The sequence below is a fragment of the Esox lucius genome, chromosome 15, assembly GCF_011004845.1.
Source record: "Esox lucius isolate fEsoLuc1 chromosome 15, fEsoLuc1.pri, whole genome shotgun sequence".
Classification (NCBI taxonomy): domain Eukaryota; kingdom Metazoa; phylum Chordata; class Actinopteri; order Esociformes; family Esocidae; genus Esox; species Esox lucius.
In genome coordinates, this window is record NC_047583.1 from 28,706,974 (window position 1) to 28,779,062 (window position 72,089).

General features: G+C 43.1%; 2 protein-coding genes across 7 annotated transcripts in view; both read right to left on the minus strand.

Moving 5' to 3' along the window:
• The window catches only part of fermt2 (fermitin family member 2), a 43,842-nt gene extending 38,767 nt beyond the window's left edge, over positions 1 to 5,075 (minus strand). For 3 of the 4 annotated variants that reach the window (XM_010878745.5, XM_010878744.5, XM_010878743.5), the window contains exons 1-2: positions 4,868 to 5,074; positions 3,894 to 4,051 (exon numbers count right to left, since the gene is read on the minus strand). In XM_010878745.5, coding sequence (XP_010877047.1) covers positions 3,894 to 4,050 — 157 coding nt within the window. In that variant the 5' untranslated portion in view covers position 4,051; positions 4,868 to 5,074. Of the gene's footprint in view, positions 1 to 3,893; positions 4,052 to 4,867 lie in introns of all 4 variants that reach the window. The other variant, XM_010878742.5, reaches the window with a different exon arrangement.
• A 4,722-nt stretch (positions 5,076 to 9,797) lies between these two features.
• ddhd1a (DDHD domain containing 1a) lies at positions 9,798 to 49,711 on the minus strand. Of its 3 annotated transcripts, none has more exons than XM_010878739.4 (14): positions 48,434 to 49,711; positions 47,392 to 47,571; positions 36,968 to 37,069; positions 33,673 to 33,801; positions 32,924 to 33,071; positions 28,433 to 28,542; positions 26,116 to 26,222; positions 25,752 to 26,014; positions 25,560 to 25,635; positions 25,290 to 25,439; positions 19,300 to 19,364; positions 19,030 to 19,202; positions 14,612 to 14,815; positions 9,798 to 13,422 (listed from the first exon to the last, which is right to left on the minus strand). In XM_010878739.4, exons 1-14 carry the CDS (start codon positions 49,245 to 49,247, stop codon positions 13,238 to 13,240), a joined length of 2,706 nt encoding a protein of 901 aa, XP_010877041.1. In that variant the 5' UTR covers positions 49,248 to 49,711; the 3' UTR covers positions 9,798 to 13,237. The 3 variants fall into 3 exon arrangements, with proteins under 3 accessions (XP_010877041.1, XP_019909759.1, XP_010877042.1); XM_020054200.3 differs by having other exon boundaries at positions 47,392 to 47,566; positions 48,434 to 48,589; XM_010878740.4 differs by lacking the exon at positions 36,968 to 37,069.
• Positions 49,712 to 72,089: the final 22,378 nt, after the last annotated feature.

Sequence of the window (72,089 nt, forward strand, 5' to 3'; positions counted from 1 at the left end):
TAGGCCTATAGTTTTCCAAGCATTTTCCATCAAAATGCACACACAAAGTAAATGTCTTGATTTCTAGATACACAGATGGAAAAGCAGCCTTTGAAAACAACCAGAAAAAAACATTAAATTAGAAATCCATCAAAACACATTAACGTTAAAGTAAAGGATCGTATATACTAAAATCAACACTTTGAATTTGTTAACATTCGGTTAGTTCATCCTGACCTTGATTTCAACATCCATAGGCAGACCAGAGCCTCCGAACTAGAGCTGTTACACATTAAACATGTAACGCACAAAGCTAATGTTTTTCCAGACACATTGGATTCCTTTTCTTCCATTTAAATAGAAAGGCTTTTTAAAAGAACTGCAAAAAAAGTGAAGCCCATAGTCAACAGACAAAGTCATTTAGTGAGTGAAGGGTGATTAGAGGGAGATTCTTAATTATGCAGCCTTAAATACAGCTCTGCTTTCTTCTATTCAGGCTAACGGGAATGACTGCTGTGATCAATAGGGAAGTGCTTTCTTGGTATTTCACGGTTGAGTCCATTACACTACAGCTCCTGCTACCCACCAAAGGATCTGAAGTCGGTGCAAGGCCGCCGTTTATGGAGGGATTTGGAAGCGGCCTGAGGGACGCGTCCACAGAACACACACGGGACGCTTCACACGGTGACACGCACAAACAGAAGCGCTAACAAACGCCCCTCCCACCCGCTGTTTTCAACGACTGAAAAAGCAGAGTTGTCCACAACAGAGACAGTTCCATGTATGTCCCAAAAGTTACTCAGAAAATTCAGCAGGCCGAGGTGTGGACTGGGCAGTCCCTGGGTTCCCTTGGTCCTAAACCAGAGGTCAAACCGGTTCCACGGAGGGCCGAGTGTCTGCAGGTTCTCTCTCTCACCTTGAACATGATTGATTAATTAGGTCACTAAGTGGTTAGTTTCTACCCCCACCTGGTTGTTTAGGTCTGAACTGGGATCAATTAAGTGGAAACCTCAAAAACCTGCAGACACTCAGCCCTCCGTGGAACCGGTTTGACACCCCTGTCCTAAACCCTCTTGAACATTCCTGTCAGTTGCTGCATCTGAACCATGTTGTTTTACTGAAGTGTTTAACGGTTTGAAGAGAAGCCGCTCACATGGCGCTCCTCCAATACGCTAACTGGGAGATTTATAGTACTACCGTGTGCGGGGGAGGAAAAAAAACAGCTCTGCCGAAGCCACGGAAAATATAGCTAATCTGAACCTGAAACGTTTCTGGCGGCTGATGTGAGCCGTGCCGCTAACGGGTCTATGGAATTGGAATGGGCCGTGTGCAGCCTTAGTTGTAACAGGGAGACGTCCTGGAATCTTAATGAGGTAGGCTAGTTCTGTGTGTGACACAATGTAGTATAAGGCATGCCAAGAACCGTCCCCTTATACACGAACACAAACAGCAGGGGACGTGTGTGTGTGTGTGCGTGTGTGTCTGGTTTTGGGACAGGACGTCCTTTGACTCCACAACAGAGGTCACGCATGCCGAACTGCACGGCATGTTCATGTGGCCCAGCCGTGTGTTTCGGGACTTAGCAGACTACCTTCAAAGGGCTGCCCTCAGAAAGAGGCCGCGCACTACAAGACAAGCGTACCCAACCAATCAGTGCATCCGTGTGTACATGTGACCTGAGCACTCCAGACTTGTTCAGAGGGAACCGCTCTGAACTATTCACCAGTGTGGGGGCGGGCGGGGGGGGGGGGGGTACATTTCAGTTGGGAGAAAAGTACACACAAAAAGGTGGCACCTTGACCATCTCTCCACCTGTGCCACACGACATGACATTTCATCATGCGAGGCTCCCGTGCCTACACTCAAGTTCATACAAATTGTGGTCCAAGTTGGTCGTCACTTTGCCGGCTCGTCGATGCTACGGATTCACCGGTTTCTCTGTTGGTCAAGCCCGTGTCCGTGGGGGCCAACATGGAGGAATTCTAACAGGTAGTGAGTCAGTAGTGGTCATGGTATGAAGTGTACAGAGAGGTTAATGATTACAATAAAAAAACAGCCGAAAGAGATCAGCAAATGTACCCATGCTCTGTGGGGTGCAGCCAAGCGCCAACCAAAATATGGGGAGTGTTGGAGGATATCAGTGGCAAGTACAGCTTGCCAATGGTCACTGGGCTGAAATGTAAAAATATAACTGGATTGACTAGTTAGCCCAGTGACAGCGATTTTACAAATCACCCTGTGTTTTACTCTAATCAAGAGGTGACAGTGAAGCCGACTGTTCAACTGTAAGCTATGATGATCTTGACAATGTTAAGTCTTCTGGCCAATGGGCAGATGTCTCCTCGCATGCAGACGAAGACGAACACAACCCACGCATTTAGACCCACTTCACACGGTGTTCTTGGGATTCAGCGTTCAGAACAACCACCAGTCATGTTCAGTCAAACCAAACCATTCTACACCCTGGACAAAACAACACACATACACCCTTGGAGGCCACCGGTTAGAAGACCAAAAGGTAACCATAGATTTCTGACAACTGAGGGGTACCATGAACACACAACAACTGGTGGACCAACATGAACAGCAAAGGAGTTCATTATCACAACAAGCTGGCATCTCCTTTCAAACACACAACCCCTTGTCCTGTAACGGAGAATGCAGGCCCTCACAGGGGTAAGAGCTGAGCTTATACACACACAAAAGCCTAGTTTAGATGCAGCACAGATGACCAGAGAGAACAAAGGCCCCAATTATTCTGAGCTTTAACAGGAGGGCAAAAACAGGGAAATGGAGGGGCCAGGGAATAAAACCTTGAGCAATGGTGGAATGTTTGGTATTATGGTACCTTTGACAAGCTGTAAAGAGCCAAACGGACCTATGTTATTTCATATCCACTTCGTGATGTCCAATTGACCCAGTCTCATCATGTCAACTCTGAATGATCTCAGGTGTTGAAGATAGCAACACATCATACCGTTCTCCCTCTTTTCACAATGTTAGCCATACCAAGAAGTGGAATCAGCACGTGAGGTCAAGTTTCCTCAACAAAATACCTCAGTTTAGCACTGGCATTTGTTCAAACTGCCTGAGGGAGTCACTAGAACACAGCGTGTCAGGGAAATCCCTGCCTACAAAACCTTCCATCAACCCGGGCCATTCTGGACGATAATCTGAAACACGCCACATGAGCTGCAGTCAAGGCTTGAACGTAGGCTGTTCTGGACACCCCACCACACAGTGCATTCCCACACAATCCCCCGCAGCCAGGCAGCCCCAGCGTGAACCTTTCCATCATGAAACAAATCAGTGTTCCCCAAGACCAAAACTGAGCTTTTATGTCTACTCTGTTTCCAGTCACTCATTTGGGAACGTGTGAAATGGCAACACGACACCACTGTAACTGGTTGACTTGATGCTGTTTCTCAAGTGATGGAACAGATACAGAGCTACAGAAGGCTCATACCATAAACAACAACAGAGCCAAAAACACAGAAGCCTGCATCTTTCACACACAGGTCAAAGGGTTACCAGTCAGTAGCTGTTGTTTTTCTTAAGTGCAATGTCAGCTGAGGAACAATGTTGGAAAGAGAGAGATGTACTGCCATACAAATATGACTAGATAACAGGGATGTAACTAGCTTCTATAGCCCCAAACACACAGACCCAGCTGCAGATGGGAGGCAGATGGGGATGGGGGCAAGGACATCACCTTATAACACACTATGGCCTTCCTCTTCCTTGCTCAACTACAGGAAAACAAATTTAGCTGAAATTGGCCTTCTGAATAGAAGTATAGATCAATGGCAACACGTTTACATCGAATAAATAAACCTGGCCTACACATGTACGTCAGTATATTGGGACATGAAAAGCAAATTTCATAAAAGCTGAAAAGGAGTATCAACTCTTACCCAGCTTCTCGACCAGTTTGAGCATGACCCCACCGATGTGGATCTCCCCGGTGACCCTCAAAGACACGTCTCTGTGAAGGTCTGTCACGTGCATCTTCAGTTCCCACGTCCCGTCCGCATAGCAGCCATCGGGCATCCGTATACCGTCCAGCGCCATCCTGACACGAATCACAATTATTGAAGAAATTCTCAAGAATATGCATTCAACTGGTAGAAAAAAATAATCAGTTCACCTCAATGGGAGCATCAACGGATGCAGACACCGTTGTTTAGATCTCTGAGTTTAGTCAAATACAAAAGAAGTATCCAAATGGTTCGTGCCATATTAATTTCAGTTTGCAGGCTAAAACACCCAGAACGCAGAGGTCCCACACCACTATATACGATTAAAGTTAATTTAAATTTAATGTGAGAAGACACTTTGGTATTACATATTGTGCTTCCCAGAACTTCAACGGTTTTGGTTTCTTTGAATGAAAATATGGAGTTAAGTCGTTTATAGGCTTTTCTTTGGATATGGACAGAGGCTACGTGTGAACAGATGGCTCACACGTAGTTAATAAATCAATAACCAAATATGAACAAAGGCCAAACTACAGACCTACGGCAAGCTGTACTTTAATAACAACACTTCCCATTTGCATGTGTTCACCTGCTTTTTCTAACGGTTTGAGAGCCTGGCCGATATTTAGATGATTACGTAAGCAACCCCATGCAAGAACTCAGAAGAGCACAAACGACATCTGGTCAACCAGTGTAACTCGCAAAAAATGTCCCGAAATTGACACAATAAGGTTTAAACGGGTAAATGTGCGTTAACCCCCCAAATCCTAACTTGCCTAGCCAATATACAGTATTTTAACGCGCACAAAACTAAATGTTTCATATTCCGAGCGACAGTGCGCAAAAAATCCGGAGTAGGCTATATTTATTGAGCTTTGAGGACGAACATTAAAATCGTTTTTTACACTTACCTTCGTAAATACTCCACCCAAAACCAAAAAGCCACTAACACGTTCGAGCTTTCGATAGTCAACAAGTTTTATTTTCGAAATAATGTATCTAGGTCAATTCAACGGGAAAATCCACTCGTCCAAGTGAAGTATCCCAAAGTGTCTTCTCAGGCTTCAGTTAATGGAGTCCAGCCGTCCCTCTTTCTCCCTCCCTCTTTTCACCAGATAACGTCACTCACTGCTCCAGCTCAAATCCGACTTTTTCTTTCAAATGGGGTAACAGTCTCAGCAATACACGCCCGGTAATTCCCGCGGAAACTTCCACATTTAAAACCAGATCTGGAAGTGTAAAGGGAATGTTTTACAACTCGTGAAATTATGTGTTATGCAAAGTATATATATTTTTTATTACGGACGGTTCATTTTCTACAGTGCATGGCATTTTCTTGACTCTGCTTTAAGTTTCAAGTATGTCCCCTACCACATTTAGAAGTAGCCTACATCTGAAGTTATTACTAACTGTAGGCTATTGGTTTTCATTTCATGCTCATAAATAGACCAATTCAGGAAAGGTCTGCAGTTTACTGTAAGAATAACAACGGAATATAACCGCTGCTGCAAGCCTTTTATGGCTAGTAACCTACGGAGCTCGGTGGTAGACTACATCCGGGAACCGCAATAGGGTCTTCGCCTTGGAAATTACAACATAGTATGTATTCAGTCCAAAAACAGAGCACACTGGTCTAAAATACAAACTAGGACTATGGCGCTTTTTACTGGTAAAGATATAAAGTGCCCAGCGTGCAGCCTACGATATCAGACGGATACAACAGCTGCCTGTATTCCTTTTCACAAAACGTGAATTGTTCATGATAATCATATTTGTTAAAAAAAAAAAAAAAGGTCTTCACCTCTCTTATTAGAAACACAAATTCTTTCTGTTCATTATTTTTCTTATAGCCTCGCAAGAAATAAAAGTGACTACTCAGACATTTCTGGTTAATCATCCAAGACAAACACTGGGAGTGGAGCCTACACTTAAATAGTCCTTAGCCTAAAATACATGAAAAGATCAACAGGCAGGAGTTATGTCGGACTTAAAGACAGATGAGACAACCCTTTATTGAGCACCCTTTTTAGTCTGCATGGACAGCAGTTATCAGTAGGCCTACATGTAAACTAAATGACATGCCACCAATGTGTGGAATTTCACATTGTTTTTCTCTCCGCACACTGAGTCCACCACGGAGTGATATATTTAGTCAAACTACTCATTTCTTTGGCTTTGTTGATGCATTCAAAACCATAGCCACACAAATGGCTAGTTTGGCAAAGATTTAGCCGCTGCGGTCCCCCTCCCCACCCTATTGCATCTTCTCTTCTGCAAGGCAGCACACTCTCCTGCTCCAAGCGGTCGGCAGTAAAGCATGAATCATCCGGGTTTTTTGGCTCTCCTCAAGCGTTCTGTTCCTACTAGCTCCAACGAAGGAATTTGGGCCTCAGACTACGGTCTGCATCAAAGCAATTTATAACCCTTTACTCCTGCTGCTTTGACCCCCTTGTCATCTTGGAAACCTACCCATTGCCTTTTATAGGCTCTGTTTTAATTGCCGGGTAAACATTGTGTCAGATGCGGCATAGGAGAGTGCTGGGGCCTGCTGCAGCCGAGGAGAGGAGGGAGGCAGTACAGTAAGATCGAGGCCCTATGCGAGAGTATTGAGCCAGGTACTCTCGCACAGGTCCTTGGCTTTCACACAACACTAACGTAGTGTCACAAAATGGTCTCGGTAAGTTCCAGACCGTCAATAACTGATGTGGAACTTGGTACTGTCTTCTAATGAAAAAAAGTCTGCAATCAACATATCGCTGTCCAATGGAAATGTGAAAAGAGTAAAAAGGAATCTGATGTCATGCCTGTGGAATAAGGTCTCAGCATTCAACCAATCAACATTTACGGTTTGAACAAGCCAGTATATAACAGCATTTTAGCATTGTATACTCGTGGTTGATTTTGTGGATTCAGATTAAGTAGAGGAGGGAAAAAAATAGATCCTCCTTGATGTGTTTATCCAGTACACAGCGTTCATCCGCAAATGGCTCTAAACTGCAATATCTGCACCGGTTCCCCTACATGTTCTATCCCTTCTGTTCTGACTCCGCCCTCACTCATCTATACTTACACTCCAGCACACACACGTAGATGTGTGTACTGACCCGCACGCACGCACACATTTCTGCTGTGTTTATTATTCTTCCACTAACTTGACCTATGTGTACATAACCATACATTTCCTCATACCCCCACTTCTATTTGGTTCGCTGGAACTCCCTGTAAATAAGTTATTTTGTTTTATCATTTTGTATTTATTCCTGGTTATTATTTTTAAATTCTTATCAGTGTTACATATTAGTGTTTCACTATTTGCTTTGTATTTAATTACAAAGGTGCTGGTCATAAAATTAGAATATCATCAAAAAGTTGATTTATTTCAGTAATTCCATTCAAAAAGTGAAACTTGTATAATGTATACATTCATTCCACACAGACTGATATATTTAGTGTTTTTTCTCTTAATCTTGATGATTTTAACTGATAACTAATGAAAACCCCAAATTCAGTATCTCACAAAATTATAATATTGTGAAAAAGTTCAATATTGAAGACACCTGGTGCTACACTCTAATCAGCTAATTAACTCAAAACACCTGCAAAGGCCTTTAAATGGTCTCTCAGTCTAGTTCTGTAGGCAACACAATCATGGGGAAGACTGCTGACTTGACAGCTGTCCATAAGACGACCATTGACATCTTACACAAGGAGGGCAAGACATAAAAGGTCATAGCTAAAGAGGCTGGCTGTTCACAGAGCTGTGTCCAAGCACATTAATAGAGAGGCGAAGGGAAGGAAAATATGTTGTAGAAAAAAGTGTACAAGCAATAGGGATAACTGCACCCTGGAGAGGATTGTGAAACAAAACCCATTCAAAAATGTGGGGGAGATTCACAAATAGTGGACTGCAGCTGGAGTCAGTGCTTCAAGAACCACCACGCACAGACATATGCAAGACATGGGTTTCAGCTGTCACATTCCTTGTGTCAAGCCACTCTTGAAAAAGACACAGCGTCAGAAGCGTCTCGCCTGGGCTAAAGACAAAAAGGACTGGACTCCTGCTGAGTTATGTTCTCTGATGAAAGTACATTTTGCATTTCCTTTGGAAATCAAGGTCCCAAAGTCTGGAGGAAGAGAGGAGAGGCGCACCATCCAAGTTGCTTGAAGTCCAGTGTAAAGTTTCCACAGTCAGTGATGGTTTGGGGTTGCCATGTCATCTGCTGGTGTTGGTCCACTGTGTTTTCTGAGGTCCAAGGTCAATGCAGCTGTCTACCAGGAAGTTGTTGAGCACTTCACACTTCCTGCTGCTGACCAACTTTATGGAGATGCATATTTCATTTTCCAACAGGACTTGGCACCTGCACACAGTGCCAAAGCTACCAGTACCTGGTTTAAGGACCATGGTATCCCTGTTCTTAATTGGCCAGCAAACTCGCCTGACCTTAACCCTATAGAAAATCTATGGGGTATTGTGAAGAGGAAGATGCGATACGCCAGACCCAACAATGCAGAAGAACTGAAGGCCACTATCAGAGCAACCTGGGCTCTCATAACACCTGAGCAGTGCCACAGACTGATCGACTCCTTGCCACGCCGCATTGCTGCAGTAATTCAGGCAAAAGGAGCCCCAACTAAGTATTGAGTGCTGTACATGCTCATACTTTTCATGTTCATACTTTTCAGTTGGCCAACATTTCTAAAAATAATTTTTTAGTGTTGGTCTTAAGTAATATAAACATTTTCTGAGATACAGAATTTGGGGTTTTCATTAGTTGCCAGTTATAATAATCAAAATTAAAAGAAAAAAACACTTGAAATATATCAGTCTGTGTGGAATGAATGTATACATTATACAAGTTTCACTTTTTTAATGGAATTACTGAAATAAACTTTTTGATGATATTCTAATTTTATGACCAGCACCTGTATATCTGTATTTTATTTGTCCAAAAGTATGTATTTCACCATTTCTCTACACGTAAGGAATCACATCACATAGTTTGATTTGATCCTCCTATATACCCTTCTCAAATGCTCAGATATAAGGACCAATAAAGGGTTGACAAGGAACTGTCATATGCCAATTGCCTTATTGTTTGGAGATTGGAAATTGGCTGTTTGGGGTCTCTGTGATGAACAGATGGACAATACAGACCATTGTTTAAACATTGGGAGTGGTCTCATATAACCCACTTGGTAAAAGCATGTTTGCTTGCAACGCCAGAGTCGACAATTCAATCCCATTAGGGGGCAGGTATTAAAAAGAATAAATAATGTATTTTGCTCAGGGTAACAGCTTCTACTAAATGACTTAAATGCAAATGTCAAATGCGACGTCTGCCATCTGGTGGCCAAGCCTAGAACCACGGGAGGTGAATACTTTTTTCCGTGGATATTGTATTTACTGACGTTCAAATTCCATCTTGGCTTTATAGATATTCCTTAGCTTCATTTGGATTCTACAGTATCACAGTACTGTACCAGAAGACACAAAGCGCAAATTTAGCCCAAATCTTCAATCACAATGTTCTTTTCATAAACTATCAATACGCTATTGTAACGTGGCTGGAAGGCCTGTTTGGTGTCAAGGAAAGAATTGGAACTAAAGTTCAAACCAAACAAAAAGCAGCATTGTTTCCTAATAAAGCCCACAGTTGGAAACTAGAAATGTTTTCCAGTTTCATATTTTGAGAATCTTTCTCCCTCAACCAATCCACCCACACATTTTAGCACTCCTCAGATGGTCAAAACCATTCAGACTAGACCTCAAATATCCTTCAGAGATGAGGGAACAACTTTAAGAGCAGCAGATGGAAATACAAAACAAATTGAAAGAATTGATTGTATTGCAAAATTATTTTTAATAAAAGGAAATAAATGCAGTGTTTCGGATGGCAGTTTGAATCTATTACAGGCAGGGCAGGTTATTACAAGCTCACAGTCACACCAGCAGAAATCCTTTTGAAGTCAAAGTAACAACATTTTCAAGTAACAGTCAAATCAAAAATTAGTTTTTTCACACACTTGACCCAGTCAATGCAAACATTCCCAGATGATAACATCACATTATCTGGACATAATCTGAAAGACAAGAGCCCAGGCCCATGTCAGTAGGTGGGAAGTGTTTTCTTACTGAGTAAAACAGGGAGGTAGTACCTGAACTTGTCCAATAAGATAACAATTTTCCATTGCAAAACATTTTGAAACGGTATGCTCTACTGAACATAACTGGTTTTACAAGGGGAGTTGATGCTGGGTTATACCAGCTTGCTACTTTTGGACTTCCCCGTGCCTTCAAGAGATGCTCAGAGCCGAGATGAATGGTGTGACAATATAACGAGACATATCCCTGAGGTTTGTGAAACGACTCTAACAACAGAGTCCCAAGACCGTTATCCAAACAGAAAAAAATAACTGAACGTGCACAGCGCATCATTTAAACAATTTTTCTCTGCATTAAAATATTTCCCAACATTTTAGAAATTCTGTGCTTGTCTGTATTGAATGAGATTTCCTTGTGAGAGCGACCTAATTTATTTAGAACTTAAACACAAACCACAAAATGACATTTAACAAAAACAGGCAAAAGCAAAAAGAGTCATTTCGAAAGTGGTCCTGTGCCATTTACAGCCACTGAAATTGTGCAAAGTTTGTCCATAGAAATAACAATGAACAGATTTCACTTGAAACTTCTGACCTCGGAAATGATGACTGGCAAACTTTTAGGTACGTTCGATATGACTGTCTGGTAGAGTAATCTTCAAGGTAACGGAGACTGTTTATTAAAATTGCAAGGGAATGAATTTGTTGTAATTTCATCAAAATTAATGGAGACATTTGCTGCATCCAGTTCACCCTTTATGCCATCATAGACTTGAATGATGATAATACACATTCTATTAATTCCATTTATATTGGTCAACCATTATAATTCAATGTGAACAACCCCAGGTAATCTCTAGGTCATTTCTCCTTATTGCCCATGGCTTCAACAGCTGTTCTCTGGTCCGCCATCAGGCTGGACCTAGTCTGCTTCACAAAATGGGCCCCACTCTCACATGCACACATCTGAAATTATCCAAAGTAAGTGCCCTAAAAATTACTAAAATGGACTACAAGACCATCGCTCTAAGCTCTGGGAAGCTAGGACGAGTATGTTCCATAAAAATTGTTAGAAATGTCAACTGACATATTCTAAAGACAACGTATACAGGCGAGCAGCGAACTTGTGCAGTCAGCGGCACACATTAATGAGGTTAGTTCCATTTTATTATCCTGCATCTCTAGCATCTCAGAAAATGGTTATTTTATAAACATGCTGTGTGGAATTCTTTGAAAAGTAACCATTGCCAGACCATCTGAATGCAGCTTCAAGATTTTAGACATGTATTGGCACTACGCAATAATCCAGATGAGACATGTTTACATTTATAACAAGATGGGATGCAAAGTCATTCAGGCATCATGTTTCAATTTGTGAGCCATAAACAAATCTACTAAGCTTGTTTAACATAGCATTATTGTGCTTGAAAAGTCACTAATGCTAGAAAACTCTGACTCAAAGCCCTTAACTAGAGGAAAATGCTCTTGTATTTTAACATGCTCTTTTCAAACTAGCTTAGCAACTTAGAGTGATGCTGACTTGAATAACCCAATAACATTTAGATATGTTTGGCCACCAGCCGGATTCACGGTTCCCTAAAAGGACAATTAAAACATTTTTTTTAACTTGATGTGTGATGACTCCACACCCTGACAAGTTGTGGAACAAACATGTAACATCACGTAAAAAAAGATGAAATTATCTTTTAAGGGACCTACATTTACACTAAAAAGATTTGTAATGAAAAATAAATTCTCTAGGTTTCAATTTGATCAATATATTAAACATTTTATTGCCTGTATGTCACTTCCCATTTATAACCTTTCAAAGGTTTTTCAGGAGAGTTTCAACAGGCACAAACCTCTTAAGTGACAGCTCCTCTGTCCAACAACAGAATGAAGCATTGACAATCTTTCTTTTGAAATGCATCCAGAGGATCTGATCAGACTATCCATCTGAGTACTGAGCTGATTTTGTGTTTTGGTTAGAATGAAAAGCAAATTTGTGAAATAAAATGGGAGGTTACATTTCAGATCTACTTGGCTTCTGGAGGACTAAAACATGAAACAAAATGTATAATGTAATTTACTGGACAACAGTTACTGCCTACAGGGAAAACGTCTCATCAAGCTCGACTTTCACTAAACATACATCTGTGTCACTTCGATGTCCTGCTGACATTGTGCGAACGTCATCTTAACGTCAAGTGAAAGTGAAGCAGTTTTCACCTGAAATATTGTTTTTGACCACACAGCACCATTTAGTTACTGAAACCAAAGACTTAAGGTAATGTTGTGTCAAGTTATCTTGTCACTTTGTTAAAAAGAACAACAGAAAATGGCTTTGAGGATATTTGTGAAGATCATGTTCACTACTGTCGATTGATACTTCTTTTTAAGTCACTCGATGGTCAAACGGTAATAAAAAGGGACACTAAATCAAAGTACAGTGTCCTTTTGGAATATCAATATAAAAAGCAGAGATAAGATTATCGTCTTCCTTTTTCTCCTAATTTCAAAAGAAAAAAAAGATTATCTTCTTCGGTCAATATATAAACATTCTATTATATAAATATCTTTTAGAACCCTTTCAAAGTTGCATTGATTTTGCTCAGATAGTAACATCCGTTTTGAGCCTAAGGAACATCAATTACATTTCTTTCCATTCATTATTTTATGATGCAAAATCCACCTCGGGTCCCTGTTAATGGAAACAGAGTTCAGAAGATACGGACCGGAGATGACAAGGTGAGGTTACTAAGGGCTCCATGATAACTTGTGCACTCCACAGCTCCATAGAGAGTCCGTGGACGAGAGCTTTGGGTTGGGGTGAAACACTGTGGCTACACATTGGGGAAATTGGAGGGTAACGGTTTCAGACAGGTCTTTGTGAAGACCTCCTTGGTAACATGCGATGGAATCTCTGACTTACTCATTGGCATCTGGACTAGCTGGGATACATATAGGAGATCTCTACTATGTTCCCATGCAGTATTAAGCATGCACTGGGACTGGTCACGCTCCCCTAGGGGGCCATGACTAAAATGCATCACCTTTGGAGTGAGTGTCCATCCTTAACAAGTAAAAGGTCTGTGTGTGTTAGTAGGGGCAGTCAGTATAGTTACAGACATTGGAGTAGTATTGGGCGATGAAAACTATGTGTGTACACAAACTCTTTGTTACTCTGGGTCAGGACAGTCTTCTGTGTGTGGGGGCACATTGGTCTGCTTGTATATGAACGTCAGCAGGAAGAGTGCGATATCGTGCGAGACCCAGTAGGCTGTATGCGAGGTCACCGCTGACCAGTAGCGACTCTCCACGAGGCCCTCACGGAGTTCAAAGTCGATACGACGCTCCAATTCCACTGCAGAACAAAGAGACTGGCTGTGAATCCAATTCTAAGCAAGCATGATGTACTATACAGACCTACTACACATTCAAAAGGGCCCTTTAAGGATCCTGTAAGATTTGTAATGGACTACTAGCATAAACACAATCAAAACTGACAAGAAGATGCTTCAAATGTCTTTATTTCTACCAAAGTTGGGCCTGAGGTATTCCCCATTTAAACTTACTCGCCGGTCCGTTGGTCAGTTTTCATAGACTTAGTAGTCGCTTCATACTGGATTTAAGTCCTCACAGTTACATCCCCCCTCCAACCTAAATCACCACGGACTAGCTCATACTATTCTGGTCTATTCCAGTTACATCCCCCCTCCAACCTAAATCACCACGGACTAGCTCATACTATTCTGGTCTATTCCAGTTACATCCCCCCTCCAACCTAAATCACCACGGACTAGCTCATACTATTCTGGTCTATTCCAGTTACATCCCCCCTCCAACCTAAATCACCACGGACTAGCTCATACTATTCTGGTCTATTCCAGTTACATCCCCCCTCCAACCTAAATCACCACGGACTAGCTCATACTATTCCGGTCTATTTCAGTTACATCCCCCTCCACCCTAAATCACCACAGACTAGCTCATACAATTCCGGTCTATTCCAGTTACATCCCCCTCCACCCTAAATCACCACGGACTAGCTCATACTATTCCGGTCTATTCCAGTTACATCCCCCTCCACCCTAAATCACCACAGACTAGCTCATACAATTCTGGTCTATTCCAGTTACATCCCCCCTCCACCCTAAATCACCACGGACTAGCTCATACTATTCCGGTCTATTCCAGTTACATCCCCCTCCACCCTAAATCACCACGGACTAGCTCATACAATTCCGGTCTATTCCAGTTACATCCCCCTCCACCCTAAATCACCACGGACTAGCTCATACAATTCCGGTCTATTCCAGTTACATCCCCCTCCACCCTAAATCACCACGAACTACCTCATACAATTCCGGTCTCGTTCAGTAAGGCAAGAGGAAAAGAAAAGTAGTGCTATTGCTTAAATTCAGTCTTAGAATTGAGTAGAATTATTCCTGAAATAATTCTAAATTCCTTAAAGTAGAATTATTCCTGAAACTGTAATTTCCTCAAACACAGTTGTTGATGAAAAAATATGGTTGAACTGGAACTGAACTTACCAGAAGGGTCTATTAGGTTAGACTGGGACAAGGTGGTTGAAAGGCCATAAGCCGATTGGCTGTCGACGGTTCTCTTTGTCTCCTCCCCTTCTGGAGTCCCGGCTTCAATAGCACAGGACACTCCGGAGGGTGCAGAGCGGGAGAACCGTGAGAACAGGATGCCTCCTATCCCCTTCCCTATACTGTTACCTATACTGGCTGCTCCTAGAGAGAGAGACAAAGATAGAGATGTTAGATGAGGAGCAATTGAAAACATGTTCATCATTGAAAGTGAAATCCAAACTTCACTTCAACAAATCTTAAAGTAAATCCCAATTTACCCTTCCTCATTCACCCCCTTTGCCGTGAAACATGAGAATGAGCTGTGGTGCAACCTATTTTTTTCAGCCACATAATTAGTTCAGTGGAGTCCACCTGTGTGCAATTGAAGTGTTTCACATGATTTCAGGTTGAATACCACTCTGGGAGGTTAGTAAAATTCTTAAGAAAAATTACATATTGAAGAAGGAACATTCAAAGCAAATCCAGAATAAGATCATACAAAAGTACCAATCAGCGGTAGGATATATGATCGTTCCAAGGCACTGAATACCCCCCTGAAGCACAGTAAATCCATGCTAGTTTGCCAGAAAACATGCAGCAAATTCTGAGACCAAGTGGAATTCAATGGTCTGATGAGAGCAAAATAGAACCTTTTGGCCACAATCCTAAATGTGTTCAGCCTAAGATTGCACATCATCCTGAGAACACCATTCCTAATGTGAAGCCTGGTGGTGGCAGCATCCTGCTATGGGGATGCTTCTCTGTGACAAGGCCTGGAAGACTTATGAAGACAAAGGGAAAAATAGATGCAACAAAGTGCAGGGAAAATCTGGAAGAAAACACACTGAAAGGGCTGCTCTCTCTTTAAGCCGGACAGTGTTCCCAAACATACAGCCAATGTCACAATGGAATGGCTTACAAAACTAAAATGTAATATCCTAGAGTGGCAAAGTCAAATCCCAGAACTTAATCAAATTGAGAATATGTAAATTGAGAGTTGTTCACCAAAAGTCCCCATCCAACTTTATGGAGCTTGAGCAATATTGCAAAGGGACAAACAATTCTGGGTCCAGATGTGCAATTACAGACTTATCCAAATAGACTCATGGCTGTAATTACTGCCAGAGGGGCCTCTACATAATAAAACAGTAAATGGGGTGAATGCTTATGCAATCCATTTGTTTCTGCTTTGTATTTGTAATTTATTACAAACAATTTGTAGATTACATTTTTCACTTTGACATGATGGTACTTTTGTTGTGTTGATCAGTTACCAAAATCTGCTTTGAGCTGAACTATAATGTAGGGTACTCGTTGAGCAACAAATCACCCCTCAAGGGAGGCCTGGCTTCACACTAATCATATCGAAGTCAAAGTTCAATGAGAGAAAAATATATAATTTTGTTGGTATGATGTTCTTCTATGATGGCTAACTAGCTAAAATATGCTTTTTCATAAATAACCCTGGATGGCAATAGGGATTTGGACTGATTCTATGAAATGGCCAGTGATTAAATACTACTTTGGAGTGGCCTATGAGAGGTTTACAGTTTAAGTTAAACTCCAAGCTAAATGCTAAGTAGCTGGCTCTTTGTGGTGACGATGAAACAAGTTAAATAAAGCTGTTTTATCGTGGTAACAAGGAGAAAGGAATTGGCTTTTCACCAGGAGGGTGAGTGAAAAACATAGTATCTCTAACTGCACATCACAGTTATCGTGAAACGTGTGATTTTGAGCTGACACAAACAGCGGACACAAATGGCTGGAAGTTATTCAACGGCTGTCCAACTGTTGACTGTTTTGGCCGTACAGTGGTTTGCATATAGGCTATGAATGACGGCTTATAGAGATTGCAATTGAGATTTTATTTCTGGCTTGGCTTCCCTAGTGAATATACCCACACACTGCCACCGTTTCAGGCTATACCAACCCAGCTAATTCAGCTGATAAGAAATGTCTAATATTTTTGGTTGAGTCTAAAAAATAAAAACCTATCTTCTACAAGCTGTAACGTGCTAATAGTGGGTACCTACATCCAGGGAATAATTTATTGGGCTAGCGAATTCTCCATAACATGAAAGCTCACACATCAGATCACCATAAAGGGTGGCAAACTGGGGAAAAGTAACCTTTGAAGCCACAGACACAGTGGGGAGAACAAGTATTTGATACACTGCCGATTTTGCAGGTTGTCCTACTTACAAAGCATGTAGAGGTCTGTCATTTTTATCATAGGTACACTTCAACTGTGAGAGACGGAATCTAAAACAAATATCCAGAAAATGTGTAAATAATTAATTTGCATTTTATTGTATGACATAAGTATTTGATCACCTACCAACCAGTAAGAATTCCGGCTCTTTAAGAAGCCCTCCTGTTCTCCACTCATTACCTGTATTAACTGCACCTGTCTGAACTCGTTACCTGTATAAAAGACACACACTCAGACTCCAACCTCTCCACAAAGGCCAAGACCAGAGTAAGGACATCAGGGATAAAATTGTAGACCTGCACAAGGCTGGGATGGGCTACAGGACAATAGACAAGCAGCTTGATGAGAAGACAATTGTTAGAAAATGGTTCAAGATGATGGTCAATCTCCCTCGGTCTGGGGCTCCATGCAAAATCTCACCTCGTGGGGCATCAATGATCATGAGGAAGGTGAGGGATCAGCCCAGAACTACACGGCAGGACCTGGTCAATGACCTGAAGAGAGCTGGGACCACAGTCTCAAAGAAAACCATTAGTAACACACTACGCCGTCATGGATTAAAATCCTGCAGCGCACGCAAGGTCCCCCTGCTCAAGCCAGCGTATGTCCAGGCCTGTCTGAAGTTTGCCAATGACCATCTGGATGATCCAGAGGAGGAATGGGAGATGTTCATGTGGTCTGATGAGACAAAAATAGAGATTTTTGGTCTAAACTCCACTCGCCGTGTTTGGAGGAAGAAGGATGAGTAAAAGCCCAAGAACACCATCCCAACCCTGAAGCATGGAGGTGGAAACATCATTCTTTGGGGATGCTTTTCTGCAAAGGGGACAGGACGACTGCACTGTATTGAGGGGAGGATGGATGGGGCCATGTACGGCGAGATCTTGGCCAACAACCTCCTGCCCTCAGTAAGAGCATTGAAGATGGGTCGTGGCTGGGTCTTCCAGCATGACAACGACCCGAAACACACAGCCAGGGCAACTAAGGAGTGGCTCCGTAAGAAGCATCTCAAGGTCCTGGAGTGGCCTAGCCAGTCTCCAGACCTGAATCCAATAGAAAACCTTTGGTGGGAGCTGAAAGTCTGTATTGCCCAGCAACAGCCCCGAAACCTGAAGTACCTGGAGAAATCCCTACTGCAGTGTATGCAAACCTGGTCAAGAACTACAGGAAACGTATGATCTCTGTAATTTCAAACAAAGGTTTCTGTACCAAATATTAAGTTCTGCTTTTCTGATGTATCAAATACTTATGTCATGCAATAAAATGCTAATTAATTACTTAAAAATCATACAATGGGATTTTCTGGATTTTTGTTTTAGATACCATCTGTCACAGTTGAAGAGTACCTATGATAAAAATTACAGACTTCTACATGCTTTGTAAGTGGGAAAACCTGCCAAATCGGCAGTGTATCAAATACTTATTCTCCCCACTGTAATTAGCAAAAATGTGTAGAACACCGGTCTCAACCAGACATCTGAGAGACTGCCAAGGAGCTCAGGTCTTTACATGCTCTCCCCAAAAGATGGCAGCATTGTATTTTCAGTCGTGTTCAAAGACAAACAAATCACCTCACCTCCTCCCTCATCCCCGGCCCCCTTTTGTAATTGTGGACAAGACGACAAGGGCAGTGAATGTGTGTGAAAATGCCCTTGAAATGAGATGGTCCATCAGCAATTTCATTAAGCTAATTACATTTACGGGAGTGGATCTGAAAATGCGTTAAGTGCTAAACAAATGAAAGTAACTTGAAAATAATACAAAATGCAGTATATTGTAACAATAACAATACACTACTACTAGAGAAAACAGCCTAAGGAGACTGATTAGAATGAACTTTTATGGAATTAAAAAAAGCCCAATGTATTGAGTCCAATAAGCAATAATCCCCAAGATGCCGTCTACATTCTGACATAAAATGAACCCACCCGCTGAGTTTGTTAAAGACACCCTGCGTTCTAGCAATGGAATCTAGCTGTGAAATGACTGGCATCAAATGTATGGGAACTAGCCAAATTAGGTAACATTCCCATGTGTAACACAGTTCATTTTAGCTTTGGACCACTTTTAAACCTGCCTCGTGTGTAGGTAATACAGATTCATATTTATGCATTCAAGCACTGGTCAATAATACTTGACAAGCAACAGACTGACACAGACATACCTAATATACTGGCCTTGCCCATGCTGGCGATAGACTCTCCGTAGTACTTCCTGGCCAGGACAGGGGACGTTGAGGGGCTCGGGATGCTTTCGGTGTCTGACGTTGGGTCCTTCTGCGGGTTGATGAACGTGGGCCGGATCTCATCGTACGCCGTGGGATTGATGGCGCTACACCTTGGAGATGAAACGAAAATCTCTGAGCATGTACTTGTTTTACAATCATGCCTGAATGAATGGAAGGGACGAACAAAAAGCCGATTTCAGTCTGTACCAGTGTATCTGGACAGGTGCGATGTTGCTGTAGTGTTTAAGGATGAGGGGCTCCAGTCTGTAGGCCTGTGGAAAGGACAAATGGATCATACAGTCAGTCAGGCCGTCCTCCCAGTCTTTCAATCAAGGCCGTAGCCATGGAGTCAACATTGGGGGGGACGAAATCTGCCAGGGGGTCTATGGGTCCTCCCCTGAAACAGGACTCTTAAACATCAATATTTTCACCATCTGATAACGGTGTGTTGATGTTCCTAAGACACCATAATTAATGTTGCTCCAGGACCATCATTGTAACTGACCTGTAGTTAGTTGGTTACCCCAGTCCAAAGACTGAATATCACCCCCCCCCACCCTTTGACCTAACCCTAACCTCAGAGACACCTGTGCCTAAACCTAACCTTAGTAGCACCTGTGCCTAAACCGAACCTCAGTAGCAGCTGTGCCTAAACCGAACCTCAGTAGCAGCTGTGCCTAAACCGAACCTCAGTAGCAGCTGTGCCTAAGCCTAACCTCAGTTGTGCCAACAATACCAACACGGCGATATCAAATTAGTCATCAATATTTGCTCTTTTTCTCGCTCACCCCCATGTCACCTGCTCTCCCTGCCTTGTCAGCATCCTCATGCTCTCTCTTTACTCTGAACGCAGAGTAAACATTAAATGAAAATTATCAATAAACAAGTGGTGTTTCTTGCCATGAAGTTCTGGAATGGATTACTAACCATTTCTGATCTGAATGGCAATGATTATTATATCAAGAAAAAGACTCAGCTCTTGGACTACTGTGTAGATCTGTCATCTGACTGGCACTCATTTTTTCCCTGCCCTCAACTTTTCTGAGGTTGCCCAAAAAACTGACGAATGTCACTGCCACCCTTCCTCTTCCTCAGAATGACACTCACTGTGAATGAAAGCTGACTGGTATCAATCTGCTTGCACTTTAATCAAACAAACATTAATAATGCTATTTATCATAAGCAAGTACAGCTATACAGTCAGAGTTGGGGAGTAACGGATTACAAAACAACAGTAACTGTAATCCGTTACGTTACCAACTAAAATATTGTAATCGGATTACAGATACTTTTGAAAAAATAGTATTACTACTTTTGGATAACTTTAACTGAAAAAGAAGTGTGTGAAATAATTGACAGGCTACATGCTTGTTATTTTATTTTAACGTTTTAAAGACTTAATTATTTGAACCAAAATAACAATTGAGCGCCTCAGTTGTTATGTGTGTGATCATCATGCACGAAAACGCACATAAGACTGATAAAGCACTAGCTTAATTGGTAAAAACAGTGTGAATGTTTATTAGCCGACTAATATAAAGGTGATTATTTATACTCAACGCATCTTTCTCAGAACAATGATAAGTCTACCTCGTGTTATACATTGGGGAGAACAAGTATTTGATACACTGCCGATTTTGCAGGTTTCCTACTTACAAAGCATGTAGAGGTCTGTAATTGTGAGAGAAGTAATCTAAAACAAAAATCCAGAAAATCACATTGCATGATTTTTAAATAATTATTTTGCATTTTATTGCATGACATAAGTATTTGATCACCTACCAACCAGTAAGAATTCTGTCTCTCACAGACCTGTTAGTTTTTCATTAAGAAGCCCTCCTGTTCTCCACTTACCTGTATTAACTGCACATGTTTGAACTCGTTACCTGTATAAAAGACACCTGTCCACACAATCCAACAGACTCCAACCTCTCCACCATGGCCAAGACCAGATTAAGGACATCAGGGATAAAATTGTAGACCTGCACAAGGCTGGGATGGGCTACATGACAATAGGCAAGCAGCTTGATGAGAAGACAACAACTGTTGGTGCAATTATTAGAAAATGGAACAAGTTCAAGCTGATGGTCAATCTCCCTCGGTCTGGGGCTCCATGCAAAATCTCACCTTGTGGGGCATCAATGATCATGTGGAAGATGAGGGATCAGCCCAGAACTACAGGGCAGGACCTGGTCAATGACCTGAAGAGTGCTGGGACCACAGTCTCAAAGAAAACCATTAGTAACACACTACGTCGTCATGGATTAAGATCCTGCAGCGCACGCAAGGTCCCCCTGCTCAAGCCAGCGCATGTCCAGGCCCGTCTGAAGTTTGCCAATGACCATCTGGATGATCCAGAGGAGGAATGGGAGAAGTTCATGTGGTCTGATCAGACAAAAATAGAGCTTTTTGGTCTAAACTCCACTCGCTGTGGAGGAAGAAGAAGGATGAGTAAAAGCCCAAGAACACCATCCCAACCCTGAAGCATGGAGGTGGAAACATCATTCTTAGGGGATGCTTTTCTGCAAAGGGGACAGGACGACTGCACCGTATTGAGGGGAGGATGGAGGGGGCCATGTATCGCAAGATCTTGGCCAACAACCCGTTTCCCTCAGTAAGAGCATTGAAGATGGGTTGTGGCTGGGTCTTCCAGCATGACAACGACCCGAAACACACAGCCAGGGCAACTAAGGAGTGGCTCTGTAAGAAGCATCTCAAGGTCCTGGAGTGGCCTAGCCAGTCTCCAGACCTGAACCCAATAGAAAATATTTGGAGGGAACTGAAAGTCAGTATTGCCCAGCGACAGCCTCAAAACCTAAAGGATCTGGAGAAGGTCTGTATGGAGGAGTGGGCCAAAATCCATGCTGCAGTGTGTGTAAACTTGGTCAAGAACTACAGGAAATGTATGATCTCTGTAATTGCAAACAAAGGGTTTCTGTACCAAATATTAAGTTCTGCTTTTCTGATGAATCAAATACTTATGTCATGCAATAAAATGCAAATTAATTACTTAAAAATCATGCAATGTGATTTTCTGGATTTTTGTTTTAGATACCATCTGTCACAGTTGAAGAGTACCTATGATAAAAATTACAGACTTCTACATGCTTTGTAAGTGGGAAAACCTGCAAAATCGGCAGTGTATCAAATACTCCCTACTGTATATTAGTTCAAGTGTTATATAGTTCAAGTTTCAAGGTATATTTTTCAAATGCACCAAACACCACAGCCGAGAAGAGTTGCACTTAAAAACTCAGACAGGAAATGTTTTTGAAGATCAGGCAACTATTTGTTAGATAGCTGTAACATGGCGCTGCCTTCGAGATAAAACATTATATGGAATTAATCACGATATTTAAGGAGAATAGGTGTGTTGGGAAGCACTCTGCTGAAGGATGATAATATGCATTTGAAACAACCACCTCAACTCTGTCCATACAGGTAGGCAGTGGCGTCGTTAGCCCTGGGCATGCAGGGCTAAATCCCCGGATCTTTTATGACTAGCCCCGGATCTCAAATGAACCAAAATTATTAATAATAATAAAATAGCCCCTGATCTATTCATCTGTAATTCCGATATGACAATGTAGACGTGTAGGCCGCTAGCGTGTATATCGAAATGTTTCTGTACATTCAAAGCCCTGTCCGGGAGGGTGGGCTAAGCCCCGAATGTATTGTGATCCTAGCGACGCCTCTACAGGTAGGCCATGTGATTCTGCTTGCTTTGCATCTCAGAATATTACATACATTGGTTATCATTGGCTGCTGACAACATTGACTTGAAACTAAGAGTGCAGGTGTATAATCACAGTTTATTTCTATAATTTGCGATTTGAAAATCAATTCCTGGTGGCCCTAATAATCAAGTTACTTTCGCGTGGGTAAAATGTATGTGTGTGGATGTTCACGATTGCAAACGTGCGTTCGCGTGCCTGGGGTTTCTGCACCGTTTTGACTATGTTGGTGGTTGTGGAGCAAAACATCAGACTACAGTATTAATGTACCCACAAAAAGCTACGGATATCTTGATGTTTACATACAACAACGTCAATGCCCTTTTTGAGAAATTGCCATTTATTTTTCAACAATGTTTTGAAGCAATTAGAAACGTATTTATTATGAATAAAACAAATAACAGAAAAGGTTAACACATCCTTCAATTTTGGATTATATTAAGATAAAAAGTCAGATTCTGGAAGATCCAGGTTTATTGGATTAATTGGAATGACTGAATATCTGACAGACCTTTAGCGTGTAATGTAGAGATGTAGCCCAATCATATTGAAGTAGAAAGTAATGGCTTAGAAACCCTTTCCAAAGGCGCTGTACAAAACCCATAATTTAACATGCAAATTCAGTTTCTGGTGAGCTATGTAAACTCTAAGACTGAACCGGTAAAGGGTGTTCAACTGGTTATAGGCTATTCCTATTTGTTTTCTAATGCCTCTTAATATGAAAGTAATAATTCGCTAATAATTATTTTGGACGGCGGTGCGTGGTTGCCTGTCATAGCAGAGCACATTTTCTTACTATTTTTTATATCAATATATTGTTATATTGGGGGGAATGTCCCCCCCAATGTACAGGTGCTGGTCATAAAATTTGAATATCATCAAAAAGTTGCATGGAGTCGGTCAGCCTGTGGAACTGCTCAGGTGTTATGAGAGCCCAGGTTGCTCTGATAGTGGCCTTCAGCTCTTCTGCATTGTTGGTTCTGGCGTATCGCATCTTCCTCTTCACTATACCCCATAGATTTTCTATAGGGTTAAGGTCAGGCCAGTTTGCTGGCCAATTAAGAACAGGGATACCATGGTCCTTAAACCAGGTACTGGTAGCTTTGGCACTGCATCTCCATAATCTGCATCTCCATAAAGTTGGTCAGCAGCAGGAAGTGCTCTAAAACTTCCTGGTAGACAGCTGCGTTGACTTTGGACCTAAGAAAACACAGTGGAACAACACCAGCAGATGACATGGCACCCCAAACCTTCACTGACTGTGGAAACTTTACACTGGACTTCAAGCAATGTGGATTCTGTGCCTCTCCTCTCTTCCTCCAGACTTTGGGACCTTGATTTCCAAAGGAAATGCAAAATGTACTTTCATCAGAGAACATAACTCAGCAGCAGACCAGTCCTTTTTGTCTTTAGCCCAGGCTAGACACTTCTGACGCTGTGTCTTGTTCAAGAGTGGCTTGACACAAGGAATGTGACAGCTGAAACCCATGTCTTGCATACGTCTGTGCGTGGTGGTTCTTGAAACACTGACTCCAGCTGCAGTCCACTCTTTGTGAATCTCCCCCACATTTTTGAATGGGTTTTGTTTCACAATCCTCTCCAGGGTGCAGTTATCCCTATTGCTTGTACACTTTTTTCTACCACATCTTTTCCTTCCCTTTGCCTCTCTATTAATGTGCTTGGACACAGAACTCTGTGAACAGCCAGCCTCTTTAGCTATGACCTTTTGTGTCTTGCCCTCCTTGTGCAAGGTGTCAATGGTTGTCTTTTGGACAGCAAGTCAGCAGTCTTCCCCATGATTGTGTTGCCTACAGAACTAGACTGATAGACCATTTAAAGGCCTTTGCAGGTGTTTTGAGTTAATTAGCTGATTAGAGTGTAGCACCAGGTGTCTTCAATATTGAACCTTTTCACAATATTCAGATTTTCTGAGGTACTGAATTTGGGGTTTTCATTAGTTGTCAGTTATAATCAACAAAATTAAAAGAAATAAACACTTGAAATATATCAGTCTATGTGGAATGAATGTATAAATTAGAAAAGTTTCACTTTTTGAATGGAATTACTGAAATAAATAAACTTTCTGATGATATTCTAATTTTATGACCAGCACCTGTGTATTATAATTACGGCCTTGCTTTCTATAGGTCAAGGAAAACCTCCCATGGATCCATTTATCAATAAGGTGATTGTGCTCTGAGAGGATCCGATAGGGAGAACAGTACTAATTAACAGTTTGACCCGACAGTGGATTTAGATCGGGTATACCCGGGGTGCATTCATCAGTGTGCACTGTACTTAACAGTTGAAAATGTTTTCACAACGAAAACATCTGTTTGTATTTGGGGGAAAAAAATCTCTGTTTGGTTTTTAACGGATACACAGGCAAGGACGATCAACAACCGGTTAAAAAGGATTGCATTGGAACATCCCTGGTGTAAGGCATCAAGTTGTTTGTCTTACCACTGGGTCTGTGGGGTGGAAAACATTGAAAAGTCTCTGACAGATGGTGCGGGGCAGGATGTGATCCTGTTCTCCACTGTTCCCGGGTCGTATCCCCCTCAGGGCAAGGAACACGGCCAGGGGAGAGCCCATACAGAAGAAGTTCTCCACCTACAGAGGTGAAGCAAACAGACACCACGCCACCTTTAGTTCACTGGCTTGATGACCACCCTGCACCCAGTGTCCTTGGTTGAAGAGACTGCTTCCAAGCGGTTAGCACAGCGAGCGTACCTTAAATTTTAGGGCAGGGGGTGCTAGTGGTTTGGTGGCCTCCAGACCTTGAAGCTGGTCCTCCAGTTCTCGTAGTCTGATGAGGATGGAAAGCGGGAGGTAGATTCACTGTTAGCATTACCAACGTTAATAGATCCCCAACACCACTCAAACACCCCAGGTAACCGTCAGACAGACAGACAGTCTGCTTGCCTGTTCCTGGTGAGCTGCAGTTGCTCTAGCAGTCGCCTCTCCTCATAGGAGACCCATCTCAGGTCCAGCTCCTCCTCCAGTTCCTGGTGCTCCTGCAGACAGAACCTCACCGGGTCCCAGCCTGTCATGATGTCGAAGGTAATGACACAGCCCAGGGAGTGAGACACGATGGAAACCTTGCCCCCCTTTGCCTCAAACTCCGGGTTCCTGGAGCAGAACAGGGTGTAGAGGCGGTTCAGCTCTGACGTCAGGCCCTTGGTAATCTGGAGATTAAGGGAACATTGGTGTTAAATTAGCCAACCTGGAGTGAGAACTGAGGTTCGTAACCCAGTGTGGCCATGTGTATAACTGATTTGGGTCTCACCTCATCCCTGTACAAGGGGCTGGTGTAGTACATGATATCCATGGCACTGCTGTTGAGGAGGTCTCTTAGTCCTCGCACCTTGTCTGGGGTAATGGAGTCCACCGTATCTGAGTGTACACACAGAAATTAAATCTGTTAATGGTGGACTCTGTGTATACCAAATTATAACAATTCTGCTACCGGATCCAGATTCAAATTGATAATGAGCAGTGTTTGGATTGCATAAACAACAGTAATTGTGTGATGGCATAAATACGCCGTCATGGATTAAAATCCACGCAAGGTCCCCCTGCTCAAGCCAGCGCATGTCCAGGCCCGTCTGAAGTTTGCCAATGACCATCTGGATGACCCAAAGGAGGAATGGGAGAAGGTCATGTGGTCTTATGAGACAAAAAGAGCTTTTTGGTCTAAACTTCACTTGCCGTGTTTGGAGGAAGAAGGATGAGTACAACCCCAAAAACACCATCCCAACCATGAAGCATGGAGTGGAAACATCATTCTTTGGGGATGCTTTTCTGCAAAGGGGACAGGATGACTGCACCGTATTGAGGAGAGGATTGATGGGGCAATGTATTGCGAGATCTTGGCCAACAACCTCCTTCCCTCAGTAAGAGCATTGAAGATGGGTTGTGGCTGGGTCTTTCAGCATGACAATGACCCGAACCACACAGCCAGGACAACTTAAGAGTGGCTCCGTAAGAAGCATCTCAAGGTCCTGGAGTGGCCTAGCCAGTCTCCAGACCTGAACCCAATAGAAAATCTTTGGAGGGAGCTGTAAGTCCGTATTGTCCAGCAACAGCCCCGAAACCTGAAGGATCTGGAGAAGGTCTGTATGGAGGAGTGGGCCAAAATCCCTGCTGCAGTGTGTGCAAACCTGGTCAAGTACTACAGGAAACGTATGATCTCTGTAATTGCAAACGAAGGTTTCTGTACCAAATATTAAGTTCTGCTTTTCTGATGTATCAAATATTTATGTCATGCAATAAAATGCTAATTAATTACTTAAAAATCATACAATGTGATATTCTGGATTTTTGTTTTAGATACCGTCTGTCACAGTTGAAGAGTACCTATGATTACAGAAAACCTGCAAAATTGGCAGTGTATCAAATACTTGTTCTCCCCACTGTACACTATACTTAATACTTGTACATTTTCTGCCCTCCTCATTTTGCCTTAATAGCATATTTTAGTATTGCCATTTGTACTGCATTTGCCACATTGCACATCTATATATTCCACTTGTAATATACATATACTTAAAACTTGTAAATACTTGTATATTTTCTGCCCTCTTCTATTTGTACTTCTGGTTAGATGCTAACTACACTTCGTTGTACTGTACTTGTACCTGTTCAATGATAATAAAGTTGAATCAAATGTAATGTTACCCCTGGTGTTCATAGACTTCTAAGAACATCTTGGTTGGCTCTTGGGCTGAATTTGGTGGGAGGACCAATCTTATGTAGATTGCCAGGGGACTGGAATTGTTTCCATTTCTAAATGATTCATTGGACAATGGAATGATGTACATCAAATTGCTTGGAAATGTCTTTAATACCTCTCCCAGCTTCATGGACATCCATAATCTCTCTTCTGAATTCCTTAGATAGGTATTTTGATCTAGGCATGATGTATAACCACATTCTCATATGATTAACACCAAACCAGACAGAGTTTTAAATCTTTCAGGAAGGTTGGACCCTCTCAAGTTACTGTTACATGTTTTGGTGCACCTGATTCAAATTGTTGTCATTTTATGTGCGGGTGAAGTATAAGAATGTAGGGGTGTACTAACTTTTTCCATGTATGACAATTGCATTCGTACTGATCAATTGCATAAACGTTTAATTATCGTGTCATTTCTTAAGCTGTGTTTACTTTGTGAATGATTGAGTTGTAATTCTGCTGAAAAGTCCAAATATCTAAATAAGTATAAGAAAATAAACTTTACAGGGGTGTACCAACTTTTCCACATGACTGCAGATGATACTCAGCATTGCGGAGGGCATAGCCGACAGATAGGGGAATTAATGGGAGTAGGAAACATGACTAGAGTGGGGCAGAGCACATGGACCTGTGTGACAGATGTGAAACCAGCTGCTTTGTTGGTGGTGACCTAAATCCACCATGCCATCACAAGGTGGGCGTCACCATACAGACACCAGTGGAGGAGAGCAGCTGCTCTTACAACTCCACTCAACACGTGCACGCCTTACCCCCATCCAGCGCCAATTTAAACCTCCACTCAACACGTGCACGCCTTACCCCCATCCAGCGCCAATTTAGACCTCCACTCAACACGAGCACGCCTTACCCCCATCCAGCGCCAATTTAGACCTCCACTCAACAGGCAAGAACTCGACATGCTCCTCTGTGTGCTCCGAAAAGTGCTTTTCCTCCATCTTCCGTACTCCCTCCCTTAACCTGGAAACAGACAGACAGACACTTTAAACACTACGGGTGTAAGGACTGTGCATTGCAGATGGCTCTTAAAAAGGCGTGTTCTCTAGCTAGCAGAAATCTGTCACCAAATAAACAGTAGAACACAAATACATTCAAATGAATAGAAACCATGTATAAGCACAACTTCATTCCTTGCCAATGCTCACAATCATCCTTACAGCAGGAGGCTACCATTACATCTTCACTGCTGGGTGAATGAATGGCTTTACAACATGGACCATACACCGTTCAGCAGTCAAACAGGGAGTGATTTGGGCTTGCACTCCCTCTCAATTATTGTGTGCTTTAGATAGATGACATGGTCCAATTTCCTGCTCACTGTCCATTCCCTCACAATGACTGCAAGCAGACTACGTTAGCATACAATGTTAGATACACAATCATTGTGAGATTGGTTGCTGTTGACATAACAAGGACGAGTGGGGTGTGTCATTGCCTTTTAGGCGAGCTGACCTGTGACACTGCCTGGCACAAATGCAGTCTTTAATGCACTCGTCTGGTTGATTTTGAGCTAACATGCTAGCCAATCACCAAGTGTCAGTTGGCACAGACTGGTTAATTGCGGAACGATGTCGCAATCCTGGCTTTAATGGTGTTAACTCAACCCCCTGTAACAAATGAAGAGGATCAAAGAGAGAGGCGGTGCCCTGCAACTCAGAACAAACAGTGTTTATTCATCATGGAAAGAAAAAATTGAATAGGGGAACAGGGAATGGGAGAGGTGATTCTCACAAAAATGTCATATTAAAGAGATCTTTGGATTCTTTTTAAAAGACATTGAAATCGAAATGTTCATTAGGTCTGGAATACTGCAGCATTTCAAGGCAAGAAATACATTACATACATAGCAGTCAAATTTACAGACACACTACAAACTGTACTGCAGTTATCAACAAAACTGTTGCACTATAAATTTGTTATTATCCAAACACACTTTCCTCAACTGAAAAACTGGTATTGGCCTTACTATGAAAACAAAAAAATAAAAAAATAAATTGGGACTAATAACTGGAAATAATTGGGACATAGGAGGAAATAATTGGGACTTTAGTATAGAAAAGTGAAACATTAATATTTTGGTAATAGTTTGTACGCACAATAGTTTCACTAGTCAATATTCTAATATCACTCTTAACTATTATATAATACTATTAGTATTTCAGAAAGAACTTGTCCCTCATCAGAATTAAGTGAACAAACTTTCATTTTATTTTGATGCTTACTTTTTACAAGTAAGTTTATTTAACAACAACTTTGTTCTTCAGCATTAAAACAATGTAAAGAAAATAGTCAGTGTTAAAATTCTAAATTTATTTTTAATTAATTAAATGCTATTGGCTCATGGCAGATGTGAAAATATGTTACTAAAACCCCCTCAAACAGTTGAGTACCACTGCACATTAACCATGCCGCTTTGAGTTTTTTCTGGCAACAAAATTATTATTTCTGTAAAATATTGTCTCTGGCTTTGTATGAATGGAAAATTATTCCAGTGGCTGCATTTTCTAAAGAATTCCTGATGTAGGATGCTGACTGGGGTGAACCAATCACAAAGTTGTTCCTGTTTCTGATACGGGCATGAGAACCCATATTGCTAACTATAGTGGTTGTCATTATGACTCAGAACTATTCTAATAGTTATGTGGAGCAATTCAATACGGATATGGATATAATTTAGTTTCATTATTACAAATGTATTGCTTTTTATGAGCAAGAGCGGTAATCAGAATCTAGTGTCAGGAAAAAGGGGTAAAGAGAGAAATATTGTTTTTTGAGCGACAAGGTTTGGAAAATATAGTAGAGTGTATAGTAAAGGCTATACTATTGTGTATAGTACAGTGTACAGTAAAGGCCATAGTAGTGTTTCTCAACCCTCTCCTGGGGCCTTTTTTTCATACTCATCAAACCTTTCAATGAACTCTTGTGCTATGTGGATGGGGGCATTGTCAGCCTGGAAGAGCCTCAACAACTAACCATCTTTCAAAGTCACTTAGATCCTTTGGTCTTGCTGTCTTGATCCAAAAAGGAGGTCAACTGGACCTGCTCAGCATTATATAGATGCCACAGAGCATGATAGGATGTTAATTGCTCAATTAGATTATGCAGTACACCAATATTGAAGCATCTGTTATGTTCCTTCACTCACACACTAAAATTCTCAAGTGTTTTCTATTTTACACTAATTAACAATTTGAAGGTGCAGCCTGTGTCAAACTATTCCTTTAACTGCTCATTTAATGCAATGGTATTTGCTATGTTTGTGCCATTGCCATAGCTGGTTATACAACATTTCTCAACACTTAAGGTATATTTCTCCCATATTAAGTAGCCTAGGCACAGACATTGACGACAACACTTTTAAATACCATGCTGTTGTGTATGAGACCAGCGCTTGACTTGGGATATAATAAGTGCAGGAACTAACAAATCACACATTAAACTATTCATCAAAATGTGTTAGTAAGTCTTGTCTAAAAAGGAAACGAAACACTGTTCGCCTAAAATTAGAAGTCCCGGAATACAATTCCTTGAAGTCAAGCACTGTGACAATATCTTGGTGACACTCGCTAGCTGGAAGCATACGTTAACTCAAACAAACATTGACAAACCATCAGTTATATAAACAAAATGTGTCCAGGCATTTAAGTAATCTACAAAAACACATACAGCACCCGTAAAGAAAAACTATTTTGGACATACGATGCTTGTGAAGCGCATCTCATTTATCTTTTTTTGGAGCTGAAAATCGTGTAAACTGCCGATTTGGATACTGCACATGTAGCCATTTTGATTATAATTCTATTAATCGTGCATCACTAAATACAACATGCAGTTGTATTTTTATATTTATTTATTATATTTCAAATACCACAGATTACCATTATTTTGAATCCAGTCAAACTGTGGTAATGAGAATGTTGTTGACAATGCTTCTAAATAACCAAACATTGGCTGTTCTTCCATCTTGATGCTTGAGGGATGGACAATTGTCTAATCCCAGAAATGTAGGGAATGAGGCTTAGAGTTCTTAGGGTTGAGTCAGGGTTGACTTGGTCTACTTTAGCATCCTGCTAAGCGTCTCTAAGTCCCTGTCAGAAACAGACTGCTCTGTGTTAAAGCACAGGGCCAGCCTTGGACAGATGTCTTATTCCAGAAGCTCCCAGAATATCTAAGTGCAAGAAAACAAATGCCGCCAACATCATATGTTGCATTGATTAAAAAATACTGCACAAAGCCAAATCAGCACTACCTAAATTACTTGTGAGAAAGACAACTGTAAAATAATTATTTAGGGTGTATTTCATGTGAAATAACCGTTGCGGGTCACATGTACACTAGATTTTTCTGGGTGTGTGCGAGCATGTTTCATTCCCTGTCATTATCAGTCCCCCGGAGATATTCTCCAGTCTCCTCGCATTACAAAAAAGTCAATTCTCTCTAACTGAAAGGGTCCATTACAAAGGTCAGCATTTGAGAAAGCATTTTTCAAACAATGTGGGAAACAAAAGGAGGGAGAAAGAGATAGTGAGAAAAAGGGAGAGATTTGTCACGGAAGAGCAGATGGCAAGATGGAAACGGCAAAGAAAAGTTGCAAATCTCTTCAGAGCACAAATATTTCCGATATCCATCAATGTGGTTGTTCTCAGTTGCGAACTACAAACTTACGAACAAACTGCTGACCACGAGAGTTTGACAGTAGCAGGGGGCGCACAATGATTTTCGGGGCATCACGGCTAGTGCAAAGGGCGACGACGGCCGTGGCCATCATGAAATGCCTACGCTGCCGTGTACCAGAGTGAAAGAAGAGAACCGATAATGGGAACCGAGATGAACCGATAATGGTAACCGAGATGAACCAGCCTTCTGAACCAGCCTTCTTGATTTACAAATGACTTGAGGTCTATGATGAAGTCTCTTCTTGGAGCAAACTGTAATACACTAACCAGAACTAATGCTACATTACTGAAAAAGTATCAGGTGAACATCGCAATGGTAGAATCGCGTGACAGACGAGCACAACGTGTCTGACAGCGGTCTTAAAAATACAACAGTTCACGACAGACATCTCAGAGAAAAATTTGGGAAATCTATCAAATCACTGACCAATAAGGACTAAGACTGGACACATCCTCATTAAAAATGCAGTACCAGTCAAAGTGAATGGCTAAGTGTGTCCAAACCTTTAACTGCTATTGTATGTCTACTCTTCTAACCTAAATAGAATACAACGTTTTAGGCATCAACGTAACTTTAAAACTAACGCTTAACTCGAAACGCCAAAAAACATGTATAATATTACCAGGATTGCTCTCACGCATGCTTGGAAACAGACTGCACTCACATGCCAGTGTTCTTGATGATGCGTCCCGTGTCCATCTTCTGTCCGATTCCGTGGACTACAAAGACGATGTGCGTGGTCTCGGGGGGCTTGTCCTCCAGGGACGCCTCCTCCACGTAGCCCCGGTGGAGCCGTGTGCCACTGCTGGAGGCTGGGGAGGGGAGGGGAGGGGGGGGCGGGGGAAGGGGGGGGCCATTTTAACTCTGCACAACATTTTCACTCATCAGTGTGTGATAGCTTCTGTTCAACATTAAAGCCACGATAGGCTTAAAATCCTGAACGCCGCTTACATTACATTTTAACAAAGCCACTATATTCCATGACAATACATTAAATGATAACAGTAGCCATCCAATATTTTTAAAGTAATAATAAGGTGACTTTTTAAGGACAGTGGTTGACTACAGGCTGAGCCATTTTTTCTATGGCTCAAGCTGCCATGTCTGGCCTTGTTGGGCGATGGGTTTGAGGGCTCACACTAGACTATCCTGCACTGGGCCATCAGGACATGCAGCTCACGGTCTGGTCACATTCCCAGCGGGCATGGGTAATTGTGTCCAGAGACTGAAATGCACCGCCTCTTTACCGCCACCGACTGATGATGAAAATATTTAGCTGGCCGGGTATGCCTCTCTGAACCTCTCCGCATCTTCGCCGGCGGCCGTGGAGGTTGTGGCTAGCTAGTAGGTGACCTGGCGCCGTGGCGGTGGGAGAGGACGGGGGAGCGTGTCAGTTCATCAGGGTCCACTGACCTTTGGAGAAGCCCAGCTTCTGGGTGACGGTGCGGGCGATCTTGGAGGTGGTGGCGTCGCTGTAGAGGTAGACCTCATCCACACCGTGCCAGTCCACATGGGTGCGACTCAGCTTCAGACTGTGGACAGCTGCAGGGTTAGGGAGGGGAGACGGGAAGTGAGAGCAAGCAGAAAACACCAATGGGAAAGATGAAGATGAACAGATGGAAGTGATTATAAATTTGTCTTACGACGACATTCACCTGGACAATGACAAGCCGGGTCTAGCCTAAAGCTCGATCAAATACAGACTACTGAATTGATCTGCAGAGCGTCGCTAGCATGAAAGTCCACAAAGCCTGCATATTTCAACACCTATCCACCCATCGACTGCTTGGCTGTCATCGACTATGTGATGTTTCAGGTACTGGAGTACAACCCGTCTCAATAGAAAGCCTCGGCCTCCGATGAGAATAGGCTGAACTTAGACCGTGCAGACCATATCCACGACAGATTCCAATATTACATGTCAGCCTTGTTCACCTAGTGGTCATGTGTGGCAAGTAAGAGTGGAAATATGGCATTTATAGTTTAAACGGGGGACGCAGAAACATAAACGAAAATGGTTGACTGGGGTTGGTTTGAAATCCACTGGGGATCCAAATAATAGAAAGAAGTAAGAGATGTACTGTACATGTATGTTTTTTGGAATTAGTCCAAAACAGTCATCAGACCAAACCCTGCGACACACAGCCAAACTGGAGGGATTAGAAGGTCACTGTTAGAGTGCAAGACTAAAGGATTATGTGGAGAGGTGGACATTAAGGCAGACTTTCCCAATGACCTATACTGAGCTTGTGTGGGCCTAATCCTGGATCTGCCCTCTCAAAAGTGTCCCCAGAGAGAGACTGACCTAGAGATAGATTGACAAAAAGATGGGACTCTAGAGTGCTCGCCTCCTAAGATCATGTCCGGATAACTGCTGGTGTGACTTTGTCAGTGTTCTTGTTAGCGTTCAACAAATTCTCAGTCATTTCAGTACGATCTACAGAGCAGGGGAGGCCAAAGCCTGGAATAATCTCTGCTTCCCTTTCCCCACTCTCTCCATCATTCCACTTCCTGATAGGAGGCATTGGAGGAGAGAGTAGATCCAAGAGAGTGAACAGTGTTTCCATCAGTCACATGGAGTTGGGGTAAAGCAGGGGCCTCTCTATTCTAATCTCATCAGAGTATGGAGGAATGAGGACCAGTCATGGGTGCTCCAGCTGATCTGGTTCTTGAATCACGGCTCTTTAGAGGCCTAATGAGGGCAAACTGAATCAGATCCAAAATGGCTGAACGGAATGAAAAACTGCGACTCTGGAATTAACCCATGAAGCTGTGTTAATTGGTCGACCAAATGAAATTGGTTTCCATTCAATCTGGGATGAAACAGATGCGCAGAGAAAACGAGGACTGAATCCCAAACAAGCATGTTTTGACAATTAAAAAACAAACCAAAGGCAATGTTGATCACAATTCTGTTGTGTTGGAATATTGAAGGGAAGAGATTTTTAAGAACTTTTCTCTGGGATACAGCAGCACTTCCTTATTTTACACTGGACACCAGTTAAAAAGCATGCTTTACAAGAATTATCACAACGGTTGCGATCAATTTCACTTCAATTCAGGGGGTGAATTTACATGGAATTGACAAGCAACAGTATACCACACTACTGAACATCTTACTACAATACTTTGCAGTAGCAGCGACAACAGGCAGGTATATCTGATGACCGGGGGAGTACAGTAAGGAATACAGAAGCCCATCACTTAGCCTAAATACAGCTAAATCTGACTCCAATATAAAACAGGATATCCTAAGGAGGTAAATCAGTACTCCTTATTACCCAGCCGTAGAAATAAAAAAAAGCATGGGGAAGGTACTAATATGCTGCCAAATGAAATGAGGTAATGAGATAGACAACCATCTCAGAGCAACCTGTTTTACAGTGGAGTCCAGCCTGGGCCAGGTCCAGACAGGACATAATAATTGGGAAGAACTGACCAAGCCTGGACAGGACAGAACAGGCCAGGCCCAGACAGGATAGAGCAAGGAGAAAAGGAGGGGAGCTTGGATCAAAGCACACTAGAGGATCTAGCAGTCAACCACCCAGAGGTTAAGAGGTTTACAAGAGAAGCTTTCCAACTATGCACCAGAAAGCCAGGGAGGGAGAGGGAAGTGGTAGAAAGACAGATTTACAGATTGTCTGGGAGACCAAGGGCCAAAACTACAGGTGACAGACAGACAGAGTGCATTGCAGCTTTGTTCATGAGGGAAGGAATTATGACACTAAATCAGGGCAAATCTCCTTTCTTCAAAGTAATACCTACGCCGCATTAAAACTGCTATTGTTGGGACGCTAACATAATCTGCACTGTTCACACACAGCTGTATTGTATCCTTTAATTGGCATGGGAGACAATTTCATACAATCCCTAAATAGGGCCAGCCAAACACCTTAGCTATTTTAAAAGTCACAGAAGGTTTCCACATTATGTAGAGAGCCTTGGGGGGCATACCACTGTAAGTGCTAGGACAATAGGTTAGCATTAATTGTGCACTTATCACTAGACAATGTTGTACATACTAAATGTAACCAAGGCCTTTCAGGGTACGCTGACTGTATCCTACTGTGTGTGGACAGAGAGTATAGTTGAACCGAATGCACCAAGCCGGACCTTGGAGGGCCGAGAACTTTGTCCCCTGGGGGCCTGAATGGTGCCTCTGTTTCTTGCCACAAAATGAAAGCTTTGTTCATTCACTTCGAAAGCTGTGCTGGCGATAGGGGAGGTTCATTAAGATGTGCTCATGCTACTAGAGAAAAGTGGAGGCAGACCGTGAGGATTTTGGAAAAGCCACTTACTGAGTTGAGATCTGCCTCTTTCCAATTGGACTAAAAGAGCCTGGAAAGATGTTACTTGGCAACTCTTCACTTACTTGGCTATATCCGAACAGACAGAAAGGCAGACAGGAGCAACACATGCAGGTACACTCCAAATGTCAAGAAAGAAGCAGCAGCAGAAGTGACAAACTGTTACAAAAGACGGAAATTCTAGTAACTAGGCCCAGTTCAATTTGAAAGATTAAGGAGCGGAATCTAGATTAACTTCTACTCGGGTGGGATTGGGTTTCCATTACTGACTGGGCATAGGTCTAGGAAGAGGTGCTCAAAGGGGAAAGCAAAGATCTAGTTCAATCAAGACCTAAGATCTAGAGGGGTGAGGGATTATGGCATATATAATATAGGGGATAAAAAGTCTGGCGGTACAGTACCTGAGCAGCGCTTGCGCTTGAGACATTTAGGTGTGGCACTCGGATGATATCCACTCCATTTGAACAGAAAGGGGAGGTAGAAAGGGGGCAGATGGGAGAGAACTAAAAACCAAGAGACAGTGAGTGACGGACATGATGATGGTTCTTTGTCACAAACAGCTACCCTTGCAATCCCAGTGAGAGTCAAGGCGTTTTTTGTCAAGGAGCATTTCTTTCTGGTAGCCACTGAGTCCTGAGTTTGTGTAATATGGAACTTTAGCCGTTGTCTCATAATCACGTCTGAAAAAGTCACATTGGTAAGAGATCAAAATGAAAGAAATGCATTATAAAACAGTTCTGAACCATAGCCTGCACACAAACACATTTTAATTAAATTACATTAGATTCTTTCATGTGATTAGCAAAGCCCTCGATCTGAATAAAATCAGTCTCCATGTCTACACACATGGCTCATTGTTTTGGCATAAAGGGACAGTCAACCCCAGTTACAGATTGACACATCGGTTCCATAAAAGTCGAAGAACAATGAACTCTGGTTTTAATATCCTTGTTTAACATTTGGGGCACAAATCCTATTCAAATCAAGACGTTTCACGTATGTTAAAATAATCAACAGGCATTTTAATTGATCGTGAAGTATAACAATTTCATTATTGCAAATGATATGTGAACCATGATGGTTTGAAAAGGATTTTTGCCACAAATGCTAGATAAGGAAATATATTTTTGTTATATGGGAGATAAATCAATGTTTTTAACATGTCAGTATTTGCTGCTGCACACAATACTGAGCTGAGAATGACAATCACAAAACCCAAATGCAGCACTATTTGAAATATGCCCAGGACAACGGAGGCACAATGCATTTTGAAAGTATTCATAGACCTTCAATTTATTTTTTTGTGTGCCTATTTATTGAAAATGGAACAACTGTAATCTTATGTACAAGTATTCAGACCCTTTGCCATGACACTCCACATTGAGCACAGATGCATACAGTGTTGTGAATACATCCACCTGTGGCAAATTTATTTTATTGGACATGATTTCAAAAGACACACAATAAGGTCTCACAATTCACATTGCATGTCAGAGCAAAAACCAAGCCATTAAGTCCAAAGAAATATCTGCAGACCACAGAGAGTTTGGTCGTTACATAGATCGGGGAAGGTTATAAAAAACTGTGAAGTATTAAAAGTTCTTAGGAACACCGTGGACTTGATCATTGTAAAATTTAGGAAGTTTCGAACTACCAAGACTCTTCTGAGAGTCAGCTGTCAAGCCAAACTAAGTAGAATGCCATGAAGGGACTTGGGGTGGGAGGTGAGTAAGAACTCAAAAGCCATTCTAACAGAACTCCAGAGTTTCTCTGCAGAGATGGGAGAACCTGCCAAAAGGACAACCATCTTAGCAGCCCTCCAATAATAAGCCCTTTATGGTAGTGGCTACATGGAAGTCACTCATGGGGAATAGATATATGACATGATGTCTCTGGACTCAGAGTAAGAGAAAGAGGAAAAGAGGAAAACATTCTCTGGTCTGAATGCCAAGTGCAGCACCTGGCAAAAACAAAGTATTGCTTGTTACCTGCTTAATACCATCCCCACAGCAAAATACTGTGGTGGAAGCATCATGCTATGGGGATGCTTCTCAGTGGCAAGGCCTCGCACAAATCTCAATAAATTGGCACAAATCTCAACATGTTTTTGCCTTGTCATTATTGGGTATAGCATGCATTAAAAAATTGTTAACCAATTATAAATTAATCCTATAACAAAATATGTCTGATTCATTTCGGAAGTCACTGTATCACCTGAATACTTTCTTAACATTATGTACAAACCTTATTCTTGTTTTACTGCTTCAGGAAACATGTTAAAACATGTGACTGCCAAATGGCTGGTCAAAGGGGGCTACATGAAAATGCTATATGTCCTACATTATCTATGCAAAATTATACAAAAAAAACATGGTCATACAGTATATGGCTACAAATGGCTAAACATTCAAGAATTGAAAAAGCACCTGACAAATTTCAAGAATGCACCTGACATTTCAATGACGAAAACTAGACAGCGGCATCACGGAAGACAAAATAAATGCCACCTGATTACATATTCCTATTGTTTGACGATGAAAAGCGGTAACAAGTCGGGTGGGTGAAAGACCGTCGGCCAAGCGAGAGGGCGGGGAGAAAGTTCAGCCAAGCTGAACTTTATGCATATGCAAAGTGAACCAACCCAAGCTCTGCTAGATAGCTCCCAACCCCTATTAGATTGGCTGGTAATAGGAAGTTCTACCTAACTTGATTGTTAGCTTGTTGAGACCCAGAAAAAAAACAGCGGAATACAGCCAACTGCTTGGTAGCTTGTTTGCGCTTACATGAGTGTAAAGCGTAACAACTTTACATTTCAAGAGGACTTCAAATACAAAAGTCAGTTGACCAGGGTTCCTTTACTGAACAAATTCTAAAGAAGTAAATTATTTTATTAAATATCCATTCTTGACCACAAGGTTCCCCTTTAAAATATTTCCTAAAGGCCAAGCAACTGCTGAGACAGGCACACAACATTATGTCATATGTTGGTTCCAGACACAATGTCAACAGCAATCCTGCAAAACAAGCAGGGTTTCATTTAGAAACATGTCTTTCCAAAAGACTAGCGTGTCAGTCTTGCTGCCATCACATAGCTTATGCCTGTAGTCAGTGGACAGACAGCAGTTACAAGGACTTTGGGACAAGGTCAAAGCCCTTCTCCTACAATGACCTACTGTAGGCCTAGGCCTGCAAGAGAGTTCTGTTTGCAGACTTTCTTGTTGGAGTGGAGTAATGGTCTGAGCTGACTGCCCTGGAGGCTGGGTTCATGTTTAAGGAGTGTTAATCAACCCGAGGGTGTTCCTCTATGAAACCAAAAGAGTTCAGAGACAGGAGCTCATCTGACTATAAAAGTATTATGCAGTTAGTGCAGAGAGACCAAAAAATGTATGTTTAAGTATGATTCATGTTTTCACTCATGCATATATTACTATTTTATTTCAGAAAAGTATTTCATGAGTGTACTGAAACAAAATACTAGATGTCAAGCAAAGATAACTGAACTGTTCCAATACATTTGTTCTTATTTCAATGGGCTACTTGACTGTGCTGAGTTTGTCTAATCATTCACTATGGTACTGACTAAAATAGCATTGTAAAAGACAGAATTCTAGTATTTAAAATATTTGCTTGTCAATGATTTCAATAATTGGAAATAAAATGAACCTAACATTTCTAACGCTTAATCTTGTGCTGGTTTTATTTGGAAAAGCCATGGGTTTAAAGGTACACCTGATACCTATTAAACCCAGTGAAGACTTTTCACATACAGATGGGTGACAAATTAAAGGAAAAGAACAACATAAAGTACCTCAGTAAGGTGTTCGATTCTACAAGTCTCTGGAACTCTACTGGAGGGATGGAACAACATTCTTCCAAAAGATATTTCCTCATTAGGTGTTTTGATGATGGTGAGTGAGAGGTCTGTCTAACACTTAAATCTTTTCCTCTTGCCATTGTGATCCAGAACCGAGGTCAACATGCTACAGAGCTTGATAGGATGTTTATTGCTTAACTGTATAAATCAGGACACCTGTATGGAAGCATCTGCATTCATAATGTTCCTCCACTCATTTATTCAGGTTTTCCCTTTAATTTGTCACTGCTTTATGTTCCACTTTGATTTGATTGTGCGGTATTTATAAGAAATTTCTAAATGTACATTCTGGCAGGTTAGAAAGTATGCTTACCCTACATTATCCCTCTATTACAAATATATAAAATTCTCCTATATTACCACATGTTCAGTACACATGTTCATGAGCTAACTCTCACATGAAATGTTACAACATATATTGTAACGACATAGTTGAGTGTACTGAAACAAAATACTAGATGTCAAGCAAAGATAACTGAAATGTTCCAATACATTTGTTCTTATTTCAGTGGGCTACTTGACTGTGCTGAGTTTGTCTAATCATTCACTATGGTACTGACTAAAATAGCATTGTAAAAGACATGTTGATATTATCGAATGCAAAGATTCCAGTATTAAATTTACTAATTTACTAATATTACTACTAATATTAATTTACTGATTATGTCAACATAAATGTAATTAAAATGTACACCATATTTAAAAGCAAGGACTTTAGAAAACTATCCCAAAAAGTATGTTGGTTGGCTAGCATGTTGGGGGGTTTCGGCAGTTAAATGTATTTACAGTCTGCAAGGGTACACTGGACTAACACGCCTGCATATGGCCTGCGTAGGACAAGAGTACATTTACTAATGGGAATCAGGCCCTCCAGTAGCTCAGGGATACATAAAAGGTATTATGCTCTGCTGTGAATGCTCTCATATATCAAATGTACTCACAGCTATACATACATAGTGCTAGGATAATCAAGACCCGGATGAAAACGTTGTCAATGAGATGTGTTTGGATAATAAACTTGTTGGAATGTAAAATAGTCTGAAAGTGTATCAGGATACCTATGGGTCTTGAGATTGCTGTTCTTTCGTGAATTTGATTAACAAATGAATGTGGAACTCCATTCAGGTTAAGGCCCTTCCCTCTGAGCAGAGATTAGAAACAAGAGATCAGACTTGCAAATGACAGCAGTGCTTTCCTGAGCTTGGCTGGGCTGTGAAAGGGTAATCAGGACAGGCTGGGAGAGAGAAAGAGGAAAAAGGGAAGAGGAAGACAGAAAGAAACAGGCGGAGACAGGGCAGAAAGCAGGGGGCAAGACAATGGGGTAGATAGTCACCTACAGAGATTAAGAAAGAGAGAACAGCACTACTACACCACCTGCATCTATGGATCTGGAGAAAGACATCAATCGGCAACTCCACCTGGAACCACATTACATCAATACAACAGCTACATATAACAGTGTCTAGAGTCAAGCAAAATCCTGCTTACTTTGCTGCTTGGCATATCCTGCTTACTAAGGTATATTACAGTAGCATTTACATATGTAGTACCAATCACATCCAATGTGTTTTTTTTGTTACTTCAGAGTGATTATTTAACCCACAAAAACGTTTTTACACTTTGTTGTGGTACAATCTGGACATGACAATGGATTTGATTGGGATTCTCTCCCTACAACAAGTCCACACACAAACTCTTAAAGATTTGCTTTAATACAAAACTAAACCCTTGAGAACTCTGCAAAATCAACTTTGGAAACAAATATAGCCTGCCCAGGCTGTCAAGTTCAATGGGCACAATTGGATAACAATATCCTTTCAAGTTATCCCACAGATTTGACTGGGAAATTCTAGGACACATTTCTTGTTTTGTAAACCTCTTCAATATATGTGGCTATGAGTTCAGGCTCATTGTCTTGCTGAAATAAGTATCTAATTTTCACAGAGATGGACTGATCATTATGTCACTTAGGAAAGCAATTATTAGCGCCACTGCTGATTTAAGTGTGGTTCATCAAAGGGGTGAACACTTGAGCAATGAAGGCTGTGTTTATAAAAACAAACTCTATTCTATGTATTCTATTTAATATTGTGTGTAGATGTGCTCTCTGGTAGAAGTTTCAGATTGAATAGTCCAGGGAAAAGAACAGCACATATTAAAACATATTTTTATACACACTCAAGTAGCCTAAAAACGGAATAACTCCCCAAAGTCACCAGCTCTGGGCCAGCCTCTAGTGCCTAGCCAGCCTCCATCACGGATATTAATACCCTGCTCCTTAGGTGTAATCACAGTGAAAAGAGCCACGGCGCCTCAGTGGGACACTTTTCTGGAGGTGCCTTTTTATTCACACTTCAATTCTCCTGGAGTTTCCACTCCTCCGTGTGTGTGTGTGTGTTAGGGATGCAACAGTACACGGTATGTTATCGAACAGTTCGCTACACCCCCTATGGTTCAATATGCACGTGTGAACTAAAGCGTTACGATATGCCGGTAATTTTCCTATATTTTCATGTTTGGGGGCGGCAGACTACATCCCCAGAACCAGATGCGTAGCTTGTGAACAGGCAAGGAAGGCAACTGCTTGGGGCCCCAGGCCGTTAGAGGGCTCCTGAGGGCTGACAAACTTTACTCCACAGCAATGTCTCAAAATGTGGCAATCGCAGTGAGCGCAACCCCCTCCACCTTGAACAACCAATGGACGATCTGCAGTGACATCTCAGTAGGAAGCCTCAATAACGGTGCCCCACAGGGTATCGGCAGGTTTCAGGAAGTTACATTTAAGACATTTAAGGCTTTTTTAATGCCACTACGAATTCAATAAAACCAAATTCACACCAACAACCCATGCAAATAAATACATAAGGACACCAATATTCGTTGCATTGCTTTGCCACTGTCGGCTAATCGAGTGGAAACACTTCTAACATGATGACGTATTTCATACCGAGCCGTACCATTACCGTGACCCACAAACCGCAAAACGTACCGTACCATGGGCCCACAGTACCGTTGAATTCCTAGTATGTGTTTGTATATACACTATTTAAATGTAAAGTAATATCAAATACAGAGCAGAAACTGAGTTTCAATACAAACAGTCTCATATATATTTATTTGCCCTTTGAGTGCTTCCATAAGATCCTCAAACCAGACTGGCAATGTAAGAATCTTTGACTTCTTTGAAACTGCAATTGCATTCTTGAGTAGCTACTAAAATCACTTCCGCAGTAAAGCTGCCAAGTGGATCGATAAATGTGGCAACTGCCAATTTCCATCCTCAATGTAGGCAGCAGAGTCAGTGGCAAATTGTCACACTTGGCCATAAGCACCTGATGAGGAAAGAGGAACCATTTCAAAGCAAAAAATAAATACAGATATTTTTAATTATAATAAGTGGCTAAAGATATGAGAAATGTCTTGCCATTTCACATCCTCTTTCCATATGACACGGTAGAAGTAGGTCGTTAAGGTAAGATGGGACAGAGCATTCCTCCACTCCCACAGGTCTTCCTGAGCTACAATAGTCTCATGCCAGCATAACATGCCCATTTGCCTTTCCATATATTTTCTGCTCCACTAGTCTTCGGCAGGCTGCTAGAGCTTCAGGTTGGGGACGGAGGGGAGGGGTGAAGGAAAACAAATTAGAGGAAGTGTAAAAACAAGATGTCGCAGTAGATGACAGTTGCCTATGGGCTCCTGACCAATACTGCTATATTGTGTTATTTTATGCTGATGTCTACTTTTTGTAACATTCTCATATTTTCCTAAGACTGAGAGGAAGCATTTTTTGTTCCTTATATCCCACCATAAACCAATGCTAGCACTAAGCAAACTGGAAAATTCATACAGAGTTTCTAGTAACTGGAGACCTAACTGTAGGAAAACATTTTAGGTCACTTAATTTAACAACATGTCACAACTGTGCAATAAAAGGTAAAATCAAATATGGACTGTTATTTCACATAGAAATGGGCATAAGGCCCTCCCCAGCCATCATTCTAATAATTTGCATCATGTCTACAAGCAAAACTCAAACAGGAAATATCAGTGACGTAGAAAAATAAATAAGTGGTTGGATAAAGCAGATGCTAAACTGTTCTGGGACTCATCCAACCAACATTTAGTTTACCACAATAGTCACAAGCCTCATTAATAAGTGCATCGAAGACCTCCTCCTCCCAGTGACCATAGAAACATAAACATCCCAAACAAGAAGCCATGGATAACAGGCAACGTCGTATAACCAAGAGAGTCATCAATACAGGACCTCCGCTTACTCAGATGTGGCAGGGCTTGTACTATCTCAAACAACAAAGGCAAACCCAGTCACCCAAGCGTACCAGACAAGCTAAACGCCTTTCATTGTTCCTTCTTTAACAAGGTTAAGTTGACTGAGAGGATGTTCTTAGTTACCGTCTTGCTTGAGGACAGAACAACAGATTTTTTCACCCAGCTCAGGAATTTGATCAAGGAACCTTTGGAGGATGTGCAGACCAGCTGGCAGGTATTTTAACAGACATGTTCATTCTCTCCCTGCCAGGTCCGCAGGCATAATATCAACAGGTTTCAAGCAGGCCCTAGTCCTTGTGCGTAAGAACCCAACCTGGCTTAATGACTATCATCTAGTAGCACTCACATCTGTAGCCATGCAAGTCTTTGAAAGGCTGGTCAAGGCTCACATTACCACTATTCTTTCAGACAACATGGACCCACTCCAGTTTCCATACCGCTCCAACAGATGACAGAAAATCTATAACACTCCCTACTGCTCTCGCCTACTTGGACAAAAGTGATATCTAAGTGAGAATGACGTTCATCGACTATAGCTCAAAGTTCGACAGTGTCCTGCATGTTCATCAGTAATCTCAGGACCCTGGGAGCGAACACCTCTCCCGGCAACTGGGTTATGGACTGCCTGACGAGCAGCTCCTAAGTGGTGTGGGTAAGCAAAAACATCTGCCATATTGACACTCAGCACAGCGTCCCTCAGGGCAGAGTGCTTAGTCCCCTTTTGTACTCCTTATTTACCTACCATGTGGGAACCAATGACTCAAACCAAGTGTTTGCTAATGAAGGCGATAGGCAGGTTCAAATCTGATACCAAGACAAAGACTATGCAGAATGGTACAACAAAAAAGAAGCTAATGCAGCAGGTACTACTGAGGTATGAGCACGCCCCCATTGACAAGCGGGTCGAGAGCTCCAAGTTCCTCATAGTTTAAGTCACTGAGAAATGAACATGGCTTTCACACACACACAAACAGACACACAGTTGTGAAGAGGGTAGGTTCCACCTCAGTAGAATGACAAGATTTGGCATGAGCCATCGGACACTCAGAATCACGTCCGTACAATACAAGGTACTTCAGAAAGAAGTGCAAATGGAGCATGGTGAGAGTTCATCACAAGGGCAGAATCAAACCAGTTCAGGTAGTTTACACCAGGCAATTACACAATGCAGCATCAAAAGGCCCTGAAAATATTGATCTATGTTACATGCGCGGTCTCTGCATCAGCACCAAGGGATTTTATATCTTGATGGCATGGTGGCACCAACAGGAAAATAGTGGTGGTACATGAACATTTTACAAATAATAAAAAACTGATTGAATTTGGAAATTATAAAAAAATGTATTCAAATCAGACTGAGTATCAGATTCTGACTAAATTGTAACTTAACTGTTCTCCTACATAGACTTAAAAAGTTTGAGCTCACAATAGTAAGAACCATATACTTGTCAGGCAGAACTTACACAAGTGGCAGCGCTCGTTTAAAAATACATTATTTCGATAAATACAGCAGTTAACTTGAATAATGTAACCAAAATCAATCCAATGGATTACAAATAGTTTATATTGTAAGTTCAACTTCTGATAATGTTACAGTAATGTGAAGGAGGACTTTGGCAAGCTGGAGCATAGCCAATAACATTACACTTAAGATAAAACACATACTGAGAGTAAATGAGAATTTATTATTCACTAAATCATACACTCAATACATATTTGGGAAATGCATAAAAAAACAATTTTAAAACCCAAGCATTATTTACAGTAAATATAAGCATGGAAAGAAATAACGAGATATTCATACTTCAACGACACTGCCTGGCCAAAAAAATTTCACCATTGGGATATAAATAAGCAAATACTTAAGAGCCTATGAATGAATAATTATTGCAGTAATTAATATGTTTCATCTGTCAACAGTTCTATCAACTCTAACTGATGCAATGACTACACTAACGTTTTTATTTTTATTAATTTCCCCCTCGAAGATTTCAGTTTGTTTTTCTATTGAATTGTTCACATTATAGGTCACATTAAAAGTGGAAAGAGTTCTGACATGATTCATCATTGTCTCATTCTTTTACATTACAAAATCCTGGCATTTTCACAGGGGTGTGTAGACTTTTTATATCCACTGTGTCTCATATGTCCATAATACACTTTCCAGAACAGTGCAGTCATTCTTAGATCATTTTTAAGCCATCCTGTTCTTTAAGCTAACTAGTTGTTTTACCCCCTTGCAGTGTAGCCTCTATAGTTTGGCTGTTTAATTACTCTTCGAATGGTAGTAGCTGACATCTTCCATGGCCTACATGGCCATAACCGGCGAGTGCATTTCTGCAGCTGTTCCAAATTTTTGTTTTTAAAAAGCCAAAGGTTTTGGCTATGTTTCTGATTTGAGATTTTTCTGACTTATGACAGCTTCCTTGACTTTCGGTGACACCTATTTGGTCCACATGTTGACAGACTAGATAGACAGCTCTTTGGATCACTGCACAGCAGTTTGGCATATCTTTTAACGCTGGGCTGTAGAAAAAACTAAAAGAGAACTGTATCCTTCCGGGACTACAGAGGGAGACAACTGATATACAGACCTACCCTCATCCATAATCATTTAAGCCTAAACCCCATTTACCAAAAGCCCCAGAGTTGTCTCACCATCTTTGCTGTCGACCGTCTTGGCCATTACGGAGTCAGAATCGAAGCTGTCCTGCATCTGTTGCCCACGAAAACGGGTCAGGTGTTCCAGCTCAATGAGGTCACTCTCATCCTCCTCCAATGGGAGCCAGCTGCCGTCGATGAACCACTGGCCCCTCATAACCAGGATGCTTTCCTGCTCTGGGGGAAGAGAAATGCTCAGGACGGTCGAGCAGTCCGAGTCAAGTTTGAATATAACAAAAACATTGTTTTCAACATTGTGATGCCGTCCTCATCATTCCCTGCAGTTGTAAATCCCCAATCAGTCACTTGAGACAGAGATTAATAGCCTAGCGTCTACAGACTATTGTAAGACAAATATACACAGAGTATCATCGGTGCATATCTAGAAAAGTTCAATAATGTTCCTTTACAAAGACAAGTTAAGGTAGATAGGCACCAGGTCCACTAATCAGCATGGGTCAATTAATTTTCACCATGCCTGGCCTGGCTAATATTAATTAGTAAGCGCAGTCCAGAAACATCCAATCTAGGCAGTACCCTGGACAGCGGATAGACTAATAACATTATTGTGGGTTTGTAATAGGTCGCACAAACAAATGTTGTGTTCATGATGTTGCTCAAATGCAATGGCCCACCAGATTGTGACTCTTTAGCATGCATGACTCATAATATTACAGAGACAGATTTCATACGTGACATGAAGGAATGCTGCCAACATTATGCCAAACCCATCTCTGACCTCATGAGTACAAGGTAATGTAATCTCTGTTGACCTGATAGCGATTTGTCCACACAGTCTGAACCCTCACACTGAAGACAAGTGGGAATTAAGAACTAGAGATTATATACAAAACTAAACATCTGGCACCAGCTTTAGCTTGCCAGTGGAAGGCGAATCACATTACTTTGGAACATGGGTTCTCAACTAAAATACTCAATGTGCAAAGTAACCATCTAGCACATTTCTTTACAAGCCAAAACGTATACATGAATGTTGAGAAGATAGGTTTGAAAGAGAATGCTTCCTATTGATACTTACGATTCCAGTACACAGGATAACATTCCCTTTCTTTGACGTCCACTTCATACAACCCACCCCTGACACATACAGCTTCTACGTTAATGTTAATTAAATCTATGTCTCTTCCTTCTGTTGCCTCTGTTCTCACTATCAAACCCCGGTCCCTATGCATCCCAGTTCTCGGATCCGACACAGGTCCTGTTCGCTCCATTCCGTTTGATCCTGGAGTAGTCGCGTCCAGCCCACTTGTATTCTCTTCTTCATAACCTTCATCCGTCCCCAGAGAGCCCTGACGCTTGATTGTGCCAGGGTTTAATTCGCAGAATTTACGGAACATAACCTCAATTTTCAGAGAGTCGTGCCCAACGAAAGGCTTCCAGTTTTTTTTGTCCTCTTTATAAAACCAACGCACCTCTTCTGGTCCCAATTCGGTGACAATCTCGTTGTATCGGTGCCTTGAACTGCTGGACCGAGTCCTCTTTCTGCTTTCCAGCACAGGGACAACTTTCCGGCCATTTTCACTGAAATCCTGAGCACTGGGGTCTAGGTAGGTTTCTGGAGGACTCCGGTTGTTGTGACATCCGGGGTAAGCCTCCTCTAGGCCCAGTATCATGCCGTCTGGAGGAACCCGATGGTGACCTCGCAACAACGGCAGGTGCCTGTCCAGACCTGGCTGCATCGTTTCGCCCATGGGCTCTTCATAACAGCAAACAAATACATCGTTTTCCAAATCCCAGTCTCTGTTGTTGTTGCTGACAGACAAAACCCTCTTCTCGGGGCTCTGTGGAGAGCTGCTTAGCAAAGACGTCTGATTTGAAAAACTACTCGACATAACTATTGAGCTAGATGTATCGTCATTAGCTAGCTAGCAAGCTAGCCGACCCTACATATGTTTTTCTACGCTGTAACTAGGATAGGCACGCCATCGGTTTGACGAGCTAAACAGATATTACAAGCTCAAACGGTTCCGCTTAGCTGTGCAGCCCACGCACTTACAAGCAGCCATCTATAGCTTGCTAGCTAACAAGCTTCCATCCGAAAAATATGTTGCTATAATTCCCTCTTCCACACAAGCACGTCAAGTTGTTGCAGCTGTACAATTACCAACCCATTTGCCGAAAAAGGTCGTAGAATCCTTTCGATCCGGCTTTATTTTTTAAAAGAAATCCCTAACTACCTCCTATAGATTCCTAGTGAATGGAATCTATGATCATTTCGTGTCTAAACAACTAGCCGGCTTGCATGGATACACAAATGCGTGCCTTCCAGGTGACAGCAGAGCTCAGCTGACGCTTGACGCATGGATCACAAGATTCCTCCGCCCAGATATGAACGCGCACGTAAATAGTACGTACTGTGTCGCGCTGTAGAGACGACTGGGAACGCTATGTTTGTTTCATTCATCAACTCAGTTATCCTGGCAACCCGTTAGAACATGTTTTCACAGGAACTGACAGAGATGTAAAAAAGTACAAATACAGGGACTTGGCTGTGTTTGGCTGTGTTCACCATTTTAGGGACGTTTCTAATTGACCACACAAAGGGAGTTCATAACTAGACATTGGTCAATGAAAATAAAGAAATAATAAAAAATAATAACATTACATATTTCACATGAAGCGTTAAAACCCTACAAAGACCAAACCAAAGTTGTTTCATTTATTTAGGCTATCTCAATTTCAAAATCCTAAACGTGTTATGAGTATGAGTATTTAAATTTGCATAAACATAAATTAACCCTAAGACAAGTGTCTAACACATTTCTAGCTAAAGAGAACAAAACAAATGTCTTTAACGTGTTTAGACTATCCCAATATGAAATGCTTAAAGGTGCATTGACTTTGACGACATACATTTGGATACATTTGGATAATTAATATTAATTAATCCCAAAATAGTATTTCCTGAATTGTTGAAGTTAGAGAGACCAAACAACATTTATTTTGCATGGTTAGGCTCATCTTCAGAATCCTATACTTAACGTTTATTTTTAAAGAGTTATAGCCGGCAACTTTACTTTTACATTTAAAATCTAGTTTCGCTTACACTTTATTTTGAGTGTCTCAGTGTCCACTCTGCCATGCTCTACAAATAGTCAACAAACAAACTATCAGCATACAGTTTGTATAGAAAGTCACCACCCACCTTTCAAAATGTTCATGTTTCGTGGCCTTACAGCCTGAAATTAAAACACATGAAATTATAATTTTTCCAGCTTTATCTACACACAGTAACTCACAACATCCAATGAAAAAAATGTAAACAATAAAATACCCTATTTGGAAATGTGCATATCCTCCTGACTAAATATTTGGTGAACCACCGTTTGCTTGAATTACAGCCTTGAGTGTGTTTGAATATGTCTCTACTAACTTTGCACACCTACACTTCAATATTTGCCCAGTCTTCCTTGCAGAATTGATGAGGCTAAGTCAAATTGCATGGTGACCTCTTGGACTGAACTCTTCAAGTCCATTGATTCGCAAAGACCGGAGCTCAGACTAGGCCACTGAAAGACATTCATCTTCTTGTCCCTCAGCCACTGTTCAGTTGCTTTGATGCTGTGCTTTGGGTCATTGTCATGCTGAAATGTGAACCATCTTCCCATTTTCGACTTCCTGGCAGAGGGCTGCATGTTCTCTTCAAGAATCTGTCGGTAGTTTGCACTGTCCATTTTTTTTCTTTTACTTTCATTAAAATATAATTTTCCTGTTTTAATTTGAAAACATTTTTTATTTAAGTTTACTTGGACATTGTGGGTTACTGTGTGTACATTTTGAAAGGGGTTAGTGACTTCACACTGATGAGCCAAAACATTAAGACCACTCACACAGCGAATAATGTTCATCATCTCCTAACAAGGGCACATGTCTGGATAGATTAGATGGTAAGCAAACAATCCGTTCTCATAGTCAACATGTTGGATGCAGGAGAAATGGGCAGGAGTAAAGACCTGAGTGACTTTGACAAGGGCCAAATTGTTGTATGGTCAGACAACAGGGTCAGAGCATCTCTGAAATGGCAAGTCTTGTCAGGTGCTCCCGGTCAGCAGGGGTGAGTACCTACCGACAGTGGTCCGAAGAGGGACAAACCACAAACTAGCGACAGGATGTTGGGCGTCCAGAGCTCTTCAATACACGAGGGAAACAAAGGCTACCCCGTCTGGTCCGAACGAACAGACGGTCTAATGTGGCACAAGTTACAGAAAATTATAATAATGGTTACTGGAGGAATGTGTTACAACACACAGTGCAACGCACTCTGTGTAGCAACAGGCCGGTCAGAGTGTGCATAATGACACCTGTCCACAGTCAAAAGTGCCTACAATGGCCATGCAATCCCTGTACCTTGGAGCCTGGTCCTATGAGTCCCTTTTTCTTGTACATCATGTGGATGGTCGTGTCTGTGTGCGCTCTTTAACTGGGGAAGCGATGGCACCAGGATGCACTGTGAGAAGACGACAAGTGGAGGGAGTGTGATGCTTTGGGCAATGTTCTGGTGGGAAACCCTGGGTCCAGGCTTTCATGTGTATATCAATTTAAAACGTGCCACCTACCTAAACATCATTGCAGACCATGTATACCCCTTCATAGCAATGGTATTCCCTAATGGCACAGGCCTCTTTCAGCAGGATAATGGGCCCCGCCACAATACATACACAATACACAGGTGGTCATAACGTTATGGCTCATCAGTGTATATTCTGATACATAACCTAATGCATAAACATAAGCTACTCTCAGAATGTGACATTATATAATTTATCGTTGTAGTGAGGAAGTTTGGCTGGGACCATAGAGAGTTCTGCTGCTTCCATGTAATTTCAAAGAAGCAACAGATATAGCACACATCCAGTAAAATAATACCCTATCATTTTTTCCTTTTCCATCCAAACCAAAGTTCATAACTTTGAACATGTCAAGGCTTGACTATTTGTAATTCCACGTGATATAGGCCTACAGATCAAGTTACAGTACAGTCCACCTTTATTTCTCCTCTGCTTTTATTGCCATGTGGAGAGAATAGAGGCAGAGGATAAAGACCCACACACTGATAAAATATAGACAAGTTCTCTTTCTTACACAGTTGATTGCCTGGTTGTGTCCAAAAAAGTTAGAACTATGTTTTTCACTTTTCATTCATGCACTATGCTAGTTTTTGTGGGTGGACACATTTATATTAAATATTTTTGCATTTGAGCCTTAGTTTTGGACTTATTTCATCAAAGCACAGGTCTCTAACTTCTGCAATATTCCTATATAGAAACATGTGAACCTTAAACAGACTTCAACAGAGGATATGAATAAAGAGTATAAAAATTATTCTAAAAGGCAGTGTCAGAATGTGATTTTATCTTCAGTAAAAATTTGGGGATATCTTTGGTTTTACAAACATGGACAAAGGATCTCTTTGTTTTACCGTCTGATGCAAAAAAACATTATATGTGCCCTTTTCCTTTCTGCAATTTCAAGTTGAGGTTCTCAATACTACATTGTTTTCCAACAAGTTTATTGTTAAGTCCCACTGTTACATTATTTTGGTTTCCCTTTTCTTTCATACTTTTAGCAAGAAAGGACAATAAAATTAATTGAATTTGGCATTAATACAGCAAATAATTTGTATTTATTTATAGTGAAAGCGCAACAAATCTTCTGTTGTCTGTCTATGGAATGAACATATTCAAGCATTCAGTGAATTTTCAGGAAGTTCTTAGAAAGGTTTCTGTACACTTCAGAATTAATCTTGCTGTCAGGAGTCACATCATCAGTGGAGACAAGTGAGCTGGTTCCAGTGGCGGCCATACATCCTCAACACATAAAACTCCCTCCATCATGTTCCATAGATTTGGAGATTAGGAGGTGTACTTTGGGAACATGACAGTTTAAATCAAAGTTTATTAAAGCTGGACAAACCTTTGTAGAATGTTTAAAAGGTGACCAGTGAATACGGTTTTACAGGTTAAATATTAGCACAGCATTCTTTTGTAATTGATTCTGACCATGTCTTGTTTATTTTACATAAAGATTTAACAAATTAGAATACAAGGACTAGTATACTGTCAGCCAACTCAACACATTGAAATGTATTGACACTATCAAATGTTTGAGCAGAATAAATGATGCACACATAAACTATTGCCATTAGATGGAGACAAACACTTTCAAATCAGAACTTAAGAAATTTGAATGTTACTAAGAAATAGCTCAACCACTGTCACAACTAACCACTAGAGAGCAACATCAGTCTGAAGAACTGTCCTTTCAACAGAGTTTGTCGCTCTTTCAGTTGAAGTTGTTCAGTGAGTTTTATTGTTATTTGTTATTACAATCACTGATACTGGAGGTAGATGTTTAATGAAGTATTTACTCTGTTTCTGTAATGTCATACGCTTTCCAAGTGTAGAACACTTAATGCATAGTAAAGGGGCTTTTGTTTATTCAATACTACTACTACTCATACTCATACAAAAAACACATACATGTAATATGAATATATTTAGATGCATTTTAGGATGTGAAATATAGAAATCGTTGCAATAAACCTTTGTTTGGATATATATTATTTGGGATTTTTTTCAATTTACTCTTACCACGTTTTAATTCCTAGTGGCCTCGGGAGAAATCTTGTCGAGATATGTATCTTCTGAAGCACATTCGATTGGTTTCTGGTTCTTATCATGCAGCTCGCCCAATCAAGACATCTATACTGGAATTCTTACATTCTGGAAAGACGCAACTATCCAGCCTCCTACCTTGAATGAGCTCTCAGGTGCCCTGGATGCCACAAGGAGCCACCAGAGTACAAAAAGGCAAAACAACCATATTCGATTACTAACCCCCCAACTGCTAGGCGGTGACTTTACTGCTGTGCCATTCAGGAGCCCCTTTTATTTGAGATCACTTTTTTTTAAATCTGTTCAGCTGTAATAATTTTCCAATTTTAAATGAAATGAACCCAAACACTTTTGTGTGTGAGTGAGACAGTGTGTGTATTACTTGTCAAGGTCTATATTCTGAATAGTCTACAGGTGATCTCCAAACGGGTCTTTTCTTTGGATTGAACTAGGTTAGGACACAGAGAGAAAGAGAGAGAGAAAGCTAGAGAGAAAGAGAGAGAGGCCTGTGCAGCTGTATTTTGAATAAACAGAGATTACCCCGCTGTGTTCTAATTTACTGCAGTGGGAATCACACTCTAAACACGTCCCACCCCTCTGGAGTCAAACACGCTAGTGTCTGGCCACTAGCATCTTGTTGCACAACCGATGCTGAAGAGGGACGACCCCAGTCACCTCCTAACATACTCTCAACACTTACAGTTACATATTTCTTGTCGGAAATCTTTCAAGTGCTTTGGATAGTGTTGTCTTGATTTACCTTTTAGAATGTTAGCCTGTCAATGCCCATTGTGTACATCAAAATGTTGTCATGTTGAACGCCAGAAATATTATTTTTAATAAATGTGTGCTGAATACGGTGGAGCTGGAGGCAACTCAAGAATACTACTCATATCCTCTCTTGAGGATTGCAATACAAGTTGTGGTGGAATTTGTATGGCCTAATCCACATTAACATCTCTGTCTGTATGGTCTGAGCACTAACAATCTAAATAGCTACAGAGATGGCCTCCAGTTTGCTTCCTCTCTCTCCTTTCTTCTCTCTCTCTTTCTGTTCTTCTTTCATCTCTTCCTTGCACTCCTTAGTGGAGGACTTCCATTTGTGGATGACATATGGCTTTTATATAAGAATTAGTCAAATTCCTCATTCCTGGCAAACTCAATCTCCAACAGGTTGACTTTTTTCTCCCTCCCTCTGTGGTTTTGCTCTCTCCCTCAACCCCCTCCTCTCTCTCTCTCTCTGTCTCTCTTCTGCGCTCCCTCTCTCACGGAGTTTTATAACAACCACAGGCCTACCACCTGGATGAGTGGATGACGAACAAACTGCACATTTTCCTTCCAGTAACTGACCAAATAGATATTTATATCCAGCTGGTCACCTCCCCCACCCGCTGAGCAACCCCCACCCCCCACCCTGCCTCCCCCATACACCGCCACGGCTGCGAGAGCTCCCTTTAAAGACCAGTTGTGTCACTCCTGGCTTTGTTCTTAAACAAAGAGAACTGCCCCTCATCTGCCCATAATTGGGCCGACCCTTGGAATGTGCTTGATGTCTCCGCGTGGGCCATTGTCGTTCCAACAGACAGGCAAGGGCCACTCGGGACAGGGAGATGAAGCAGCGTAAATCCCTCTCTCTCTCTCTGTCTCTCTCTTTCCCCATCCCTCCCTCTTTGTCTTTCTCGCGCTTCCATTAATGTTGACAAACCCCCTTACTAAGTGATAAATGGAACAATCTGTTGCCTTTGTTGGGGTCTATTGGGCCTTGTTTGGGTTGCACCACTAAGTGTAGGGGGCTTGTTTGTCACTAGTAATTACTTACAGTTAAAATGTGATATAGTTGTGTTTTCAAGGCTCCTATTTCTTTCTAGGCTATTTATTTCTCCTATGTCTCCTATTTCAAGGTCCTAATATTTATGTATGTATGTATATATATATATATACACATGTACATAGAAAAATATTACAAATGTATGTATGTGTGTATATATATATATATACATAAATCGTACATACTGAAAAAGGTGAATTGCTCCTAACTTCATTCTTAACACAACCTACTTGACTGATGAGTAGAAAGTGTTTAATTTTGTACTGATGCCTATAACCCCTCCATGTCATGTTAGCATCTAGATAGTTTGCCTGTAACAGTACTGTAGGGAACAGTGTTAGTGCCCAGGCCCTTTGTATCCCCCCAGTCTCTAACCCCCCACTTTGGTCATGACTCATTTACTCTTGCGTCCCTCACCTCTCACCCCGTACTCCACTCGTCATGAAGCACGCAACACTAGCCACCCTGGGTTGAGTCAACAAATGATGCAATGTGTGACTTTCTTCTCTCCCCGCCCCTCTCCTCACCCCACCCACATTCAGAGGTGATTACGCTGGAGTGAGGGCAGTTGAAAGTGGTGGGGTGGAGGTGTGGAGTTGCTGGTTCGAGAACGACTTGGGGGGGGGGGTTTGTAGATGGAAGGATATAGACAAGAGTGGCGGGGCGCCGCCTCAGACGTGTGTAGGGGGTGGACGGGGGGCGCAGGGGCTCCGAGGCTTCGCAAGCAGCTCTTTGGGCTCGTCTAACCAGCCCCCCCCTGGGGCCCCCTCTTCATCCCAGCCCGTCTGGGCTCCAGGTGCCAGGTGGGTGATTGGGGGGCTGTTGACTGCGGTGTGCTGTAGCCGCTGCCTGGCCCTGGCCCTAATGACCTCCTCCAGGGCTGCCGGCTCTATTGTGATTCGGCTCCCCCCATCCAATTCACAGGTCTAACATCCCTCCTTGCCGGAGCCTGAGCCCAGGCTGCTGCCACCAGCTAGGTGTCTGTGTGTTTCAGAGGGAAAGACGGCGTATGCGTGTAAAACCGTGTGTGTTTGTGTGTGTGTATGTGTGTGTGTGTGTGTGTGTGTGTCTGTCTGTTTGTGTGCGTGTAGGTTTTTTTTTTTGGTTTACTTGGAGCAGACAGACACAGCCTATTTGCAGTAGCAGCGTTGTCTGTCGTTACCCTGTTGGACGCAAATAAAGATGCACTAAGAGATATGTGCAATATACAGCCTGACTTTGTCTCTTCTCTGTAAGGTACCTCTGGAACTATCTGTCTGCAGAACAAAGAACCCCTCAACCTTTATGTGAGCATGTCTGTCCACCACCTGGTTCACATCCAAGTAGAGTGTTTAGCTCTTTCTCTCTTTCTCCCTCTCTTTACTCTTCTTTTCTCTCTCATTCACTCTGTATTCTCAACCACTTATTCTAAATAAGATGCTGTGAGTGAAGCTAAGCACAGCAAGTGGAATGGTTTATTGCAGGATGAAACTTCCACTTAAAAAGAGAACCTGGTCAGTAAGTGTACATGTTCATTTTGACGTGAGCGCACAGACTGCATGTCAAACAGTACAGCGGGTCGTCCTTAAAACGTCAACCGCGGAAGAAGTATGCATCCTAACTTATTGAAAATTCCATTTTAAAAGACAGGAATGAGGCGCAGCACTTGGGAAAGGTCAAAAGAAAATAGGACAGCATGAAAATTACAAACGGCGTAAATTATGACTTGCGGGTGACGCTGAACATTTTAGATTATGAGGCAATGGGGTGCGGGTATTTGTCATTTTCACCTAAAAGTAAACCGTCCTGCCAAAACAGACAGGAGTGGAGTGGAAACGTGTCAAAGAGATTAATGAAGTGTGCCTTCTCTCTTCTTCGTACCCTCCTTCTTTTTCTCCATGTTTTTGTGTGTAAGTGTGTGTGTGGTGCCTCTGTGGTGTAATAAGCGGAGGTAAATATGACAGAGAGACAGAAGGCTAGTGTTAGCATCACCTAGCCTCATACCCATCAAACCAGGCTAGTGTTAGCATCACCTAGCCTCATACCCATCAAACCAGGCTAGTGTTAGCATCACCTAGCCTCATACCGATCAAACCAGGCTCAGTCGAATCCTGCTTGGAGGAACACTTCTAAAGCTACTTTCTCACCTCAATCTGCTACTTTCTCTCCTCAATCTGCCCTGGCTGTGACACGTCTGTTCCTTTCTCTCAACAATTCCAATAGGATTACCTTCGGTCCTCCATGAATGCCTGTCTCTTTGACTGCCATGGGTTTGCCTCACAGTGACCTATGGATTGACACAACAACATGTTACTTTGTTATCCTTCGTTTAACCAGGCATCTTTTGGTTATTTAGCAAAGTTATGTGAGAAACTGGGAATTGTGCAAAGTGGAACTGTTTTCAGTGTGGTATAATTGGAGGGGCCACTATTGCTGGAAAGATCTGTGTGTGTATGTGTGTGTGTGAGTGTGTGTATGTTTGCGTGTGAGTGCGTGCAGGCTCTGTTCTTTGCCTCAGTAGCCCCGACAACCCCAAGTGGTCCTGTATATAACAGGGGGCCCAGACCCATTGTGGCTGGTGTGTAATAGATTCTCCATGAGTAACCTCTTTCTGTTAGATCTGCCTGTCATTTACAGGGTGAATGTTATGCCCTTCCAACCTCCGTGGCCTTGCGTGGAGACCTACATGTGTCTGCAGTGTTTTTAGAGCTGTTTCACACTGTCAGGGTTGACTTATCTGAGCAGGGAACGTTTCTGAGGGAATAGAGAGACATCTAGTCAGTCTCTGAATGTTGTTTGTGAATGACCAGGGACTACCTCAAATTGAAAATGACCAGGGACGACCTCAAACTGAAAATGACCAGGGACTACCTCAAATTGAAAATGAACAGGGACTACCTCAAACTGAAAATGACCAGGGACTACCTCAAACTGAAAATGACCAGGGACTACCTCAAACTGAAAATGACCAGGGACTACCTCAAACTGAAAATGACCAGGGACTACCTCAAGCTGAAAATGACCAAGGACTACCTCAAATTGAAAATGACCAGGGACTACCTCAAATTGAAAATGACCAGGGACTACCTCAAATTGAAAATGACCAGGGACTACCTCAAATTGAAAATGACCAGGGACACCCTCAAATTGAGACGCCCAACCCGCTTGGAACTTCATCAATGGCATCCACCGCTTCTCAGCGACTTGAAGGGGAAAAGCAATACTTACAAGCGTAAGTTAGTGGCCCTTACTTAGTGGCCCACATCTTTCAATGAATGGTTTGGCATTATTGGAAAACCGGTTTTGTTTCTTTGAAGAGTTGGGTGGCTTATTTGCTTTGTTATCCTGATAGAATCATCCATCTATCTCCCTCTAACCTCCCCTTCTGTCTTTCCCTTTCTCCTCTGTCTCCCCCCTCCATCTCTACTTCTTCTCCTCATCATCCCTCGTCTTCCACCCTCCTCTCCCATCCCCCCCCGTCCTGCTCCCAAGACAACAGACCTGAGAGATGGGACACCAGTCCCCACAAAGGCTCTCAGTCCATCCTCTCCTTCCCCCTTTCTCTCTTTCTCTCTCTCTCTGGGTCCCTAATGGCTGACAGATGTGTGTGTGAGAGCGAGGAGGCCGTATAGCGTGAGTGTGTTTCACATTAGCTCACAGCGTGATGAGCAGAGAAGCAGCTGGAGATGAACAGAAAACCACCCTGACCCCCTCAGAATGCCTAAAAAACATTCCTGTGCTCCGTCTCTTCCTTGTAATGCCCTCTGACCCTTTTCCTGCGTAATAGATGGATATTAATAAGGGCTAACATTGTGTACTGGTAGTGGGGAGAGTTGTGGAAGGTGGGTACTCAGGCTGCTTCTCTGTGAAACAGCAGCTTCTTTACAGTAAATCTTGCGGCAGTTTGAATGCTTGGACGGGGCTGCTGATTGCAAAGGAGTCTGCCGAGTGCTCCTCGCCTTTTATTATGTACAGCCACAGTACTTTATGGGTACATGCTACAGTGGATACTGCTTTAATCACATGACTTGTCACACAGCATCAATTTGGTCCTTTTTCTTAATTGAAGGAATTGGACGGCAGGAAGTTTTATATGCATGTGTTTAGAACAGGTGTTAAACACTAGGGCCTAATTCCAAATTGCCCGCTAATCCCTTCACCCTTTGTACTTTTGAAAATCTGAAAGGATTTAGCAGATGTTAGTGATATTGTAACAGATCCACCTTTCCCACTGATTTAAAGATTCACCATATTGCTATCCTAATCGGTCAGATTCTCTCAGAGTTCTCTGCAAGTTCACTGGTGTTAGGGGTTTATTTGGGATTATGCCTACGCTTCGCTTTTCTCCTGCATACTTAATAACACTTAATATGTGTTCTTGTGAGGTTTATTTTCACAAAGCGGTTTCTTGGACTGTTTGAAGTCAACAGTGTTGAGTTAATAAGCATCACGAGTGATTCATATCACATGAAGTTGTGAGTTACCCACTTTTACGAGGTGACAGGAATGAAATCACTGCAGGTGTTTCTGGAAGCCAGAATCAATCTACCAGATGATCCAAGACAGTCACCACGTCCTCAGTAACATACTTCACACTACACCTACACTAGGAAACCGAACACCCAATATTACACTCCCATTAGCGAACCAGACTATATACGAAATCAGACTTCTGGAGAAAAACAGGCAGAGAGACTGGGGGGCGGGGTGGGGAGAGACATGGGAACAGAAAGGGGCTGAAAGGAGGGAACAGAAACGGTGACGGGATGTTCTGTGTTTGTGTAAGGTAGATATAGTTACTTACACATGTGTTGGGAGAGCTAGTGTGGGTTACCTTGGGTTTGTGAGTGAAAGAAAAGGGGCAACGCATGAGAAGGTGGCCCGGTTACCGGCTGGCTCCTTAACAGGGAACACTGGCTTGATGAGCGATGGAATAATAGTGCGGGTTTTGAACTGGGCAGGCCAACAGCCTGTTGGTAGGCCTCCCTCCGCTGTGCCGAGCAGAGCGGGAGCTGAGTGGGGGACGGGTGGGGGGCCTCATTATCTCTCTCTCCATGTCGGGCCCTTAAGTCCATCTCCTCAGCGCCTGTTCTGTTTGTTTAGAGAGCGAGAGCCTTTAAAGCTAAGTTTGCCCTAATGAGCCCATTATCTGCCAATGATCCACAAAGAGCCCCCTCCTCTCTCTCTCTCTCTCTCTCTCTTTCTTACTCTCCATAATGTTGAGCACACTCTCTCACCCTCTTTCTACATTCTGTGTCAAGCTCTCTCTCTCACCACCTCCCTAGTGTTGAGCACACTCCCTCTTTCTCTCCCCCTTTTTCTACCTCGCTGTGTCTCTCTCTCCCCTCTCTCTCTTTACATCCTTAGTGTTGAGCACACTCAGTCTCTCTCAACCTCTTTCTAAATTGTCATTGTCAAGCCCTCAGTCTCTCTCTTCCTCCCTAGTGTTGAGTGCACTTCCAGTCTCCTTCCCTCTTTCCACATCCTCTGTCTCACACTCTCTCTCCCTCTTCCTCCCCCCTGTATCAACCTCTCTCCCTCTTTCTCCCCCCTGTATCAACCTCTCTCCCTCTTCCTCCCCCCTGTATCAACCTCTCTCCCTCTTCCTCCCCCCTATGTCAACCTCTCTCTCTCTCTCTCCCTCTTCCTCCCCCCTGTATCAACCTCTCTCTCTCCCTCTTCCTCCCCCCTGTATCAACCTCTCTCTCTCCCTCTTCTGTGTAGATCCCCCTTTTGCCACCAAAACAGCCCTGACCCATAGAGGCATGGACTCCACTAGACCTCTGAAGGAGTACTGTGGTATCTGGCACCAAGACGTTAGCAGCAGGTCCTTTAAGTCCTGTAAGTTGTGATGTGGGGCCTCCATGGATCGGACCTGTTTGCTCAGCACATCCCACAGATTGGATTGAGATCAGGAGAATTTGGAGGCCAAGTCAACACCTTGAACTCGTTGTGTTCCTCAAACCATCCCTGAACCATTTTTGCTTTGTGGCAGGGTGCATTATCCTGCTGAAAGAGGCCAATGCCATCAGGAAACACTGTTGCCATGAAAGGGTGCACATGGTCTGCAACAATGCTCAGGTAGGTGGTATGTGTCAAAGTAAAATCCACATGAATGGCGGGAGCCAAGGTTTCCCAAAGGAACATTCCCCAAAGCACCCTGACTGGTCTGCAGCTACAAAGCCCCATATGCAAGAAACTGCGATGCACTGTGTGTTTCTGACACCTTTTTATCAGTACCAGCATTAACCTTTTCAGTAATTTGAGCTACAGTAACTCGTCTGTTGGATCGGACCACACGAGTCAGCCTTCGCTCCCCAAGTGCATCAATGAGCTATGGCCACCCATGACCCTGTCGCCGGTTCACTGCTTTTCCTTCCTTGGACCACTTTTGATAGGTACTGACCACTGCAGACCGGGAACTGTTTTGGAGATGCTCTGACCCAGTCGTCTAGCCATCACAATTTGGCCCCTGTCAAAGTCGCTCTGATCCTTACGCTTGCCCATTTTTCCTACTTCTAACACATCAGCTTTGAGGACAGGATATTAATTTGCTGCCTAATATATCCCACCCACTGACAGGTGCCATGATAACGAGATTATTTAGTCATTACATACACGTCTACCTCAAGGACCTTAGTGCTGCTTTCTCTGCACTACATTACTCCTTCATTTGCCTCGTTTGCACATCTAGAATGCAATTTCTGAATTGTACCCGAACAACTATTATCCCACTTGTAACATACACTATACCGAAAACGTGTGAACTTTCTGCCCTCCTCTAATTGCCTTAATTTCACATTTAGTATTGACATTTGTACTGCATTTACCTTCATTGTACATCTACACATTCCACTTGTAATGTACATATACTTAATACTTGTAAATACTGCATTTCGTTGTACTGTACTTGTACTGTTCAGTGACAATAAAGTTGAATCTAATCAAATCAATTATCAGTGTTATTCACTTAGGTCATAAAGGTCATGGCTGATCGGTGTATATATTCACAGAACATTGTACATTCCTAGTGGGATATGTACATTGGCGTAATTAACACAGCAGTGCATTCACTGTTTATAAACACCATAGCTGCAGTCATTTGGTTTACAGTCACAAAAGCCTGGTCCATGTGACATCCCTGGAATGCACTGCATGTAAGTTGCTAACCGAGCAACCTAATTTGAATCGGGTACTGTCCTGTATTGTGTTCTTCCTCTACTGTAATTTACTGTACTTTAATGTACTTATAAATGGTTTTGTATGTTACTGTACTTTGCTCTACTGTGCTATCCAAAATTGTGAAATATACAGTATGTGTCCATAATGGGTTCAGCTTTGTTTTGGATGCATCGTAGACCTTTGTTTGGGCCAGATTTTTGGGTCTGTAGAGGTTAAAATCAAGGCCTCTGGACCACACTGAATCTGAACCAAACATGGATGTTCAGCCTACTTACTGTATGTTTGGGCCAAGTATTTTTTTGGCCAGTTAAGACCGAATAAATACACTCCAGACAGGGAGAAGAATTCCACAAGACATCTTTGTTATACTCCCTTGGTGGCAGTGCCCCCTTCTTTGAAGATAGCCCCCCTACCCATGGCTACACATTTGGATGTTGTTGTTGGGAACTGACTTTAGCTTCCAATAAGAGTGGACCGTATAAGGAAGTATAGGTTGTGTACTTTGCCATGGAGAATAGGGAGGGCTTTTATTCACCTCCAGTTGAAATAGATGCGTTCTGCACAGGGAATTCTGCACAGGGAATTCTGCACAGGGAATTCTGCACAGGGAATTTAACTGAGGTATATTTGAAACACTGATTAACTGAACTGATGGTTAAAACTGAGAAGGATCAACCCTTGCAGATAGACTCAGGTTGTTGTTTTGAGTGTGTGTGTATGCATAAGTGTGTGTACGTGTTCGTAAATGTACGTGTGAATACAAGTGCGTAGTGTATGCGCTGCCTCAGACAGCAAACCCCCCCCCCCCCCCGGTAGCCACAGGAAGCTGCAGTAGATTAGCTCTCTCCCTGGCCAGGCCGCCCCGTTAACGCTGAAGACTTAATTACAATGATCTGGTAATAGTGGCGAAAATGGCAGGAATGCTGTGCACATGTCCGTGCTCACGAGCTGCCCTCCCCAACCTCGGCCAGCTCGTCTCCCTCTTCCAGAACCCCTCTCACAGCTGCTTTTGTCTCACGCTCCGAAGAGGCGGGTGGGTGGGGGAGGGAGGGGGGACGGGTGAAAGAACTAAAAAAGAAGAGAAAGACAAAGAAAATTAATCTTCTGGGTGCTGGATCTTAATTCGATTTAATGAAGGGAGCTTGAAGTTGTAGAGGCTTTAAACTGTGAGCGGTTGGATGAACACACACACTTATACACAGGCACACACACGCACACACACACACACACACACAGGCACACACACACACAGGCACGCACAAACGGAACTCCCAACTTCTTTAGGTTCTTATTGATCTGTTGGAACAAACCCTATTATGAGCAATTACGTTATTCACCAGCCATCTCAAATCCATCTCTTTGCTTTCATTAGTCGCTAATAAAAGGAGTTAGCACAAATCTGTTGGGCTTAACAGCGATGTTTCCGGGATCTTTAAGTGTGAGATCAGAATCGTAAATCTTTAGTTCCGTCCTGTTAGTCAGTGTTTAGGATGCTTGTGTCTCAAATCATACCCCCAGCCCACCCCCACCTCCCACCCACTCACACGACCCTCCCTCCCTTCAAGAAAGCTTTAGAAGTGCAGGTTTAGAACAAATGGTATGAGAATCGACATACATTCACATTGTTGCCCATTTGTCTGTGCAGGGGTGTAGTTTAACTTCTGAACAGAGGTTATGTTCTGATTGTTATAGGTAAAGTCATGAATAAATGAATATGAATGGCCATGCCTGTTAAGGGGCAAACCTATCTGTGCATCTGAACACTGGCTACCGCAGTGACACTATAGGCAAAGCATGGAAACAGACCCCTATATGTCAGAAAAAAAACCAACAACAAAAAAACGACCACAAAAGGTTATTCTGACCCCCCAGGCCCCAACACATACCTGCCTTCTCTCTCTCCCCCCCCCCCCCCCCCCCCTCCAAAAAAAAAAGTGACGGTGGAGCCCATTACTGTGTTCATCTTCTCAACGTTTGACAGGTGGAAGTAGAACTTTGGGGTTTACGTTTTAATTATAAAGAATTCCAGATGTGGAGGGGGGCTCATAAATTAGAAGCAGAGCTACTCAAATGTCTCCTTTCAAAGGCACCAAGCGGGTCAGCATCTGCTTCTCATTGCGCTCAATGTTATTAAGGGCCCTGACTAAAGAAAGCCCTAAAGTCCCCTGTCTGGCCCCACAATAATTGACACTATTAAATGTGCCTAAACAGATTTAAAGCGTCCAAAAAAGTTACATTTGTCTTCGAAAATGACCGTAATCATCTATTCTCGGAGCAAAGTGAACCTGGAAGAAAACTGAGAAAAATGATTGCATAATCTGATGCGTAGAAAGATACGTTTTTTAGAGGGAGGACAAAAAGGCAGGAGGGATGGGCGGGGGGGCAGAAAATGCACAAATTCAAACAAATTAGCCAGGTATGCCAATGTTGGAGGGAGGTGGGATGGCGAGAAGGCAGGGAGGGGGGTAGAATGTGGAACATTGTGTTAACGCAACTTCAGCCAGGGAGCAAACGCACAACGACCCCCCCCCACCACAGCGGTCACAACACAGAGTTGTTTCTTTCTGGTGATGTTCTTGAACCGCAGCAACGCAGGTTCTGTCCTCCTGGGATAATGATGAGCATGAGAAAGGAAAGGGTTTCTCTGTTCTCTCACAGGACTGGTTCGCCGGTCAGGAGACTGGGTCCATTTACTAAGGTGTGACACTAAATTTGCCTGATACTATTAAACTGTTTTCAACAGGCGTGTTGGAAGCTTTTCCTCCCTTCTCATTGGACAGGAGCAGAAGACAGCAGGAGGTCCCAACAGCCGATTGGCTGAGGTGGTTGTGATTGCAGTCTGCCGTTACCCAGTGGGTGCATCGAGGGTGCTGGGGTTTAGTGGGGTAAGGGTCAAAGGGGAGCACTCGGGTCGGTGTGAGAGTGCGATGTCTCTCCCTGGTATGGGACCCCTAAGAAAAGAGAGAAAAATAAGAACCCCCCCCCCCCCCCCCCCGGGCCAGATGGGCAGAAGTAAAGCGGGCAGGAACTCTCAGGGGAGTGATTGAAAGGGTGAGAAGTTAATTTGGCAGCTTTTCCTCCTCGCTCTGCTAATGTTTCCTCTCAGGACTAAACACCCCTACCTCCAAACTACCCGCCCGCCCTCCACTTTCCCTCTGCCCCGCCCAGACACCCCACCAATGACATGGCTCTCTTCTCACTAACGTCCAGCAGCTTCCAAAGCTCAACCTTCCCCTCCTATCCGCGTGCCCTGACCTCCAACCCCCCCCGCCTTCCCGGTTACTACCCCGCCCTCCCCTCCGCCCCACCGAAAGCACCCTCGGACGCAGTGGTACACACTGACCCGAAACGAAACCTTCTCTCCCCAGGAAACTTCCTGCTCTGAAACACTTTGGCTCAAGTGTGTTTTCTCATGGGACGTTGGGGGAGCAAGGAGGGGGGAGAGGAGTGGGGGTGAGGAGCAGGAGGGAGGTGGAGGCGGTGGCCCTGTGGTACTTGAGCTAAACGGAGACTATGTTAGTGTATCTTCACAGCCTGTCAATCAGGGACCCCCAGAGATTCTAAAGAGGGGAGGGTCTGCGACAGCTCCGAGGAGGATGAAGGGTCACGATGCTAGTGGTAATGGGGAGAGTATGGTGTGTGTGTGTGTGCGTGTGTGTGTGTGCGTGTGTGCGTGCGATGGGTCCGGGGGCCACATGGTGTCCTTGCTCTCCTCACTCACCATGTCCAGGATCGCTCCCATCAACAGCAACACTTTCCTGAATCAACATGGACCTAAATAAGCTCACACATTTATCACTGGCCAGAACACCACATGGCTCGGTATTGACTCAGACGAGTCCCAGTCCCAGATGACAACCCTACGAGTACCCCTCCTCTAGATCACACGTAAAAACCAGCACATTGTTCCGTATTGTCCCACAGTGTCAGCATAAAGCCTCATCTGTAGGATTTAGGTGGTGTTTGTGATTTGAAGTGTAAATGATGACGTGAGGGATGACTCGTTATAACAGGCCGATCATCTGGGAACATCCCAAACCCTTCCCCGAGCTCTGGACATAGGTTGATGAGTTTGATGAGTCTGGTAAGTTTATACTGTGCACTGTAAAACGATCTCTAGGTGGAGGAAACTGACATGATGAGGACAACTGACTATGCATACCAAATTTCTTCTTCGCAATTCTACAATGCCTCCATGCCTCCCTGCCTCCATGCCTCCCTGACTCAATGCCTCCCTGCCTCCATGCCTCCCTGCCTCCCTGACTCCATGCCTCCCTGACTCAATGCCTCCCTGCCTCCATGCCTCCCTGCCAATCCACAGTCTAGAAAGCAGCTCTAGCCTCTCCTTCTGGAGGCTCCTAGCACAATATCTACAAGCGTACGGCAGAGTGTGAGGGTGGAGTCACCCCGTAGGTTTCCACTGGAGGTGACGTCACTTGGACTGTAAGTCATTTCTCGGGCAGGAACGAGCCCTGTTACATGTAACACTAATCAAATAGCTGTTGGCTGAGGCTACTCGTTCCACGTGTCCATGACCTCACATTCATATGACCTCACACACACACACACACACTGGATTGGGCCAGATTCCCATAAGTATCTTATCCATGCCCATTAGTAGCATACGGGTCCCCATAGCGTGAGACAAACTAAATTCCAACATTCTCAGACGATCTCTGTGGAACAGCAAGCAGCGGCGAATCTGATGTCATTCGATGTGACACAACGTTATTGCATTGAGCAGATAGTTCTCCGCAACAGAGTATGCCGCGCTCAGGTCCGACAAACAGTTCATGTGTTGAAGGGGGTTTCCACGGGTGCTTCAGGTCTCTCATTTAGGCTTTCCACGTTATTTCCGTCCCGAAAGCGCCGGCTACTTGTGTATTTCCGAGCGTGTTCGGGGAAATCTAAACGGGGGGGGGGGATCCGTTACCGAGTACGTTTGGCATGTGTCCATGTGCGTTGCCCGGTATACGCGCATGTGCGTGTGTGTGTGATGAGAGAGTTGGAATGTGTGCGCTCGGAGGCGATGGCCGGATGGAGGCGCATGTGGCTAACGCACCACAGGCCGCCGTGTGAGACAGGCCAGGTCGGCTGGTGACAGTGTGCAGCTCCCCTGCTCCCACCTCATTTATCTGCTGTGGCGGTGGACAGAATGCAATTTCCTGCGAGGGGGAGGCCGGGGGTGAGGGGGGCAGGAGGCCATGGGGGAGGGGGGGGGGTTGCTGGTTGCGGAGCACATCAAAGGGCCCACCGAGAGCTATCAGGAACTTGAGTACTGCCAGCGCTGCGTGCCAACCCAGCAGTCCTCCCCCACTGCCCCCCCCCGCTCCCCTCTCCCCTCCCAGTGTAGTGCGCCTCATCGCTAGGCCCGCGGCTTGCGCCGATTGGCCTGGGTTAAAAATACCCCTCCGTTTACTGAAGTCAGACAGACACCTTTAGCCGGGAGCAGCTGGAGCGTCGAGGGCGGCCATTAGGCTCTACGCAACGCCGGGGGGAAGGTCAGAGTTTATCGCAGCTCGAGCACTCGCACGACGTGACCACACGCCGTTGCGCTACAAACACGCGCACGCCGCTTTAAACACTGATTGAATCCAGAAAGTCCCGTTGCGGTCTAAATGATCTGAGCAATTTAAAGGTCCTTGATGTCTAGACACTTGGATGCGGCTGCCCTCTGACCTCAGACACAGAGCAGCACATTGCCATTTGCGCTGCCTCGGTTTAACACAAGCCTGCAATCTGAAGGCCACGTACAGTCCATGAGCCTGTTACCATGGTCGAGACATCCAAATATTGGACCCACAAACACACACGTATACAAACCCTCCACCTTATGCACTCCACCCCTCCCTTAGCTAACTAGCGTGTACAGTAAATGTGACTGTGTGTTTGGTATTGGAGGCCCCAAATAAGAAGCAGCTTGAGCCGAGATGCTGCGGCTATAGGGCCTAGAGTGTTTCAGCCCCCCCACCCTCCCCTTCGTCAAAGGGGAGCAGATGCAGAGGGACTGGGGGGCTTCGGAGGGTTTCGGGCACACGTGTGTGAGAGGAAGTAATAAGGTGCCCCCTTGAATGCCATCTCTCTCCCCGCTCCTTTTTATGTGGTGTAAAACAGTCCTCCACTGAGGAGAGAGACGGGTGGAGGAAATGGGCCCATCCACGTCCTCCCACGGAGAGGGAGGCCACATAGCCGCACCTGTAGAGGGCCTCCATTTTATGGACAACCACATCTTTTCCGCTTAAATTCCTTTCCCATGGATATTTATCGTACAAGACAATGTGCTGTAGGGTAGACAGCAACCAGAGGGCACCGTCTTTTGGGGTTGACATCTTTGATTTTAGTAACCATCACAAACCTCCTCTAGCTTTTCTCCCCCTGCGACAAGTGAAGAACCAAGTACGCAGCTGTGAAAACAGCCCGGCCGAAACGTCAGCAGATCCAAAATGGCTTCGTCTTTTTGATCCCTGAGATGGTGGGGCCTCTGCCGGAACCTTCCGTAAGGCCGACCTCCAGCTGCATAGAGGGCAGGCCTATCTACAGGGTATCGCTAACAGGATGGCCTAGGGAATGCTTTAGTCTTAGGAGACCCGGGTCCTGAACCAATGTGTGAGCTGGGTCATATGTTACCCCCCCCCAACCATCTTCCTACTCCCCACGCTTTTATGCTGCAGGACCACCTCTTCATGTCTTTCAGTACCAGCTCTCAAAGGTCCTCGGAGTGGAGGCAAGGTTAACCGTTTCATTCCAGGGTAGGGGGTTGGGTACGTGGTTTGGTTTTGGACCAAGGGGTGGGAGTGGGCTTAGTCGCTGGAGGTGGGATCCCTTATCAAAGCCATCAGAAATGCCTTGTTGACAGCCATTCATTGGCCAGGGGAAAATATACCAACCCACCCCCACAATGACTGAGTGTTGGGCAGATAACAGTGGCCGTGGGGGTCCCCTCTCCCCTTTCTCTTCACGTCTGTCACTCTTTACCCTGCCGCTCCATCTTTCTCTCCCTCTCGCTGCCTCTCTCTCTTTCTGTGGCCGGTTGTGTGATTGAGGGTGGAAACAGAAAGCCTCAGTGTGGGAAGCCACTTGTTATCGGAGAGTCTTGGGAATCAAGCCCTCAGCAGGGGCTTCACTCAGCACTCTAATGAAAGCTGGACAATTTAGGTGCTTTCGTTCCCAACATATTTAGACCCCCATCGCCGGTCCTGCTTCCATTCTGCTCCACTCTCCCTCATTCAATTTTTCCTCCGTGAGTTCCTCACCTCACCTGCTGTTCTCACCCAAAAAGACATTGCAATGTCACACACTCAGCCACAGCAATATTTTTAGTAGAAAAACTCAGTGCAGTCCAACTTTGGCAATCTAAATCTGGCAAGATAAATCATTTAGATAAATAATCTAAATTAAGCTTTAGTCACATTTAAAAAATGACTACTACCTTTGGTTTTGCAGGGATAGTTTCAACAGAAGCACATAAAAGCTAATAGTAAAAAAAAACTAAACAACTAAAGCAATGCCCTTTTTTCTTTTTATTTCAAAAAATTACAAGTCTACCTTTGTTTGCCACATTTGTTTAACGTTTATCACGTGCAGGTTACTGACTTCTGTCTGTGAGTTGGCTCTCACAGTGGAACATGGTCCCTCAGTAGCGGTGGGCCATGTGAATGCTGGGTAAGATCTGGCCGCCGGGCGTCCGCTGACGGCTCCACTCTCTTTGTGGTGGGACGGTGACAGGTTTGGGTAATGTGCAACGGCCCCTCCCATCCACTTTCACCTGTGATATGGTCTGGGGGGGGGGGTTGGTGCGGTAGGGGTGAAACGGAGCACAGTCGGGGAGGGGATATTTGAAGAGGAGGCTGTGAGCTGTCCCCTCAAGGCATGGGTTCCTGTAGCTCGATATCCCAGCAGGCTTTGCAGGCCTCCAGAGAGGGGTTAAATGAAGCTGGGGCTGTCTGGTGGACAAAGGCCGCGGGTCAGCGTCAAGCCCTTTGATCCAACCCTGCCCTCTTCAGACCACAGATCCAGACCTTTTTGTTTTCACCTTGCCATTCTTTCTTCCTCAGGTTAGCCCCTTTTTTCCTCTCAATCTGGCCCGGACAATGGATTCACTTACAAAGCGTTGAGCGCTGTATGGTCTGCCAGTCACCGGAGGGAAGAGGTTTCAAAGAGAAGTCATAGCATCTCCCAGGTCCCCAGTGAGGAGATGGATACAAACTCTTTCAGTCCACAGGATCGTGCTGCAGACTCACAGCTGCGCCGAACGCTTTAGAGGACACACACAACAAAGACAGGCCATTATGGGGTTCCAAGGACCACTGATTTATGGGGACCTGTGGAGGAAAAAAGGAGAGGAATCAATCGATGCATGCTCAAGCCTCTGCTCTCATTGTGAGAAGATTTTCTGCTTTTTTCATTTTCTTCCTTGTATTGCTGTTGGAAGCATATCTTAACGCAAAGCAGAAGCAAAGAAAATACACCGAAGTATTTAGTGTTTTAATGTTACAATTCAGAGGCCAAAAAAGCAGCATGAAGAAATACAGCTTTCAAAACATTTTTTTCTTTTAATGGTCTAAACGAGGAAAGTAATGTGTCTTGGATCCAAATGCGGCTCTTCTGCAGGTGTAGTTAAACAGAAAAGAACAAACATGGTTTAAGTTTGCCTACAACCCGCCGTCCTGTCCCACAAGCCAAAACATTCAGGTGGAGCTGGGCTTACTCTGGGCTTCAAGTCATGCTCGTAAAATCCCCAGAAGCACAGGCCTCCTCCGGTCCCACTGTGCCTAAAGACCCTGAACGTGTGAGATGATCACGGCCTCACTGACATGGCAGATTTGTGTGCTGAGGCTCGATGAAAGAAAAGCCCATTTCCAAACTCTGTGGTTTAAAGCTAACCATTAGGTTGCTCTGTTGCCCTCTCATGAACTCCACAGGACACATCAGTGGATACTTCGGTTAGCGTGGTCTCTTGTTTTTTTGCTCCGCGCTAGACGAAAGGCTGCGTCGATGGCATCCCAGTCAGCAAACCCACGGTGAACCGTGTAAAGCAGCATTCCTGAGAATGTGAGTTATGACTATTGGTG

Bases quoted from the DNA above. Each gene is read 5' to 3' on its own strand.
- ddhd1a (XM_010878739.4), bottom strand. From the start codon at position 49,247: ATGTCGAGTAGTTTTTCAAATCAGACGTCTTTGCTAAGCAGCTCTCCA. The intron at 33,802-36,967 runs GTACTGTACCGC...CTAACCCTGCAG, and splicing joins CAAGCGCAAGCGCTGCTCAG to CTGTCCACAGTCTGAAGCTG. The intron at 26,223-28,432 runs GTAAGGCGTGCT...GTGTACACTCAG, and splicing joins TAAATTGGCGCTGGATGGGG to ATACGGTGGACTCCATTACC.